Raw genomic sequence first — 72089 nt, 5'->3', positions numbered from 1 at the left:
ATCCTTCAGTGTACAGCTGCCAGGTCCTTCCTTCCGTGCCTACCCAAAGGTAACAGAGTCCCACAGGGGTCATGTCTGAATCGTTTTCCCAGGACCAGTCTTCAGGGCCAAGGACTTCACAGCCTTGTAACGTGCGGTGAGAATGTAGACCACGATCCAGGCTGAAAATTCCTTCTTTAGTTAATCATGTCCCCCCCAAAAAAGACAGCACGTACATTTATAATCTCTCGGCAAGCATCATTGCATCTAAACTAGGTATATTATACCCCATAGTTCATGATTTTTTTTTTTAATATGGGTAGATGGAGACAGAGCTGGGAATCTCACCCTGCAGTGCCCCCTACTGGTCATTTTAAGAAGTGGCCAAGAAGAGCTGACAGGAATTTTCTAAATGGTGCTGAGGAAATAATCCATACGCAAATGCTGTGTTTGGTATTGTTTACATATACATGTTCATACCTTTCAAATTGAGCATCAGTTTTTAATCGGTGCCATCCAGGTCATTAGCATACAGAGATGTCCTTAAGTCAGATAGATGACAACCCAGTGTCCACAGAAGGAAGAGGTGCTTCAAACAACAGGGGGCCATAGAAGAGGACCTCTCTACAGAGAAGCAGTGTATTTCAAGCCTTCTTAAGAGCATCTCAGTCCTGACTCCAGCCTCTTCATCTCAGCAGAAATAACCGGGCAGGGATCCTCTGCTCACACCCAAAACAAACTCCATTCTGAAATCCTTGTCTTGGGTTTTCACTTCCCTTATGAATTTCCCCCTTTCAACATGCAAATAACTATGAGAGGTGCCTTCATTGGTTTGAAGGGTTAATATGATGGCCTACAGCCAACTGACTTTTGCCTATCAACTAGTGGGAAATAGGTTTTTTAGGCCAGTAGGGACTAAGAATTAAGGTTTCTGCTAAGGAATTCGGACATACTCAAGGAGGCCGAGAGACCTCAGGGTTTCAGGTATCCTGAAGGAATTTACTCCCCATCCTATGCCTTAAGGAGTCTACCCAGCCCCCAGGTCCTATCTTCATGAATCTAACCTGGCTGCAGTGACGCAGGATGTTCAGAAAGTTTTGTCCTATCTCAATGTTCTGGCCACAGACTAAAGCTGAGATGACAATGACAAAGTCATCCCTGCACGATTTACCAAGGTACATCCAAAGACATTGTTCTTCTAACGAGTGTCTATCACCCACCTCCTGACAATGTAAACCAAAGGAGGGAGTTAGGACACAGGACTTTGTTTAAAGAAAGTCAGTGAAGTCCCAAGAGTTCTTTTTACCAAAGACAGGAAAAACTGGGGCTCCTGTGTCTAGGACAACTGGTGGTCCTTCAGTGGGACACCAGAGAAAGTCCGTTGCTTGTTCCCTGAACACTGTAGATGGCCACCCAGCTTATCCTCCAAGGATCAGAGATGAGATGCTGGCTGGAAAAGCCTCATAGCAAAGAGATGGGAAACACAGAGAACAGCCATTCTGTTCAGAGTTTGTTCAAAACACATTCACATATTTCTGACTCAGAAACTACAAATCCTAAGAAACAGAAAGCACTGGGGTTTCTGAGACAGATGCCATGGATGGACAAGCTGATCCCAGCACAGGACAGATTTCTAAGAACCACAAACTAAGGCAAAAGACAAAGACGTACAGTTTCAGGGATGGCTGCCCACAGCAGAGGTGCTACAGGCAGAACTACTCGATTGAGAGTCTCTAAGGACGGGATAAATCAAGTTTGATATCTCTGCTCCTAATTGTCCCCCCAGTGCTCAACTCTAATTACTTGGAGAACTCTCCTGACTGTTGCCTGATATTGAGTTGTTGGAGGTTGAGCCTGGAACAGCGAGATAATCAATAAAAATTTAGTGGGGAGAAGAATGAAGATCCTGCTAAGCAGTGGGAGCCTGCAGCACCCAAGCCCTTCTGCTCATGAGAAGACCTGTGGGACAGCCATAGTGATTGCAAAGCAATAGTTCAAAGCACTGCTTTTAGGCCTCGAGGCCTTCAGGCAACAGTGCGTGTGAGAGAAAAGTTAAGGCGGTCGCCCTAATTACAGCCCACTCTCACATGCTTTATATAGAAGCAAACACAAGCCAAGTGGGTAGAAAGGAAGACAAGGGAAGCTTTATTTATATACTAATTAAACCCCTGATGAAATTAAAGGAAAAACATACAACTCTGTAAAAAGAGAGAGAGAAAGAGAGAGAAAGAGACTGACTCTCAGGACTCGTTGATCCTTCATTCCCTGCTGAGAACGAGCACCAGGACCACAGATCCGACTCACCCAGTCCTCCCCACATAAACCCAAGGTCAGTCTATCTCAAAAAATGAAAAAACAGAAGAGATAAAGTCCTGGGCCCTGACATACTCTCTGATGAACTATTCTAGAAAACAGGACTTAGGAAGAGTAACAAATATTTAAGTCATGTTCTAGAAAACACATTCCTATACTCTATTACTTAATTTAATGCCCATAATTACTCTCATTTCAAAGATGGGGGAAATGGAATGTAAGGTACTGTACTAGTTCTGTGTCTGCTGCTGTGGTAAACACCACAGCCAAAAGCATTTATTGCACCTTACAACCCCCGCAGGTCACAATCCATTGCTAAGGGAATTTAGGCAGGAACTCAAGCAGGAGCAGAGGCAGGATCCTTGAAAGGAAGTGTTTACTGTCTTGCTCCTCTGTCTTTCTCCGCTACCCTCTTATACAGTTCAGGCACACCTACCCAGTGGGCCTCCAGTGGGCTAGGCGCCCCCTACATCAATTAGAAAATAAGAAAATGTCTCACAAATAGAACTATATGCAGTTTGATGGAACCAACCTCAATTGAGTTTCCCTCTCCCTAAGTGACTCCGGTTTGTGTCAAGTTGACAAAAACTGACCAGCACAACTGACCCCTTGTCAACTTGACACAGCAAAATATCACACTGTTAAATCATAACCTTTCTTTTCTAGTATTTCTAAGATATTTTAATATCAGAGTGATATCAGAGTATAAATCATAGTCCAACTTTGAAAATTTCCACAGTATTTTTAAACTTCCAACTATTTAAAAGCCCAAGTCCTTTTTAAAAATCCAACATCTCTTAACTGTGGGCTCCTGTAAAATCAAAAACAAGTTACTTTTCTTACTCCCAGTGGGAAGAACCAGTACACAGCTGTAATCAGATGAAAGAAAAGAAAAACCCAACAGTATAAATAGTTCAGTGTCATATCTGTGAATACTAATCCTCCTGATCTTCTGGGCTCCAATGAACTTGGATGGTTCCATCTCTCCAGCTCTACCATCCATAGCCTGCACACAACTTGTCTCAGACTAGGCCAGCTCCACAACACATCTGCCTCTGTCCTTGGTAACCACCCCAATATCCTTGCATTTCCAGTATGCTGGGGTCTCCATGGAAACAGAGACTGCACCTTCACCAATGGCCTCTTGGCCTCTTATTAGGAACTCCAATCCTGCCACACGGTGCCAGGCCTCAGCTTCTTTTCATGACCTCTTCAATCCTGCAGAGCCCGAGCTTCCAAAGTCAGTACTATATGGAAAACTCTTGCACACTATCAAGTTTGTGTGCCAGCTAGAGATGCAGCCTCGGGACCACAGCTTCTGTGTCTTGAGACAATATGGTTTTGTCTCAATGATGTTGACGTCTTATCATAACTGATTTTCAGCAGTAGCTAATGGTCTCAGTAAAACAAAGCTTTCACTCCACAGAGTCTTATTATAAAGTGTCAAACAAAACCAATCCAGGCCTCCATTGTCTGCATATCTCTCAATACTTGCAGCTTGCAAACTCTCACAGACCAGCCTGTTAAGATTTGCACACTCCATGGACTTTCCAGCCCAACTTTTTAAATATTTCCACAGTCCTCCAAAAAAGTTCATGGTCAGCTCTATCACACTGCTCTCTGATACCTACTGACCTAGCTTGATTTCTGCTGCTCTGATAAAGCATAATCAAAACCAACTTGAGGAAGAAATGGTTTATTTAGTTTACAAGTTACCATCCATTATCCAGGAAAACACACACACAAAATGCAGGAACTCAAGGCAAGAATCTGAAAGCAGGAACTGAAGCAGAAACCATGGAGGAATGTTGAGTATTGGTTCACTTTCCCTGGCTTGCTCAGCTAACTTCATGTACAGCCCACCCCAAGGGTTACACTACCCATAAAAAGGGTTACACTACCAATAATGGCTAAGCCTTCCTACATTAATTATCAATTAAGAAGAATTCCCCTATAGACACACTCACAGGGCAATTTCATGGAGGTAATTCCTCAAGTGAGGTTCTTTCTTCCTAGAGAGCTCTCGTTTGTATCAAGTTGACAGAAAACTAACCAGCATGGGTACCAATTCCAAAAGTCATTTGTAAGACTCACTGAGATGGTTAATTCTTGGTTGTCAGTTTGACTACATCTGTAATTAACCCAAGTGTCTGAGTATACCTGTGAGAGATTTTTCTTGAATCATTTGAGGTGGGAAGATACACCTTAAATCTGATCTGGGCCATGCCTAGAGGTACCTGGTGGCCATGGAAAAAGAAAGTAGTTGCTCTTTGCATGCTTGCCCTTGCTCTCACCGGCAGCTTCATCCCTTCATTGCTGTTAGAGCCTCTTTTGGGGGATTCCAATATATGCTGAAGACCAGCTGAGACATCCAGCCTTGTGGACTAAACAACTACAGAATTCTTGAATTCTCCACTGGTAGATTGCCATGTTTGGACTAGCTGAACAGCCTGTAAACCACTCTAATAAATCCTTTTGATGATTGGCAGATGGTAGATAGATAGATAGATAGATAGATAGATAGATAGATAGATAGATAGACAGACAGATAGATAGACAGATAGATTCATTTTATCAGTTCTGTTCCTCTAGACACTCCTAATACACTCCCCTTCTAGTTTGGGGAAGAGTTTTCTGAAAACTTCATTTCGATATCTACATGGTGCAATGGACAGAATGTGTCCCCCAAATTCATAATGTTGAAGTCCTAAGCCTGGCATTAGAGAAAGCACACTTTGGAAAGTTATTGGGTCCCTTATAGTGAGATGTATGCCCATACAAAAGCAACTTTCAGAGATGCCCTTCCCTTCAGCTGTTGTGAGGATAGCATAGGAGGAAGCCAGCTAACCTACAGAAAGTAGGTTCTCCATAAAGCCTAATCTGTCATTGTCTCAATTGTAGACGCTCCCAAAACTGTGAGAAAATAAATTTCTTTTCCTTTTACACTACCTGTTCATGAAACATGCCCAAATGACCTAAGACATGAGAATCTCATACTGTCTCCTTACTAATAAGCCACACTTGTAACCTGCTAGCTAAACACTAGAAACCTAGCCCACCAACTGATAAGTGACCCTTTGTGTTATTTTTTAATTCCATTATATGTTTTGTCTGCATGTATGTCTAGGCACATTTGTACTTTGCACCTGCAGAAACCAGAAAAGAGCATCTGATCCCCCTGGAACTGAAGTTACAGACAGTTGTGAGTCACCATATGGGTACAAGAATTTAACCCAGATCCTCTGAAAGAGGAGCCAGTGCTCTTAATAACTGAAACATTTCTCTAGCCCTGAAAGATCCTTTAATAATAACCTAAATTACAAGTTTCCTGTGTCTTGTAAAATCCTGTAACACCCTTCTTGAGATTTGTCCATCAACCATGTAACAACACAAGATTGCTCCTGCCTTGTCAAGCTCTGACTGCCAACGCTTTCACCTGCCAGAGTGGCCATTCATCCATTCCCGACTACTGAACACCACAGGTGCAGTTAGTACCCAGTGTGCACTTCTCCTTAACCCATGGGAAGCAGTGGTTGATCTTCAGTTGGAGTGTGTGCTTGCCAAGAAGCCCCAGAACCCCCATATTGTTTCCAGATCATTCCTGTTGGAAATTTAGATGTTATGTGTGATGTTAAGTTGTTACCCTAAGATTCAGTTCTCCATGTTTCTCAAACCGTTGTCAGATTTCATTAAGTCTTATTAGTCAGTCCTCCTTTTCTCTCATCAAGAGAAAAAAAATGTAAAAAGAGACAGAAGTAAGAGCAGCCCAATGCAGGTGTCTAGGGAAAGAAATTTCAGAAGTCAAAGATGAGGAAGGAAGCTTTTCTAATGTAGCTGCCCTTGACTGTGGGTGGCAACATGCGTGGCCTGGAGTTCTGGACTAAATAAAAGACAGGAAGAAAGCTGAGCACAAGAATCTATCTGTCTGTCTGTCTGCCTGCCTGGCCTACCTATCTCTCGTTCTCTCTTTCCTCTCAACACCCACCTAACTCTCTCTGTCTCTCTCTGTGTGTCTGTGTCTCTCTGTGTCTCTCTGTCTCTGTGTGTGTGTGTCTGTCTGTCTGTCTGTTTTCTGAGTGTGTATATAATGTATTTGACCAGCTGCTCCAACGTGCTGGACTGCATCCTTAAACTGAGCCAAAATAAGCCCTTCCTGCCTCAAGCTCCTTTTGCTCACAGTAATAAGAAAGTAGTTGGTAAAAAGATTCTACTGTGAGGCTATTACTGAGGACCTGTCTGGAATATTTTTGTAATTCCCTAAGAATCTATAATTTCAAAATAAGTGTGCTGAATTTTGTTTGTTCATTTTCTTGCTTGTTTGATTATTTAAGTTACTGTAACTTTTGACTCAGGGAAATAGGATTCTGGTTCTGGGACCACTGTGCCAGGAAGAAGAGTAAATTATCCTGGTCCTTTGGTGTCCCAGAAGCCAATCCTTCTCCTTAGAAGCTTCTTTCAGCAGCTCCAAGACAGCTACACCACAAGAACACATAAAAGACAATGGTAAATGCTGGACTCCAGCTCGGGAAGTTCCCCCAGAATCTTCCCAGGAGCCCGCTGAAGCATCCTCATAAATCACAGATGTTTCACCAGTCTTCACCCTTGTCTTCTTTGTTTATTTCCCAGGCTAGAGGAGGTCAGACTCTTGGTATTAAACTGAGATGTCATTTGACAAGACTTAACACATCACCCCTCAGTTCTGAACATGTCTCTCTGAAACATCAAGTTGAGAATGTGTAAATCAGAGATCAAGGGGGAAACTATGATGTCCTTTTGGTCCCCTGGTCATCTATACTAATGAATTGACAATTAGTATCAATGAATCAATATTGTTCTGATTGATCCCCATGTAGCAACAGATGATCAGTAACTAACCTTCCAAGTAGATTTGTTCACTGGAAAAGAAGAACCAGAAAAAAATAAATAGCCAACGTGACAATATGGTATAAGCACACTAATTAGATGACAGCTATTCCAACTGTCCGTGCCTTTACTGTGTCAAGCCCTGGACTCCCTTTATTGAGAAGAATCTCAATCTAGATCAGGTTGACCTATGGGTGACCTTGATTTTGTGAATTGAGGTAGGAAATACTGCCCACTGTGAGCAGCACTGCTCTCTGACCAAGCCCCTGCACTGTATACACAGAGAGGGGAACTGAGTAGAGGCAGGCATTTGTTCATCTTCTGCTTCATTGTATGTGGAATGTGACCAACCACCTCAAACTCCTGCTGCTGAGACTTCACCACTACACAGACGGGCTGTAGCCTGGAACTGTGGTCCAGACAAACCTCTTCCCTAAAGTTCTTGAGTATTTCATCACAGCAACAGGAAATGAGACAAAGACACGTGGGGATTTTTTTTTTCTTTACTGATATTTGGGTGTGTTCTTTTAGCAGCCTCGTTCTCCATTGTTGATATTCTTTCTTCTGCTTGGCTGGGTCTACTCATGATGCAGTGCACTGTCCTTTTATCTTATTTGCTGAGTTTTCATTTCCAATACTTCTGCTTGTTTTCTTTTTAAAGGCTCTCAATTTCTTTCCATCTTCTTGACTTTTTCCGAATAGTTTTGAAGTCTCTTTCCTCTATAGTATTGATTGATTAGAGCCTCTTTCAGACCATTGATCTCTCTTATCAGAGGAGGGGAAACAGCTTGAAATCTTCATGTGCCATTTTACCCATTTTGGTGTCTTTGAGCTCAGTAGTTGAGCAGTCGTCTTTCGGAAGAGGCATGTGCTCTGCGTTTTGTGGGGGGTGGGGGGGGTTGTCATTTGGTTTTGTTTTGCTTAATTTTGTTTCTCGCATTTCTGTGTTTCAACTTTTACACCTGTTGGTTTGGACCTCTCCTCTGAATTTGGAGACAAATTTTATTGAGCAGCCTACTTTTGAAGGCTCAATCCACAGTACTGCACAGCATGGAGGAAACAACGTGCTTCAGCAGCAACGATATTAAATCGTCCATGATTTAAAAGTACACTAGAAATCCATCACAGCCCCGCTAAGGGCAGTGCCCTCCCTGATTAAGACCCACTAAAAAGACCAAAGGTATTGTAGAAGGTGCTATGCAGATAGCAATTAACGAGGGCAAGAGTAGAAACGGCAGACAAGTAAGGAAAGGGAAAGGGAAGACAATCAGAAGAAACAAAGCTAAGGAGACTGAAGGAGAAAGAAGAGCAACGGAAGAAGTTGAAGAGAGCAACGGAAAAGAAATAAGCAGAAAAGGAGACACTGCGCAGAGTGAAAGGCAAACCGAAGGGATGGGGGAACATACTTGCAAAATATGTGACATGAAGTGACCTCCAAAATATACCAGCAACTCTTAAAATTTCAGGGGTGCTTTTCTGGCCCCTGGCCACTCTTAAAATTTCAAGTTTGCACTTGCTGTGCAAACACAGGCGTTAAGCCTGCCGTCACAGAACTCATGTAAAAAGTCAAAAACACAACAACTTGTTATTGTAATTCAACTCTGAGAAGACAGAGATGGGAGGATTCCTAGAGCTCCCCGACTAGCTACTGTAGCCAATCCAACTCAGTGGAAGATCCCGCCCCAAATATAAGGTGGGAGAGAAGCTGAGAAAAACATCAACGTAAAACTCTGGCCTTCACATGCACTCACACGCCCATGCACCCACACAAACATGTATACACAAAAACAAAGTACGGTAGGTGCCTGCTTGGAATGATCTAAGAGACTTTTGTAGACATTTCTCAGAGGACATACTTAAAACGCCAGGAAGAAATTTATGTTGTGGAAAGAACTTACCGCGTATCGTTCTCCTTTTCGTGATCCTTGGCGTAGCCGTTACAAGCTGACCACATTCTCAGGGTTCCAGGTCATGGAAAACACTCTGAAAGCAGCTTCCTGACAGCTATGGTATAAAGATCTACAATAGCAAAGTGTAACTCCCCGTCACCGAAGCCTTGCCAGGCACTGTACACGGATGCAGAACTCCTGGCACCTGCAAGCACGGCATCCTCAGAACAAATGGGCCAAGAGGCAGTCAGCCTCTCCTGTTTCAGAGAGATACAGAAGGAGGTCAACAGAACTATAAAAGGTAAAGCCCGCAGGTGGCCAGAAGAGAAAACATCTCAATCACAAAGACCCGCTAGCCACCTGGAAGGTAAAACTAAGTGTCAGTGAGAAGTCAAAGAATCCTGTGGCAGCAAAGAGCTGGCAATGTCGAGTGCTTCTCGTGGCGCAGTCAAACATGGTGAAGGTCCCAGAAGGAACCTGAGCAGACATAGTGGAATAGTTCAGGAAACAAGAAAGTACACTTTTTAAAATCACCGCTTTTATTTTTAAATGGCTGAAATCTGAGCATATTGTGTAGAGGAAAAGGACTTGAAAAGTCACAGACAAATCCTCTGCCCGCTAAAAGATTCTCTGGACCCCACCAAGGATGGCACTGGCACTTTCTCCGTCCCCAGATGGTGCTGGCCTGAATGTGGCTTTCTGAGGAAAGGACAGTGCTGTGCCGACAGACTAGCTGCTTCCCACTGCACTAGAAAAGCTTCACAAAACTCCACAGGACTCTTTAAATGATCAACCACACTGAACTTGCCAAAGAGAAGGGTCCCACCCAGATGGGAGTTGGAGAGCACTTTTCCATTTTACTTACAATGAGTCAAACACTGATGGATGCCATACAACAGTGAGGAATTGGAAGGAGGCAGGGATCCTGACACACCCCATGTATGCAACATATGGAACAAGTTATTGAAGAGAGTGGTCCTAGCGGGGTTTGTTAAAGTCGAGTTAGGGGAAGACTGTGGGTGTGGTAGAAAAATAGCCAAGCGGGATTAAGATAAAACAAAGCAGAAGAGAAATATTGGGCTCGGTAAACTTTCACCTTCCCTAAAGTGATTGATGTACTTATAAAAAGCCAGACTGGGCTTGATTTCTAGGGGTGACGTTGCTGGTGAACCCACATAAATCTATCATTTCTGCGGGAGTTCTGGGCATAGCTGTTGTCGTGGATAGAGGCAATGCTAACATTCGCACTGATGAGATTCGATATTTAGGTGGGGCAAACCACTGCTAACGCTTAAGGCGAGCACCTGACTCTCATAGAAGGAAAGGGGGAAACAGAAAGAGTAGAGGAGGGAAAGAGGGGGAGACACAAGGGGAACGTGGCTCACTTTATGCAATGCTGTAGTCTTGTATGTTTAGTTTAGAGAACAGTAACCACTCTGCTCCATTATGGCTTGTTGGTATCAGAAGCCAAAAGACAGTCAACTATGACTGAAAACCCCGTGAGAAATAAGCAAGATCAAATCAGTGCATCTTAGCCATTCAGATCAGAAAGCACAAAGACTGGAAACAGCCTGCCAAGCCCATTCTGGCTATCTACTGGCCCTGGGAAAGGCTGGCACTAGGATCTTTCAGGGGGTAAAATGTAAAACCTTATGTTGTGTGACAATATTTTGCCTGGGGAATTGCAGGACATGTCTATTCACTCCAGAGAGGGAGCCTATGACAGACCTAAGTATAGATATCACCAAAGTCCAATTTAGTAAACTATAATTTTTATTGGGATTAATTACAAGAATATAGGTTCTTGTTACTTACAGAGCAGAAATGACTCAAAGACAGCTGCATCACCAAAGCCCACCCCAGCACAAAGTGACAGCTCAGAGAGCTGAGAACCTGAAACACACTGCACAGCCTGCAAGCAGCTCAACATCAGCTCAACAGGCTGGAGAATGTCCTTTCCAAGTGACCAGTCAGTTAGGCTGGTCTCTGCTTCTTCCAGGCAGCTTGTCTGGTCTCAGAATCTTCTTTGCAGGTTGGCTTGTCTGAAAGTGATTCTCAGCAGTCTTTATTGTTTACTCCTAGGGAATCTGACCAGTCTGGGGACCTCCTGAAGCTGTTCTGAGGTATTCACCTTCTGTCTTCAGGGGCTTCCCTACAGGATAGAATGTTTCAGTCTCAGAGGAAATTGCTGCACAACACCTTGGCATGTTACTGGGTTGTAGGCAGTGGAATAGAAGCTCAAAGAAATATAGGCTTCCCAAGTCCAAGGTCCAAAGAGACAGCACATGGTCAACCAGGAAGCTTTATCAAGAATCTGAGTTCCATAGAGGGATCACGAAATTGAATTATTTGGGTGTTCTCCTCTTTAGAAATAAAATGCAGGATGGAGTAGAGTAGAATCAATATGTTCTCTTAGGATAAGATATAAACTAGACTATTCCAGTTTATACTTCTTTACAAAAGTTAAGTGTTGTTTGATTAAGCATCTAGTTTGGAGTGGATATACATGCGGGCTGGCTCATTATATAAAATACACATTTTCTTTGTTTCTTTGTAACATTGTCTCACCACATATCACAGAACAGCCCCAAACTTGGGATTCTGCTACCTCAGTCTCCCAAGTGCTGAAAGTATAGCCATGTGCCACAACCTCTGATTAAAATATTCATTTCAAGCATGACTTAAAGAGAAAAAAATAGACCAAGGGATGGCTAACTCAGAAAAAGTGCTTGCCACATAAGCCTGATGATGTAAGTTTAACTCTAACACTCCAGTGAAAAGAAAGACTCAGCTCCTGGATGTCATCTTCTGACCTACACACACATACGCACACTCACATGCACGCACACACACACACACATGCAGACATACATATGCATGCACTAGTAATGATTTAATATTAAAAATAGTTATTAGCAAAGTATCAAAATAAATAAATAATGTGTGAGAGATTCTGGAACTAGGTCAGACACTGACTGATAGCTTCCCTACATTGTAGGAGAAAGTGGATAGGAAAGAATAAAACGAGACCTGCAGATGATGCTGTTTCGTTTCTTGTCTTGGACTGGAACTATCTCTAAAGTGGGCGACAGACCTGTAATTAGAACTCTCACCCTGCCACCACCCAACAGTGAGGCCTTAGATAATTGTTATCCTTTGTAAATTAGCACCATCTACTCTGAGAAAACACTGTTGAATGCCCCCAGTACCTGTTTCCCTTGCTTCCTCCCTAAGTCACAACTTTGTTCATTCATTCATACACACCCCAGATGTCCTAGTGAAAACTACTTCATTCTCCATTCCAGGAGTAGATTCTGTCTGCTTATGCCAACAACCATATTTCCACTCTTCCACCCAATAACTGACTCAGAAACCAGCAAGTTGCTATAGGTTCTGCTCTAAGGGAGAGATAAAATACTTAACGAGGAGAGAACTTTTCTTCTGCACATCTGTGAGAGACTTTTCTTATTGTGAGCTAGGCATAAATAAATGAGGCAGGCTGCCCAAGTTGCTACTGACATGAGGGAGAGTGGCCTTGGATAGAGTTGATACCATTGATGCCATGGTGGAAAGAATTACCTACATGTTCCTCGACCTGCTCATTAACAGTCCTGAGACTCCTACATATTTTGACTTAAAGCTGAGACAATTGTAATTTACTTTATTAAGACTGTTTGGATCAGGCTTCCTAGTGCTTGCACCTGACTAAATGACCATGCAGTAAGGCTGAGGTGAGGATTAAACTATCTATTCTACTGGGAAGCATTCTATAAACTATAGATAAATCAAATGCATAAACTTTAACTAATTATGCAGAAGGGATTTTTAGTAATTATCCTCAAGTGTTGTAAGCCTCATCTTCTCTATGTTGAGATAACCTTGTCCTCTCTCCTGACTTCTAAGCAGAGATATGTATTCATGAAACACTTGGTGCATTATCAACATATACTAAATGCAAAATAATGTGCTAACAAATTGCCACCAGATGTTCTTAAATTTTTTGTTTAAAATATTAAGGTGCCTATTTTAAAAGTCTAGGAGAGATGAACCCTCGAAGTCCTAACATCATAATTTTGAGGTTTTGCTTATGAAATATCACATTTATCATGTCATTTTCCTCTTTCTTTTATCTTCTCTAAAGATAGTTATGTATGCCCATTTGAATAATCTTCATGTTCTACTCTTACATGTTTTGACTTACACACACAAAAAAAAAACACATTCACAAAGGCTACTGGGAAAATTTACTGGTAACCAGGTGTATTTCTTATGGAGTATTTTTTAAGTATTGGGGTATGTGTGCACACAGACACATATGCATGACCTTGGGAAATAACAGTGGTGATCAGTACTGATGTCACTGATACAAAACCAATCACGAGAAGACTGGCCACATAGGTGGTTGGCATGCACATAAAAGGCTCAGAAGAACACAGAATTGTTTTTAATTACTTTATTTTTTAGAAGAATTAAGAAGATACCCAAAGATGATGCTGGGAAGATAGCTAAGTAAGTATGCGCAAACTATCTCCCCATCTAGATGATGCATGCATTGGAAGAATTGATGTAACCATTTTAATTCTGGGATCAGCTGGAATCTGAAAACTTCCATGGGAAGGTTTAGATTTTGTGAAGCAATAATGGAATGAGCTGATGCTCAAATCCAGGAAGCACCAAATGCTTCCAGAGAAAGGGAGTAGAGAATGTTGGAACTCAGAGAAGCATGGTCCACAGAGCCTCTCTTCTGATGTTCGCTGCGTATTTACTGTGTACTTACTTACTCAAGACCCGTGCTGTGCCGTGCACCACGCATGTGCTTTCTCTGACTTCATCTGGTACAGCATCTGTACCTCTTCTCTTGGTTCTCAGCAGGGATCCCTAAAAGCCATTGTCCACTCACTTCTTCACTGTTAGGGTTAACTTCCCTCCTTACAGCTGAAGCAAGTGCCTGATATATGACTTTGTTTTATAATAATGAAACTAACCTCTCTCTGCTTCCTTCAGTGACTACAATTCTTATTTTTTTAACAGAGAAAAAAGTGAAACAAAAGATAAATTACACATTCAAGAATCCACTTTAGATTGTAGGAGCCAAAGGGGTCAAGGACACCACAAGGACATGGTTCACAGGGGTCACAGACAGAACCAACACCAGGGAGCCTGAGTGGGTCTGACCGAGGCCCTCTGCACATATGCTATGGTTGTGTAACTTGGTCTTCTTGTGGGTCTTCTAACATTGGGAGCAGGGGCTGTCTCTGACTTTTTGCCTGCTTTTAGGATCCTTGTCCTCCAATTGGGTCACCCCATCCAGCTTTGATATGAGCTGCCTAGTCTTACTATAACTTGTCATTTCATGTTTGGTTGATATCCACAGGAGGCCTGCCCTTTTTTGAATGGAAACAGTAGGAATGGATGGGGGAGGGAGATAGAGAAGGTGAGGAAGAGGGGCTGACAGAGTAGGAGGGTGGGAAAACTGAGGATGTAATATATGAGAGCATAATAAATTAAAAATGAATAATTTTTTAATAAGAAGACACCTTCACTTAGTAAATGGGAAAAATTGAAATTGAAATCCAGTACCGTGTGACTTTGGAGGTCATTTGTTCACTGCCATTAGACCACTTCCTTTTATTAAATTACGTTTCTTTTAAAGCAAGCTCTGTGTGTGTGTGTGTGTGTGTGTGTGTGTGTGTGTGTGTGTGTATGTCTTGTTCCTGCTAAACTGGGATATTTGCCCAACTCCAAGAAAGCTATCTTTTCATTTAGGGCCAACATGATGGCTCAAAGGGTAAATGTGTGTGTGGTGGTTTGAATCTGGGAAGTAGCACTATTAGGAGGTGTGGCCTTGTTGGAGGAAGTGTGTCACTGTGGGTGTCCAACAAGGTCTGGTGAGGTCAGTGAATTCAGTGCATGTCCCCTTCTTTGAAATGTGGACTTTAACACTTCCCCTGGCTGTGTGAGCTGGCGTTCTCCTTCACACTCACATCTCCCCTGCTCTGTGTGTATACGGTGGGTGTTAGTCAGTGCCAGCCAGTACAGACCTGCTCTGCACACAGAGCAGAGTGACGGCAAGTGTAGACCATGAAGGCCGTGGGCATGTTTAAAACATAGATGCACTCAAAAGCCAAACTAGAAAGATGCCCCTCAGACAAAATTGAAGGCAAGTAGTCTGGCTGGGTGTATTCACCTGCCAAGTCCTCATGGTTTATTAGACATCAGATAATGCTGATTCCTACCTCGCCTGGGTTGTGTTTGTTTGTATGAGAGCCAATATCAAGATTACTATGACAATACTGTGCAAAGTTGTAAAGTGAATGGGAAGTTTGTAGTAAGACCCATTGTAACACCCAAGATCAAGCAAATAACCTACCTCTCTGCCCACATTTCTTCATCTTTGGTGATTTAATACAGTGAATCCTAAAGACAGTTCAAAATGTGGCAGTTAATGCAATCAGCTACAGTGTAGACATGAGAATACTATCCCCAGCACAGTCACTGCCATAAGACATGCAGAGATCTCAATGCCAGACAGCAGTACCCATGGAAACTGGCCTGACCCTGGGGAAAGGAGAGCATCAGATTAAACCATTTAACAATTAAAGCATTTAATAGTAAGTTTGGGTCTAGTCCAGGTCCAGCATATATACACAAAGGGCTAGAACTGGAGTCTTAAATGAAAATATAAATGTATGGGCTATGGAGACAGTCATAGCTGAGCAGGTAACAATTTGATTTCAGACAGACTCCTTTGTATTTAAACAGACTCCACCAGGACCAAGAGAGACAAAGAACCAGTGTCCTAGAAGGAGAGCTTAGCAGAGGCCAGAAGTTGGTCTAAGCTCTCATGGGGTGGTGATTTGAATAGGTTTGACCCCCATAGATTCCTGTGTTGGAATGCTTCACCATAGGAAGTGGCACTATTAGGAAGAGGTGTGAATTTATTGGAGGAGGTATGGCCTTGCTGGAGGATGTAGGCTGGCTTTGAGGTTTCCTCTGTACAGGCTCTGCCCCCCAGTATAGACTCAAGCCTTCTTCTTCAGATCAAGATGTAGAACTCTCAGCTCCTCCAGCACCAAGTCTGTCTGCATGCTGCCATGCTTCCTGCCATGATGATTGTGTTAGTTCAAGTTTCCATTGCTGTGAAGAGATGCCATGACCAAAGCTACTCTTATAAAAGACAAACTTTTGGGGGAGTGGCTTACAGTTTCAGAGGTTCAGTCCATTATCATCATGGCAAGATGCATGGGAACATGCAGGAGACATAGTGCTGGAGGAACCGAGAGATGTACATCTTGATCCAAAAGCATCCAGGAGACTCTGTCTTCCACAAGCAGCCAGGAGAAGGTTCTCAAAGCCCACCCCTACAGTGACACACTTCCTCCAACAAGGCCACACCTATTGCAATAAGGCCAAACTTCCTAATAATACCACTTCCCATGGGCCAAGCTTATTTAAACCACAATGATAATGGATTAATCCTCTGAAACTATAAGTTAGCCAACTAAATGTTTACTTTTATAAGAGTTGCTTTGGTCATGGTATCTCTTCACAGCAATAAAACCCTTACTAAGACACATGGTATGTTGAAAATTCACCACCTCCTTAACATATCCACACCAAGTCTTTTAAGTCTTTGCAGAAATGGTTAAGGAATCATAAGGGGTGAGCTTATCCTGAACGAGCTGGATAAGCCCTAAACAAGATCACTTATTTCCTTAGAGAAGAGACAAATAAAAAAGAAGGCAACATGAAGGTAGAGCTTGGAGTGATGAGGCTACAAGCCATATAACATCAGGAATTCTAGTAGCTCCCAGAAGCTGGAAGAGGCAAGGATCAAACTCTTCCTTACAGTCTTCAGAGGAAACATAGTTCTGGCCACACCTGGATTTGGGACTTCCGGCCTCCAGAACTGAAAGAGTAAACATGCTGTTCTTTTCAGTTGTGGTTTGTTCAGGCAGCCCTAGGAAACTGCTATCGCCCTGGATAAGAGTTTATAGTGCAGACAAAGCTCCACCGATATAAACAGTAAAGGAAAGTAGCATTTTTCTCACTGGATACCAGACGTGGACCATCCAGACTGTTCCAAACTTTACCATGATGGGGAAAAGTAAGCCCTGGATTGGTTCAGGAGCTGGTGAGTTCATCTCAGCCGAGACATCCAGGCAAGGGAAACAACTGACAAAGAAGTACATAGTTTTTTTTTGCAATAAATGACAAACGTCACCTAGAACTTAACCATATACAGTTAGAGATGATATACCATTTCAGAACAAAAAACCAAAAGGTCAGAAAGTACACTGTTCCTGCTGTGGAGGAATCTTGGCCATGGTCCTGGGTTAGTTCCCTCCATTCATGTGCCAGACTAATGCCAACATGTGGGAACAGAGACCAGACCAAGCTGTGATTCGCAGCTGCTCAGGTGCTTCTTCAGAAGCCCCAGATTCCTGTTGCAGCTCAAACTCCTGAAGTGCTCAGAAGATCCTCCTTCAGTCACTGGCCGCTGGGGCTCAAGAAGACTATCTTGCACCCAAATTAACATGAAAGGAGACTCAGGAAAGAACTTTCGATGATAAGTTGTTCTTACAGGAAGGCTTCTGATTCACAAGTCAAAGAATTAGCCTGGTGAGTGGCATAGAACAGAAATTCACCATTCCTCACCCCAAAATAGTATTAAAATGGGATTTCAGTTTACATGTTCTCAAAAGCCATGTGCCCCTCTTCCCTAGGTACCACAAGAAACTCATGAAGACATCAGTTACAGACCCTGTCTTGCAGAGCTTCTGTTCATGTTTATAATAAGAGGTCTACCCAGACCCTAATCTCCAGGGCTATGGGTATAGTTGAATAGCACAAACCATCAAAATTTAAGGTAGAGAACTAATGTTTTAATTCAGCTATGAAAATATTCCAAAATATGGCAATCTGATATTAAATTAATATGCTCTATCTTGTGGCCACTGTAAACCATCTTGTCCCAAGTAATCAGCATGATCCTGCAATTAGAGGATGCAATGTATGGTGCAACGAGGGTCTCTAAGAAAACAAAGAATGTCTCAATCATTTCACCTCTCTGGCTTTGAATCGCTTCCTTTGTAAAATGAAAGATCTGTGTGCATAAATCACTAAGTTCTTTCCCAGCCCTAAAATATTCCTTCGGTGATTCATTGTAAGATATATAACATCTTCATGAAAGCATATGGTTTGATTTCCACACAGAAGAAAAGTTGATCAAGGAATAAGGTACAGTGGCCTGCTCAAAAGCTGGTGTTCCTCCATGAGAGGCTCCATGGCCTGTGGAAGGAAACTGACAGTCCTTCCTCCTAAGCTGAGGCCCAGGAGACATTTAATAGCTCCCACCAATACAGTTATCATTGTCTTTACTTATATAATACCTGGCTAGGATTCCTCTCTGGCTCCCATATTTCTTGAATTGATTGACTTTCTAAAGGTTAAAATACTATAAAATAAAACCTAATATGGGGGCTGGGGTTACAACTTAGCAGTATAGAGCTTGACTAACATTCACACAGCCCTAATTATCCTTAGCGCCCCCCACACACATGCATGAGCGAGCACACACATACATACACACACACACACACACACACACACACACACACACACACACAGCATCCCATGGAGGAGGAATTATGCTTGCAAAACTGTCGAACTGAAATGAACACTTCAGTGCAAATGTCTCACAGAGAGAGGTCTGATCACTGGCTTGCCTGCTGCCTCCTGGAGCTGCTCTGCACATTGCTTGCCTGTGTGGTCGTTTGGGTAGAGACAAAAGTGGTATTACACACCTAGCACATCTGCGAAAGCTTGCCTTTTGAACAAATGACCAAAGCCCACCTGCCCTCCATCTGTCAGGAGCTGCTGCTATCCAGGTGCCAACCCTGAACCTAGTCCTCCCAGACGGACACACGAGGACAATGAAAAATGGTATCAGAGGGGCCCCAAGCGTGAGAGGGTCTAGTGAGAGTGGCAGGTTTTATCCTAACTGCTAAAGAGAAATGTACTAAGACTGGAAAAACTACAGAGGGTGCACACCTTCAGAATGTGTCTGGGGATCAAAGTATACCTTGGTTCTTGAAAGAGCTCCTGAAGGCCTGAGAACCTGGCATTGTTATTCTTAAGCAGCAAGGCTCACTTCTAGTATCTAACACTGGACACATTGACAGCAACAGGGTGGATGGAAGAGAAAAGAATCTGTTTTGCAGTTTAAAAAAGAAGAAAAAGAAAGAAAAAGCTTTCTGATTTCTCAAGCCATTTGAAATCTTGCCAGAGAAATACTTGATTTCAGCATTCCTCAGCTCTCCACAACGATGCCGAAAGTGGTATCCCCCACATGTGAGGACGTATTTCAGAGCCAGAGTTTTCTCAAGATGTTCCAAGCCTGCAGGCTCCTGATTCTTTTTCAAATCACCAAGATGATAGTATCCCAGTGAGAATTGTGATTAGTCTAAACTCTCCACAGCTGTGAGAGATGAATGTACAAATCCCAATAAAGATTCTGCATTTCTGGACTGAATTTACCTACATGACATCGCCTAATTCCAGGACCGCTCAAAACAACCAGAGCTGCTAAAATGCTGTCTCATGTCTTCCCTAACATCCGATGCTGGGAGGCTTGAGCATCCTGCAGGAGGATGCCTCTCTCATGCAATGCCACCCAGCAGTGGCCATTTATTTAGGACTGTGCCATGTCAGGAAAACAGCAGAGCTGGGAAATTAAACCTAAGTACGTGGGAATTCAAAGGGGCCCTGCAATTCATTATGTGAATAGTCATGAGAATTATTAAACACCTTGTAACTGAAGGGGTTGGCCTGAGCTACAAGGGACAACAAAACCAGCTGCCTCACCACCTCTACCTCATTGAACACAGGCTCAGGACATTCTTTGGTTACTTGGAAAAGTCCACAGGACCTTGTTTTCTTAATTTGGACACCTCCTTGCAAAAATACGTCCCTGGACATATGGCACAGACCTAGGCACTCTAGATTCTACCTCTGCCACCGTCCTCAGCCATTCTTTCCTCCTCTCTCCATTCCTTTGGGATTCCCCACTGATCTCAGACCTGCTCTCTTCCAGGGACCCCCACAGTCACCTTACTCAGCAGGGACCCAGGTAGGGTACCCATGTCCTCCTTCATTCTGGTCTTCCTAGGGTTCCCCCTAGACTTGCAGCTGCAGCTGGCCTCAGCCTCTGCTCCCAGCCATCTCCATCCCCTTGAAACTTAGGCCACATATGGCACAGATTCAGAGTATCCCTAGTTCCATCTCCAGAGCCCTCCATGGATCCAGACCCTGAACCCTACTTGAGAACCCCCAGAATCACTTCCCTTCTCCGGAATGTGCTAGCCTATCATCCCACCACACACTGAGCTCATCTGAGACGGCTTTGAGTCTGAACCTAGAGTTCCAACCAGAACTTCAGGTCAGGGACCAGTTTGAGCCTAAACCCTGAAACCCAGAATGGCCCCTACATTGAAAAATAAGCATTATTCAGCTGATCCACAACCTGACAGATCGGGGTAACAACCAAAGAACCCAATGATGAGCCAACAAAGGTCAAACCAGATATCTACACCAAGAAACACCACAAACATTGTAACTCCAGGTGCCCAGATCATATCACAAAAACATGAATACCATGCCTCCTATAGAAAGCATTTCTATTATAATGTTTTGTTGTGTGTAGTTTTTTTGAAACATGCTTGCTCCAACTAGGCTCTGGAATTTTTGGCTTTGCCAATAGTGATGACTCCAAGAAAAAAATCTGATATCATAGTTGGATTAAAGATTATTTGAAGTAGGTTTCTGTCTTAGTTAGGGTTTTACTGCTGCAAACAGACACCATGACCATGGTAACTCTTTTTTTTTTTTTATTGAATATTTTCTTTATTTACATTTCAAATGTTATGCACTTTCCTGGTCCCCACCCCAGACCCTCTATACCATCTTCTCTTCCCTGCTTCTATGAGAATGTTCCCACTCCCCCCACTCCCTGCCCTCAAATTCCCCTATACTGGGGCATAGAGCCTTCACAGTACCAAGGGCCTCTCCTCCCATTGATGGCTGACAAGGACATCCTCTGCTACATATGCAGCTGGAGCCAGACCATGGCAACCCTTATAAGGACATTTAATTGGTGCTGGCTTACAGGTTCTGAGATTCAGTCCATTATCATCAAGTCGAGATCATGGCAGCATTCAGGAAGGCATGGTACAAGCGGAGCTGAGAGTTCTAAATCTTCATCTGAAGGCTATGAGGAGACACACTTCTAGGCAGCTAGGTTGAAGGTATTAAAGCCTACACCCACAGTAACACACCTACTCCAACAAGGCTACACCTCCTAACAGTGCCACTCCCTGAGCCAAGCATATACAAACCATCACACCACCTTTAATGGGATTCAATGTCTTCTTCTGGTGTGTCTGAACATAGTTACAGTGAAAAAAAAAAAAAAAAAAAAAAAAAAAAAAAACCTTAAGAAAAAAAAAATCAGAGGAAAACTTCCCAAACCTAAAAGAGATGTCTACCAATGTATAAGAGACATAGAGAATATCAGAAACATCTATGGGTCTATCAGAATAATGCCTGGCTTTCTGATGAAGTCTGAAATACAGAAGAGCCTTGAGTGATGTTCTGCAAGCTCTGAAAGACCACAGGTACCAGCCAAGACTACCATACCCAGCAAAACAATCAACCATTATTGAAAGAGAAAGTAAATCTTATCATTAAAAACAACTTTTCACAGTTTATGTTCACCAATCCAGCTGCACAGAAGACACTAGAAAGAAAACTCCAGTCTGAAGAGGTAACCACACAAGCTTACAGTTTCACATCACAGCCCATCACTGAGGGGAGTCAGAACAGGAATTCAAATAGGGCAGGAATCAGGAGGCAGAAAAACAACACATAAGCCATAGAGAAATGCTGCTTACTGGCTTGCTTCTTATGGTTTGCTCAGCCTGCTTTCTTAAAGAACCCAGAACCATCAGCCCAGGGTGTGGCACTTCCCACAATGAGGAAGATCCTCTCCCACATCAATTGTCACTCAAGAAAATGTACCACAGACTTTCTCACTGGCCACCTAGTGGGAAATTTTTCTCAGTTGTGGTTCTGTCTTCCCAAATAACATAAAACTAATCAACACAGTATCATTGATTATCAGGGAAATGCAAATTAAAACTACTTTGAGATTTCATCTTATCTCAGTGTGGTAGTTTGAATATGATTGGTCCATGGGAAATGCTACTTGTAGGAGGTGTGGCCTTGTTGGAACAGGTGTAGCCTTGTTGGAGGAAGTGCATCACTGTGGTTGTGGGCTTTGAGGGTTCCTGGTGCTCAATCTCCACCCCCTGTGGGACAGTCATCTCCTAGCTGCCTTGGATCAAGATGTAGAACTCATGGCTCCTCCAGTATCAAGTCTGTCTATACAATGCTCTACTTCCCACCATGATGAACTGAAGGTTACATCTGTGAAAGATTACATCTGAACTTGGGTACCCTTTATCGTGAGCAAGGCAAACCTGTCCACTTTTGATACAAAAAAGATACAGTGATCTTAATTAGTTAACAAATTGACTATTGAGCTAATAAGGTGGTGGATTACCTCAGGGTAAGGAGCTAGAGGTCTGTTTTCTATCTGTCAAGCTAGTTAGCTTAGCTGTCAGTATAATCAGAAATCTGGGAAGAATAAATTATAACCTAGGAGTCACATATTAATTAAAATGACATAGGTTGGACTATATAGTCCACTACCTAAACAGTTTCCAGGACCCTGTGGTTTCCATTTTAAGGGCAGAGTCAGTCTGGCTGTCAGGCCCAGAAGACAAGAAGCTTGTTCCTGTGGAGTAGGGATGTGGGAGAAATTACCCACCTTGACTTAAGCAATATGAGACATTTAACTGAGTATCTTCTGTTTGTCCACAATGTAGGCCAAGCCCAGGCAGCATGCAAGGCAATGGAAGAGTGTTTCTCAGTGGTTATCATACCACAATCCAGTCTTTTTGTTTGGTTGGTTTTTGGTTTTTGGTTTTTTGGGTTTTGGGGGTTTTTTAAATATTTTTAATTGGATGTTATATTTACATTTCAGATTTTATCCCCTTACCCCCATTCCCATCACCACCCAGGAACCTCTTATCCCATTCCCCCTCCTCATGCTTCTATGAGGATGTGCCCCCACCTACCCTCCTACTCCCACCTCCCCACCCTCGAATTCCCCCCCCCAACTCGGTGTTCATCCTTCATGGGACCAAGAATCTCCTCTCCCACCTATGCCATCTTCATATGCAGATGGAGTCATAAGTCCCTCCCTATGTGCTCCCAGGCTGGTGGTTTAGACCCTGGGGAGCTCTGGTTGGTTGGTATTGTTGCTCTCCTCATCGGGCCACAAACCCTTTCAGCTTCTTCAGTCTTCTCTCTAACTTCTCCATTGGGAAACCCTTGGTCAGATCAGTGGTTAGCTGTGAGCATCGGCCTCTGAATGTGTCAGCCTCTGGCAGACCTCTCAGGAGACAGCTATATCAGGCTCTTGTCAGCATGTACTTCCAGCCATCCACATCAGTGTCACAATCCAGTCTTGATGCTGTGCCTATATCTCCTCAGAGACCTTGGGAGGTAAACTCTGAGGATTTGAGAGCCTGTCTATCATAGTAAGCTCAAACATTTAACATTACATTTAGCAGATTTCTGACAAGATTGAGAACCAGTAGCTATTAAGCATACCTGAGCTGAAACAATCTGTGTTTGTTCTAGAATGTATTAGCAAACAGAGCACACTGTGACTTAATGACAGTAGCAAAAGCAAGGCTAAACATATATTTAGGGCAGTGATCTTTAACTTTTTTACTGTTTAAAAATCATTCCCCAAGGCAGGATTAAAAACTAAAACTTTATCTCAATTGGAAAGTGTCTTTGACAGGATGTACTCCCAAAGAGAGTGAACTGGAGACTGCCCATAACAAAAATGGCAGATGATCTTTGGCCTGCTCTTAGTTAAGATGGCACTGAAGTGGCAGCCAGCCACGTGACCGCCCCTAGCTAAGATGGCACTGAAGCAAGAGTATAGGAAAAACATTATCTGCCCATAACGAAGATGGCACTGAAGCTGCATCTCTGTCTAGAGAAAACTCACGTTATATGTTAGAAAGGAATGGCAGACGCGGCTAAGTATCTTAGAATGGAATGGCAGAAACATGACAGAGACAAACATAAAGACAAATCTACGCGGCGCAGTATGAGGGGCGCAGAGCGGCTTGGCAGTGGGCTGTAGCCAAGGGAGTGCAGGCAGCAGCTCAGCAAAGCAGAGTTTGGGTGGCTGGGCTGGACGGAGAGCAGCGCCTGAAGCAGCGTTCTGTCTCCTAGCAACTCTGCTCCAGGGACGGAGAGTGAGTGGGAGTGCACTCAATGCTGAAGGGCAACAGGAAGGGCGGGGCAGAAGAAAGGGGGGGGGGTTGAGAGCACCTGCAGCAGTGCCCTGTCTGCCAGCAACTCCGAGGAGGCTAGTTGTTGCTGCAGTGCTGTCAGAGTCAAGGGGGTGGAGAACCAGGAGTGAGAGCAAAGAAATTAAGCAGCAAGAGAACGAGGGGGAAGGGAAAAGCCTACATAGAAATCTTTTTTATTTTTTGGATCACAATTCTCTTTTTAAAGTGCTGCTGAGCAGTCATTTAGAGTTACTGTTTGTGGATAATGGGGCCAAATTTAGCCTGTGAATTTGACCAAGGAGGCATCCCAGTAGGAATGTGTCAGTGAAGACCTTCCCTTCAGGTGAGAGGAGTTATGTTATCACTTGCAGCATCCTGCGGATAAATTAATAACTACTACAAGAAGGAGTTATTAATCGTACCACAGTGTCTCAAGGGTAAATCAATAACTAGGACGAAACGACCAGCCAGGCTAGTTTCACTAGGTTGTGATGCAGTAATCTAATGAACCAGCGAGCTGGTGCTGTGGGGCTTAGAGGAGAGAGAGAGAGAGAGAGAGAGAGAGAGAGAGAGAGAGAGAGAGAGAGAGCTCACCACTCACCTGAGGTTAGAGGTCCTAAAACACGACCCTGAATATGGAAAGCTTGCCACAGATTGGATCCAATGATTGGGAAGTCCACGAGACATCGGAAGAAATATGAACTTGTGCAACCTGTGATTTGTAAATCTGAGTCTTGTGCCACCAATGTTGTGGGGTTTTTTTTTTTTAAAGGAAGAGAGCCAAGGATATGTCTGGTAGAAGTGCAGTATGGTGAGGTAGAAAGGGGTGCCTCCGAGGGCCCATGCTGAGGCATCACTTTCTCCTGAGGGACCAGCCATAAGAATGGAATAGAGTTTACTTAGGGCATGGGGAGGGGGGAGTTGGGAAGGGAGGAGAGAGAGAAGAGAGGAAAGCCTGGCCAGGAACACATGGAGAGATGGGGGAGGGGAAAGGGAGAATGGGCAGGGAGAGAAAGAACAGAGAGAGTAAGAGAACAAGGATGGGGACAACAGGCCCTTTTATAGTAAGCCACACATACCTGGCTGTTGCCAGGTAACTGTGAGGCAGAACCCAGAAGGAATGCTAACAGACTGAACCTCTGAAACTGTTAAGCCAGCCCCAATTAAATGCTGTCCTTTGTAAGAGTTGCCTTGGTCATAGTGTCTCTTCACAGCAATGGAAACCCTGAGACACACAGTCAGAATGGCCGAGATTAAAATCAATTACATCAGCTGCTGGGGCACATTATGAAAATCAGTGTGAAGGTTCAAAGGGCTCAAAATAGATTCACCACAGTATCCCTGTATCTTACTACAGAGGTGCCTGCCCATCCACGCTCATTGCTGCTATAGTCATAATAGCCAGAAGCTGGCAACAGCCAAGATGCCCATCAACTGATGAATGGATAATGAAAGTTTACACAACAGAATCATATGTTAATAAAAATGAAATTTGCAAGTAAATGGTTGGAGCTAAAAACAATCATCCTTGGTTAGGTAACCCAGACCCCAAAAAAACAAATACTTTATATGTTGATGTTATCCTTTAAGATTTTGATACGTGTGCTACAACCCACATAACCACGGATCTTAGAAAATGTCTTTAAACCATACTTTTTTTAAAGATTGATTATATGCCCTTCCCCAGCCTTGAGCAGGCAGGAAAGACCTTGTGACCTAGGTGGAGTCATCCACCCTGGCTGCACGAACAAATTCCTACAGGAACTTAGAAGAATAAACTGCCCACTGACCTTGACTTTCGACATAATCTGGACATAATCTGGCTGAAACAAAGAATGGGTTAGGTGGGGCTTTTCCTATATATACAAGAGCTGAATACTTAACTTTGAGCCTTGATCAGAGAACTTTGTCTTGGCTCCATGTTTCTTTCACCTCTCCTTCTCCTTTTCATTTCCAGTCCTCCTTTCAGGTGAACCCAGTTCGTCTGTGGGTTGTGCCTCTGGACCGGCTACATCATTGTATGTATGTTCTTTTTTGCACAAGAAGAGGGCATTGGATCCCATTACAGATGGTTGTGAGCCACCTTGTGGTTGCTGGGACTTGAACTTAGGACCTCTGGAAGAACAGTCAGTGCTCTTTAGCCACTGAGCCATCTCTCCAGCCCAGATCCTAATGGATTAGTCAGTGTTCTATTGCTGTGAAGAAACACTATGACCATAGATAGCAACTCTTATAAAAAGAAAGTATTTAATTGGGGCTTCCTTATAGTTTCAGAGGTTTAGTCCACTGTCCTCATGGTGGGGAGGATAGTGACACACAGACATGGTAGCTGAGAGTTCCATATCCATATCTGAAGGCAGCAGGAGGAGAGATCCATTGGGCCCAGCCTGGGCTTCTGAAACCTCAAAACACCCGCAGTGACATACTTCCTCCAACAAGGCCACACTTCCTAATCCTTCTAGGTAGTCCTACCCCTGATGACTAAGCATTGAAATACATGAGCCTATGAGAGCCATTCTTGCCCAAATCATCACACCCAGTAAAGGACCAAGGGTGGAAAGGGGAATCTTCCCAAAAAGGGAATCTAGAATGTGGTGCTATGAAGGGATATAGGGACACTAGAACAGGAGGATTACAGGGAATGTGGATGGGAGTGCAGAGTAGAGGAAGGAATGTGGAGAGACACAACTAACATTAAAGTCCTTTTGAAAAGCCATATGAAATCTACTATTATAGAAGCTTCCTAAAATATATACATATTAGAAGCAATATAAATGGAACCCTCATATAATGAAGTAGGCAATATACCAAGTAGACATCATGTACCCCCAAATAAAACCTGCAATATCAGGAGTGGGTTTCATCATTTTAGGTTATTGGCCAAAGGGGTTCTGCATGTATGTCTGTATAAGGGTGTCAGACTCCCGGGAACTGAAGCTGCAGACAGCTGTGAGCTGCCACCTGGGTGCTGGAAACTCAATTCCGGTCCTCTGAAAGATGAGCAAGCACTTTCAACCGCTGAGCCATCTCTCCAGACCTTGATTTTGTTTTTTTGTTTTTTTGTTTTTTTGTTTTTTTGGTTTTTTGTTTTTTTTTTTTAAGAGAAAGAAAAAACATGAAGTTGCAGGTGAACAGGAATTTATACGATAAAAATATACTGTATGAAAAATGTAAGAACCTGTTAAAACATCTTTGGAATACTAAGTACATATAATGACATACTCCTTTCACCATGTTAATTAGATTATTCGAGGTACTTGCCTATTCTCCTTTATGAAATATCTGAAGCGTCATTCTGGATTTCTGACAGGATTGAAAAACCTATAGTTTCATAGCCAATCCTGGCTATTCACTTTGAGAGAAAAGATCTGAGTGGATGGTTTTCAGCTGACATTCATTCTAAAGCCAAGAAAAAAAGCCAGGTTCAGAACTAAGTGTTTTAGTTAGGAGAGATGACAGAGGTTCTGGTTAGTCAACAAAATGATGGACTGGGTATTAGGACTATTTCGTACCTCACTGATACAAATAGGCATAATCATGCTCTAATTGTATTTAGAGAGAAAAGTTTTATTTTAACAGGAAGGGTGATATGTAGGAGGAGCCAAGGAGGAAGGAGTACCAAGAGGAAGAGAAGGAGTAAGGAGAGGAGAAGCTAGGTGATGAGAGAAAGAGAAAGAAAGAGGAGGGGGCATGGAGACAGATGTTCACGTGTCTCCACCAGTCAAAGATAGTTTTTATATCTAGGTTGGGTATTGGGATACAATTCTGATTATAAACTTATAAAGCCTTTGATTAACATTTTTAAAAAATTGTATAAAAGCAAAAAGGAAAAGGGGGCATGGGATAGGGGTTGTCTAGGGAAGGGAAATGGGGAAAGGAGATGGCATCTGAAATGTAAATAAAATATCCAATAGAAAAAATTTAAAAATAATAAAAAAGAAAAATCTGAAGCTCAGAAAGTTTTCAAAACTTTGGGGCAAGGATCCACAACTCCTTAATTTAGCCCTATTAACTGGAGATCAACTATTTATTACTTGCCCTACAACCAAATTGCAAGAGCAGCCTTTTTAATTTTTTTTTTTTAATTTGCACAACACACACACACAAAAGCACCTGTGAAAGTTAGAAGAACTTGGATCCTCCTGGGTCTGGAGTTACAAGCAGTTGTAAGCCACTAGAGATGGGGCCTGGGAATCAAACCTAGGTCTTGTGAAGAGTCACAAGAGTTCCTAACAGCTGAGCCATCTCTGCAGCCCCAAGGGCAACCTTTTTTTTTTTTTTTTTTAACTGTAAAGTGTATTTTTTTAATTTTATTTTATATTTTATTTACATTTCAGATGCCATCCCCTTTCCCCATTTCCCCTCCCTAGAAAACCCCTGTCCCATGCCCCCCCTTTCCTTTTTGCTTTTATACAATTTTTTAAAATGTTAATCAAAGGATTTATAAGTTTGGTAATGCTCAATCAGAAGCGTAACCCAATACCCAACCTAGATATAAAAACTATCTTTGACTGGTGGAGACATGTGAACATCTGCCTCCATGCCCCCTCTCTCTTTCTCTCTATCACCTAGCTTCTCCTCTCCTTCATCTTCTCTCCTTACTCCATCTCTTCCTCTCAGTACTCCTTCCCACTTAGCTCCTCCTACATATCACTCTTCCTGTTAAAGTAAAACTTTTCTCTCAAAATACAATTAGAGCATACTTATTCCTAATTGTACCAGTGAGGTACAAGATAGTCCTAATACCCAGTCCATCATTCTGTTGACTAACCAGAACCTCTGTCATCTCTCCTAACTAAAACACTTACTTTTGTTCCTGGCTTTTTTTTTTTTTTTTTTTTTTTTTTTTTTTTTTTTTTGGCTTTAGAATGAATGTCAGCTGAAAACCAGATCTTTTCTCTCAAAGTAAATAGCCGGGATTGGCTATGAGACTATAGGTCTTCAACCCCGTTAGAAATCCAGAATGACTGAGTTAACTGAAGTTATGGGAAGCACTAAGCATAGCTTCTAAAACTCAGCCAATTTATAGAGACTGCTGAACACCTGAAAAGAAGGGCAACCTTTCAAGTGGTTTCTTCCTGTGATGTACTAGAGTCGGTTCCAGGTACAATCTTATGACAAACATCTTGTTCTTTTTTTTTTTTTTTTAAGTATTATAAAATTGATGAAAATACATCCAAGGTAGAGGCTGTTCTTCTAGAACACCAGAGTCCTATTCCAAGTCCCACACCGTGCAGCTCACCACTGCCTATAACTTCAGCTCCAGACACCTGAACACAAGTGCGCATACTCACACACAGCCATACACACATATACATACACACGCGTTAAAACTAATAAAATTGTATCTTTAAAAAGCTTTGTCTTTCAAAAAAAAAAAAAAGATTTCCAAGGTAAAGTAGTGGAGTAGAAGTTTCCTTCATGTGATTGAGTAAGAAGAGAGAAAAAAGGGGAGAGCAAAGCATTCGAGAAAGCACAGTCAGGACAACCGACAAGCATGGAATAAAAATGCTATGACCATGGAGAGTATGAAAAACTGGCTACAGCTCCAACCAGCTCCCAGGCCCCTGGGAGCATGAAACCGGAAGCCATGACCACAGGTTGATTCAGGAAGCCCTGTGACAAAAGATTCCCAGGTCTAACCCCAAAAAACAATACTCACAGTTCTTACAAATTTTATGATGTAAACAGTCTCAACAGCAACAAGGCCACGCAGAGAGACAGCTAGAGTGTGCCATATATTACCTTTGTTTTACTGTAACTGTAAACTTAGATCATTTCAAGTAATGGTTGCACTACACAATAGGCCGCCAACAACGTCATTCTTCCGAAGGCCTCTGGTGAGCTATTTCCTACCGTTTTTTTTATATAGCGCACCGTTACATGTTGCTCCTCGGGAAAATTAAAAATATTTTGAACAAATTAAATAAACGAAACTAATAAATCACCTGGCTCAGACGTCTGCCGAGTTCAGAGTGCCGACTTCTTAGCTAATTCAACTTTAGAAATGTAATGTGAGCTGGCTATGTTCATGAAGCGGTGTTGTGATTTAGGTTTGTATTACAAACCGACACCAAGGAGAGTGAGGTAGGAGAGACCTCAAGTTCTAAGGCTAGCCTAAGCTACATAGGCTACATAGATATGACTGCCCGTTCGAAACATAGAAACTGAAAATAGTGGGGGGGGGGGGGGGGGAGGATTGTTTGTTTTGGGGTTTGCACCGTGGTTTACATTCCTTTTCAAAGTAGTGCTTCATAGCTTGGTGAGACAGTCCCACCGAATAGGAATAACAATTTAATTGCTAATGAGAGAAAACCGTGTAGGGAGCTGCTTGTCAAAGAAAAACTAAAGTGTGCGGGAAGCTGGGAGGCTGGCCCGCAATTCCAGCCTCCCTACTGCAAATGCCTCTAATCAATAAGCAAGTAAGTCGCCGGGTCCCTCTCTCGCTTCTCTCCCTCCCTTTCTCCTCTCTATCCCTCTGACTCTAGCTCACAGAATCGACAAGATGGAGAGAATGGTTCTAAGAATTCTTCAAACCACAATGTTCCAATTTGTTTAAGCGGCAGTGCCGGTGGTGCTTTTGCTCGGATCCAAGGGAGCTTTAGTGCGGCATTAGCTTCCTATGCGGAGTCTACATAGAATCTCCCTGCCAAAATTAGCATCACCAGTAGTCGTGGCCGAGTGGTTAAGGCGATGGACTAGAAATCCATTGGGGTCTCCCCGCGCAGGTTCGAATCCTGCCGACTACGGGCAGAGGACTTCTTTTTGCTACAGAATAGTTTTGGATCTTCAGCTTTCCCCGACCTTCCCGGGGTAATTTGAGAAACACACAGCCGGCTGAAGCGACCTGGGGTCGCGTTAGGGTGGAAAGTGACGCTGTTTGTGGTCAGGCGCCGGAGCGGAGCCGGAGAGGTGAAGGGCAGGACGGGCCCACAGACTGGGTGGACGCCAAGGAAAGCGCGCCGGACACGTAGGACCCACCGAAACCATCGGTAGCGGCCGGCCTCGGCGCGTCCACAGGCCTCCGGGACCCCTGGCCACCGCGAGTGCGCGCCCGTCAGCGTTGCGGCGGCGCGCGCGCCCCGACTCGACCGGCAATCTGCGCACGCGCGAAGGACTGTGGGACCCGCTTGCAGGCGCCACGGGTTCTCGCGTTGCCGTGGAAACCACCCGCCAGCCAGGCTCCAAGGGGGAAAAGACGTCTGTTCAAGATGGCGGAGGACCTGGACGAGCTTCTGGATGAAGTCGAGACCAAGTTCTGCAGACTCGACCCCCTGAGGCTGGACCTGGGTGAGCTGCCCAAAGGCGGCGGCACGCACAGCGGTGACCGGAACGGAGCCCAGGAGAAAGAGACTCTCAGGTTAACGCGGGCGGGTGGACGGTTCTGGTACAGCCCTGCTTGGGGCCCGATGCCGCCCTCCGCCGGGGTTGGGCTGCTGTCCAGCTTAGTCCTCGCCCTCGGCGGCCCTCCCGTCACGGCTCAGACCCCGACCCTGGGCGAGCCTGAGAGAGCTGAGACCCTTACCTGACAGCCCTAACCTGACGTGGATCCGGGGTGTCCCTCCCCTGAGACACGACAGGGCCCTGACTGCAAACGTCGTTGCCTCTCAAGCCGTTACCAGGCAACCCTTAGGCCAGCTGTTAGAAAACCATTCCATTTTATTGTCTGATTTGTTTAAGCTCGAGGAGTTAGATGAGAGCTAAACTAATTAGATTTAATTATTGAGAGTATCCGTTGTATATATCTGAATTAAATAGCTCAGTTGCCTGCCATTCCCCATGTCTCCAAGTTAAGGGACCCAGCAAATGTCCTGTTATATCCAGGTCGAAACTTAAGGACACTTAAATCTTTGGGGATTTGAACAACAACAACAAAAAGCAGGCATCGTTGCATTATCCTGTTAAGTGAGAACTTAGGATCAGTCATAACTCCTGCTAGAATCTTTTGGAAATCTGCCACTTGCCTAGAACATTTGGGAAAGGCTGGTGGGATCACAGCGTTAGCTTTGCATCTCTGGTTAGAGCCCATTGTGGTTTCTCAATATTATGTAACTTGACAAACTTAACCTACCATCATGACATTTGTTTATAAAAATTCAATTTGGGGACGATAGAAGCATTGAAAAGATTCTAAAAGAGTTCAAAATAGAATTTTCAAAGTGTTTATTAAAATTTGACAATTAGCTGGACATGGGGGGTGCACACCTTTAAACTCAGGAGGCAGAGGCAGGCGGATTTCTGAATTCAAAGCCAGCCTGGTCTATAGAGTGAGTTCCAGGACAGCCAGGACTACACAGAGAAACCCTGTCTCAAAAAAAAAAACAAAAATTAAAAATAAAAATAGACAACTAAAGTGACAGATTTCAATTGACCACCCCATTTGGCTGAATGTTTATGAAAATAGTCTTCCATTAATGTATGTTATTACGTTGCAGTGTTTGCTTTTTTGTTTCGGTCTGGTTTTGTTCCTTTATTGTTGGAGAGAATTTGTCAGGCCTTTTCATCTTGGAATCAGCATAAAGAAGCTGAGACTGTCTTGGAGCAGGCAGCTCTACACTGAAGGGATGGCCATTTATTCGGCTCTTCCCCAGCCATGTGTTTGGTCTTTCTTGCCTGTTTCTGTACTACTAGAATCCATCCTCCACCCACCTTAGCGCATTTATAATGCCTAAAGTGAATCAGAACTGTTATCATTTGTGTTCAAACTTTATGAGTTTTTGAACAGACTACCTGCTGACTGCATGGCTTAACTTTTGTCTTTTACGAATGAAAATGCTGAAGTTGACTCAAGTGATAGCTTTGCAAATAATACAATAAGTAGCCATACTACATCTGGATACCAGAAATAGCTGTAATATAAGTGGTAAATGTATGCAATTTGTTGAAGTATTCAAAATGATAAAAAAAAAAAAAAAGAAAAGAAAAAGAAAATACATCAATGGTTGTGTGTTCTTTTAAAGACCAGCATGGGTTGAATGAAATACTGCAATGGCAATAAGACAATCCAGGATGATAAAGATAATACCATCCCCTAGATGATAGCTGTAACAATAACAGCTAATGTTTACTAAGTCTTTTCTCTGCACTAAGTCCTCAACATGGGTTGCCCCTATCACGTAATGAGGTGAATGGTGTTATCTCTTCATTCACCAAATCTAGGTGGGCCTGATAGCATTGGTCTAAGATCGAGGGTCAGCTGAGTGATTTAGTAAGACCAGGTTTCAGAACTAAATCATCATCATCATCATCATCATCATCATCTTAAGAATTCATCTCCATCAAGGCTAGCCTGGTCTACAGGGTGATTTCCAGGAGAGCCAAGGCTACAAAGAGAAACTATGTCTTGAAAAATAAACAACAAAAAAATGCATCTGCCTCTTGAACTTCTTGAATTATATGAGAAAAGAGCTTAGACAGTCTGTCATCAAAACCAAAGGAGGAATCTCATGAGAGCATCTCTACAGTTGGGGCCCAGTGGGACACACTGTTAATCCCAGAGGCAGAGGCAGAGGCAGACTCATCTCTGAGTGCTAGGCCACCCAGGGTTGGAACTGAGAAACCTGAAAGTAATAATCTGAGGTAAGAACTCCCTGTGGTCTACAGATGTAGCGATGAAGCCAGAGACAGAACATTATGCCTGAAAGCAGTTTGAAAGATACTGTTTTAATAGGTAAAGTATTGACGTTCAGAGAAATTAAATCTCTTCAACTAAGTCAGCATTTCTAGACTAGTGATGATTTTGCAATGACGAGAAGTTCTTTTAGTTATCATAACTGGAAAAAAGTAAACTATAGGCATCTATCAGGTAGATAGGAACCCTGTAAAATAGCCTAGAAAGTCTAATAGTGCCTCCTCTCAATATAGAGGACTTATCTGACCCCAGATGTCAGTAAGATTGAGGAAACCATGGGTGTTACTGATACTAAATGATGGATGTAGGCTATTCCAGTTGTAAGAATGAGTGGCAGCTTCAGGGGACAATTTTAAACAGTGATGGAAGTGGTAGGAGTTGTTTGTTTAGAGAAAGTTTTTAGCATAGTTCTAAAGCAAAGGAAAATTCCAGTATAGACAGTGAAAGGCATGAAGGATAAAAGTGAGAGGGGCAGCAGCCAAGGAGGCAAAGCCTGGAAGTAATTGTATCAACCATTGGATATGAGGGATACATTCCTAATGTTAGAATTTCAGAGTGAGTACACTTATAAAGAATTTGAACCAAAAAAAAAAAAAAAAATCCTCTAAAACAATCCATAAAATGGTCTAGTGAACTTCTGAAGTTGAGTGACAGGGTCCACAACATAACAACTATAGGAACAGTTGTCTCATAACATGTAAGTATGTGAACTGCCCTTTATTTGTGTGGCCTTGTATAAACTTCTGGGTCTCCCAGTGCCTATTCTTCACCTAAAAAATGGAAGTAATAAAAGCCTTAGGACAGTGTCTGCCTGACACTAAATATTTGGTTTTTTGGAGCAGTGGCAGGAGACTGGGCAGTGCTGGCTGCACAGTAGAACGAAGGACTTTGTCCATACTAAACAAGTACTCTTCCAGTGTACTATGTCCCCAGCTCAGTGTTCTTTTAAATAAATGGTCTAGGTGGCAGTAGACCTGGTGACTTCCCTAAAGAACTTGGAGTAGTTGAAATACTCTGAAATGTAGCAGTGGATCTTGACTCTGGGAAGGGACTTTTCTCTCTTGAGTTATTGAGTGACATGAGCTTTGGCTCCAAAAGAAAAAAGATAGGTTGCTTGACTTCAACCTTTATAGTATTAGAATTTATTTATAACCTATATATTTTATATTCTCTATGTAAGTGCTTGACATAATTTAGAAAATTACATCTCAATTTTTTTCTTTAATACATTGGCTTAAATATCTTAACTTCATAATAGTAAGGTACATATGTGATTTTGTACCAGTATACTATATCTTTGTCTCAACAAACAGCTTATTTCTATGAGTATAGTTGAAGTCTGAAAGTATATTATTGACACAAGATATTCCATGTCAAGGATCCCAGTGCCTCGGAGCTATGGCATGGCAAAGCCTTCCCCAGGTCAGGTTTGTTTACAAACAGTTCGTCTTTAGTTAAAGCTGGCATATACAGAAACCATCAGTGAACAGCAGCCTCCTTCTCCCCCTCATACTGTTTGTAATAAGCAGTGAGTTTCCACGTTGGTGTTATGTCTCCATCAGAGCACATAATCCACCTGAACCCAACCTCTCTGTGTGTGGGTCTATCATTTCCTCATTCCCCAGCTGTTCCAGTCAAGTCAGCCCCAAAGCCCTACGGGTTGTGACATAGGTCCGTACCTGAAAAGCATCCTGTGCTGTGACACTAGCAGTGACACTTAAACTTGTGGTACATCTGTTCTTAAGGTCCAGGTGAGGTTCATTACTGTGTGTGCATGTTTTCTTTTCAGATCAACAGAAACATTTAAAAAAGAAGAGGATCTTGACAGTCTTATTAATGAAATATTCGAGGAGCCTAACTTTGACAAAAAGTCTTTTGTAAGTCACATAAATGTCCATTATTTAAGAATTAAATAGCTGTATTTAGACTAGTCTTAAAAGTCAAGGCACAGTAGCCATCTGGGTGTGATCCTTTGAATACTGAGAAGTACAGGCAAAGAGATGATTCCACTTTAAAAATTGTGGAGGGATAAAATATTAGCAACATTGTGTGTTTCTGTTAACTCCTCAGTGAGTAAGAATTTGAAAAGCTGTTATTAGAGAAGTCAGCTCACAGATCACATTGGTCACTTAGATTTCATGGTACTGTCTAAGAACACTTTAATACTTTGTTCTATTTTTCCTCTAGACATTTTTAAATTAACTATACTTTTTAATTGGCATACTAGTCCTTCCTCCCTCCCTCCTCATCTCATCACCCACAGCCAACCTGCTTGAACTCTCCACCTCTAGCCTTCCCTCTTCTGTTTTTTTAATATCACCTATGTTTTAATACCTGCTCTATTAAGACATTACCCTGCCCCGATGGCCCTTTTCCTCTTTTCTGGCTTGAACAGGTGCTCCAAGTGACTTGTGACTCTGAGTCACTATTTAGTGCAAGATGTTCCTGAATTTGAATCAGTGATCCTCTGTATCAGCCTTCTGGGTGGTAGAATTATAGGCATACGCTATCATGTTCAGCTGGACATTTTTAAATAACTAAAAATTGAAAATAAAATTCAAGACCTCTGCAAATCATACTGCACTGCTTTCCTTCACAAAGATAACCTCTATCCTTTCCATCCACGTGGAGGCTTAACTTTCTTAAGTACAGTAAGGTACATATTTAAATTTGTACCAATAAACTATATCTTTGTCTTAACAAACTTAGCATTTCTGAAGGTTTAAAGTCCTGGTTTTTCAGCTGAAAAAGGGAGAGAGTAGGTCTATGTAAAATATTTATCAGATAAAGAAAGCAATAATCTGAGTAACAGCCATGCCCACATTGTCAGAAGGGGCATCTGGTGTGTCCTGGAAGTACTGCTCCCCACCTCAACTTCCTAGACCCCAGGGATCAGCAACAAATATTTCAGGGTACCAGCTAGAAGTGACAATTGTGATCGCATATAATATAAAAGACACGCTTCCCAAGTGAAAAAGTTCTTATGTGCATTATTGAAGTTTTTACACATGCAGCAAAATACTTTCCTATTTAACATCAAATAAAAATTAAGAGAAATGATAAATGAAATATTTTTGCCTCTTAAACTTCCTCGAGCACCAGGTGAAGTGAAGGCATGTCTGTGCCTAGTTTTAAATGACCTTTCTCTGTCTAGCTTCCTTTTGCTGGCGGTGGTCCTAGTATGTGGTTGGTTTATGATATTTGATACTTTATACCAGTTAACACTTAATAAATGCTTACTAATGATGGTGATGTTGTTAGAACATATAGGAACTACTGTGTGGTTATGACTAGGTAGCTCAACATTTTCCATGGTCATATATTGCCTGATACCATTACATTTGGTCAAAATTAATAATCCTGAAGTTACACAGGAATTAATTTTTAGTTTAGATGAGTGCCATTCATGGCCTTTAAAAATGAGCCTGGTTTTTCTTTTCCCCCTCCTCAATTAAATTTCTCCAGAGTGAAGTTTTAAATAGCAGGCCCTTCACATTAAATCACCGAATCCTGGTATTAACTGAGAAGGTATAAAGTGACTCTAGATCATAGCATGAAGAACAGCAGTAGATCAATTTCTTGGGCTGAAAACACTGTAATTTGCAAATTCCTCAGGGATCTCTCCTTCCTCCTGCCCTCAAAAGGTTTTGATCACTGTTTTGGGTTTCTAGACAGGATATCACCAAATGTTTTATTTACCTCATTTTAAAATGTTGCTATTATAAGACAGAGAGTTGCAGTTCTCTAAGCCTTTGTCCTTTTGTTTTTGTTTGTCTCTTTGTTTAGCAAAAATTTAAATCTAAATCTTCAAGTAACACATCTGTCAGAGCTCCCATTCAAGGCCTTAGTAAAAGGTAAGCTGAGATTGCTTTGGGAATTGTACACAGAGTGGGCAAATGCCTTAAGTATAGGCTACTAGATTCTGTTACCAGTTCAACAGCAGTGACATTGAAGAACAAAGCCCTGGTTGGCTTTCAGACAAGAGACCACTAGCAATATCTGGAGTGTGTTTAGGATCTATGACCCTTTTAGTGTAAAGGAAATTAAATAGCAGATCATTGCTGTTGTAAATAATTTTCTGCTCTGTTAAAAAAAAAGTGTGAATGGTTTCTCAAAATTAATGATCTGTTATGTGCTTTAATGTTTACTTTATTCCTTACATTATTGGCACACATTTTTTCTGTGACTCATTTTAACTCCTTGAGTGTTCCTGATGCAGGTTATATCCTATAGAGAATGATCCTGTAATAAATATCTCCTCCTTGAAATAGTTGGCTTGCTAGGAAAGCATATATGATCACAAGAACATAGACTCATCAAGACCAAACTAACTTCTCATGTTTCTTTTTTTGTTGTTATTGTAATTTCATTTTCTCCATCTGCTGAACATGTCTAGTTGCAGTCCAGTGTATCTCAGTGGAAGCACCATTCCATGTGGGATTGGAACAAGTACTTCACAGAGGTAGGATGTGGGAAACGTAGTATACTTTCTTACTGGGATGCCTTGACATCTATCTGCTTTATAATGAGAGCTGGAAGCTGTGTGTTGGATTAGCCAGTCTAAAGATGCTTTGTTGACCCATTTAGTATTCTTGGGAGATAACTGTTAAAGGCTGAGCTGTGCTGGTGGCAGATGCCTGCAATCCTAGCACGTGGGAGGCTGGGGCTGGATGATGGCTACAGATTCAAGACCAGGCCAGTGAGCCACACAGCAAGACCTGAATTTAAAAAGGAAGAAAAGTTGTGATGTTTGATATGTATTGTTCATTCAATTGATGCCATTTTCTGAGCCCCACTTGGAGGGCCTGGATCACTTGAGCCCCACCCAGGTTTTTACAGAGCACCAGGAGAATGCTTTCTTCCAAGTTATAGAAAGAATGGCTTACGTGGGTGAATGAAGCTGTGTGTCAGATGTGATGCCTTTGCCTCACTGATATGGCCAGAAAATATAAGAAGCTGAAGGTCTTCATTAACCAGAGTTCTTTAGTATAGTCTCTTGACTTTCCATGTGTCTAAAATGGAAACCTGTCCTTTCTTCTCTCTTCCCACACCTGCTTCACGACCCTGCTGTCTTGTTCAGTTCCTTTTAGGCCATCTTAAGAGTAAGATACCACTCACTGCAAACCCATATCACGTCTTATTTTTTTAATTCATTTATTTTACATTGTTGATTCTATAACAGTCTTTTCACACCATATCACTTCTAGTACATTCTATTACCATTTTCACAGTTTGGGAGAAAAGTGTAAGCAAATGTTTGTACTGCCCTGCTGCTCTTGGTTCTGTTGTTAGCAGAGGCCCATTTACCTACATTATTCCCATCTCTTCCCCAATTCCTAAATACTTTTTTATTTGTGCTCATTTCTAAGAAGAAAAGACTATATTAAGTTATTGTTTATTGAGCACACTTCTGGGGATTGTAATATTAAATAATAGAAGTGGGCCAAAATAGACACTGCTGGAGGATTGGTCGCGCCAGCTTGGATTCTAGGAGAGCAGAAAGGCAAGCAAGGCCCAAAGTGAAATCGGAAGCCTTGGAAACTGGCTGTTGCTTTCTGAATATAAGAACTGGAGGCAGTTGAATCACCATGTGCTGAGGCCTAACTCAGCAAAGAATTGAAGATACAAACTGATCTTAGAGGAGCTATAGTCTTGCTGTCTGCCCTAAATTATCTATGTCAATCCCATTGGACTCAGTCATTTCAGAGCTGACACCTCTAAGGTGACGTCTGTCAAGTTACCAGGAACTGCAGCAGCAGTTTCTGCTATCATCCACTTGCAGCTTCTCTGATCCTCATACAAATCCAGCAGAATTGTCCCACTTTTAAACTTCTGACTGTCCTTGCTGAAGAGCTTGGTCTCCTCCTTTCCTCTAGCTCCTTCCCCTGAGGCGTGTGCTGTTTTCCTGCCTGAGTACCTCAGCATTTGCCCCTGTCTCGAGTGTGGCTCCTTCCTAGTGCATGCCCCCTTTTGTCTTATGTGCTCTACTCACACTACAGATTCATTTCCTTACTCCATTTTAATTTCTTCTTTTAAATGCTTTGAATGCACATCCAGAGCATGTACTAGTTGATCAAAACAAAGTGCCCAGTAAGGAAGCAAGTAGAAAAGTAAATAATTGCCTGCACAGCCTGAAGAGGAGCTCTGATGACAGCATTCCTGTGCCACCCTTAAGGACTATTCTAAAGCTTTGCTCATTGTCCTTGCCTATAAAAACCAAACATACTTTTTTCGGATATCATGAAACCTTTCACCGCACCACAAGAAAAAAAAGTCACATGGACTGCAGGATGACTTGGAATCTGGGGATTAATGTAGGAGGGGGTCCCAGATGAGTCATTAGACCTATAGTAGTAATAGTCTAGGGACAAGAGAAAGGCAGCCATGACGTGGGTGTGAATGGTTCTAAGGAATATAAGATTGAAAGAATTTGAAGAGTAAATGGTCTTGGTATATAAGAAAGTTAATAACAACTTCCAGAAAGCCAGAAAAGTGGCTAATGAATGAAAATGCATTGCAGCCATGCCTCATGACCTAAGTTGGATCCCCAGGACCCACATGGTGGAAGGAGGGAACCAATTCCTGGAGCTTCTCCTCTGACATGCACACAGAAATAAATAAAAAGAATGAATAAAAAGAATGACTTGCAGATAGCCTGGCCTATTAGCTCATGCCTATAACTCCAGCACTTGAGAGTGGGAGGGCAGGAGGCTTGCCACAAGTGTGTGGGGCCCCCTGGACTCCATAGGAAGACCAGGCCAGCCACAACTACCTAGCAAAATCCTGTTTCTCCACCTAGCCTCAGACCAAGAAACAACAACAAACCAAACACACACACACACACACACACACACACACACACACACCACACACACCACACACACACACACACACACACACAACTCCAAGGTGGTATATCAAGGGTCATTGAGTACATACATTGTTACAAAGCAAGGGTTCAAATTGGTAACTTGATTTCCTAACCATTAATGCTTTCCTGTGTGCCATTTTCCATCCTGTGAAGAGAAAGACTCTTAGCTTCTTTCACTGCTGAAGCTGCTGCTTTAGTTTTTGTTTTGATGGGAAATGTAGCCCAGGCTGTCCTCAACTCATTATATAGTGAAGGGTGACTTTGAACTCATGATGCTCCTACCTCTTCCTCTTAAGTACTAAGATACAGGCATGTGACACCATACCTAGCCAGCCACTATTATTTTGAAACTGTCCAAGTATCAAGACTTTATGTTCCGAGCATAAAGGAAGTCAGCTGCGTTATGCTCGTTTTTTTCTATGCATTTGGACTCCTGGATTAAGCTCCTCTGTAGGGGTGATGTGAAGCGTTTAGAGTGTAAAGATGAAAGTCTTTTGCCCAGTTGGTGGAAAGGAGATGGAATAGTAGTGGGAACATGGTGTCATTAACAAATGGGGTAAATTAAACCGAGGCATCCTTTCAAGTCAATCAAGTTTACTGTTAGCGTATTTGTAAATTACTTGCAAGGCTGAATTAGCCCATTGCCAGCATTAGTTATGAGCTAACAGAGTGGATCATAGCAGCAGAGTGATTGCTTAGCTGCACATTGGTTTTAGTTTTCTCATAGGACAGTGTTTGTAAGAAAATATAGTAGTGTGCAGAGATTGGATAAATACTAAATTTTAAATTAAATTTAAAACTACATCTAGTATAATGGTTGAGATTTTACACACAAAATGCCATAAAAATCTAAATTATGGTTCCCATAATAGCAATATTTCAGCCAAATTGCACATGTGTATTAAGGTATTAAAGTTAGCACTCTGTTGTGAGCATGTAATAAACTGCATCTGCATAAGAACACAAGCTATGGGAGCCTCGGGAACCATCATTTGTATTTCCTGACTTAAGTTCCGAACCTGATTCAAGTTATGAATGCAACTGTGTTGACATTCCCCAGGAACTGACAACTTCAGCAATCACTAACAGTTTAAAAGATAATGCTTCTGAAACATTGTAAATGTTTAGTTATTATTGTGATTGATACTTCTAGAATTATTAAACATTCATTCTCAAGGAAACTTTCAGACCAAAAGTTTCCCAGTATTCCAGTTTTGAAGTTAGGTATCTGAAGTTTGAGATGGTCCAGGCTGGCCTTGAACTCACTATTTAGCCAGTGATGATCCTTCTGCCTCCATCCTAAAAGTACTGGGATTAGAAGCATGTGCTACCTTGCCTAGCCTATATTTGAATTTTGAAAGAAAAAGTTTACTAATGGGCTTGTTTTATTTTATTTGTTGCAGAAATATTACTGGAAAAAAATATTAGTAAAATATATTGAAACAACACTATCAAAAAGAGCAAAAGCAAAATTGGAAAATATATAAAGAAAAATTGAGTCTGAAAGAAATTACTTGACTAAAGCACTTTGTATTCAGAGCCAGTGTCTGTACCGCCTCCCTAGCCCCATGGAGATTATCTTGTTTATTCACTTTGTTGTTCTTGTAAGTACTTTGTGTGTAGGGTTAAAGCAGTTGACTATTGGGTTTTCTACCCTATTATATGTGTGTGCTCATGCTTGTATGGTCTCTCTCCCTCTCCTCTCCTCTCCTCTCTTTTCCCTGTGTGTGTGTCTTAACAACTCATCAGCTTTTTGTTTTTATTAAATGTATCTGTTGAATCTCTTTATTAAATATTTCAAATAATGGAGGTTTCTGTTTCTGTTGCTGCAGCAAAGATTCATCCCTCTTTTAAACTTGCATATAGTATCACTTTCTTAGAGTCACCATGTTCACACATACACCTCTACTTCATCGTACCTTCAGGAGACCTGCTTGTCACTTCACCTCCATAGACAGGCGCTGGGTCCTCACTCTCCAGCATAACCACAGTCTTGCTCCTCATTGCATCTTTACCATCACTATACAAGCATGATCCTTTCCTCCTCAGATAACCCATAGTCGTTTTAAAGAAACTGCTCAACGAGATCAGTCCGGGCTGCCCTATTCAGAATTCCAAGCCAGCTCCTCCCAGTACTCGTAATTTCCTTACCCGAATCTTTATTTCATTCAAAGCACCTTTGATCTGCTAACATACTAATAACTCATCTACAATGAATGCTGTTTAGTTAGTCTGTCACTGGGATCTAAGCATCACAAGCTCACAGGTTCTCAGCGACTTCTTTGAAATGGGCAAATAAAAGCACTGATGCCAGGTATTTTGGAAACAGCAGGTGATGGATCCAGCACTGAAGCAGTGTTTGAAAGAGAGTTTGGTTTCAGTGAAGCATTTCACATTCTTCATCTGCCAATCTACTCTTCATTTCATGTCCATATATTATTCATTTATATATGTATATGTGCAGGCATAATGCAAGACCTTTGTAAGATAGATATGAAAACTAACCTGGAAGCTTTTTTGTTGTCTTTTGGGTTTTATTTCTTTTGAGACGGAGTCTTACTGTGTAACCCTGGCTGGCTTAGAACTCACTATAAAGGTCAGGCTGGCTTTGAAATCACAGTGCTAAGATATTTCCCAAGTGCTGGGATTAAAGGAGTGTACTACCACGTCTAACCAGAAAGCTTGAACATATAAACAGTCCTTGAGTACAAACAATTACAGTTGATTAATCTGTATCTTTCTGTTGCTTATTCAATTATCTGGACCATGTTGCTATATTTTCATATTTAAACAACCATCATCTCTAATACATACTTCTTTCTCTCTGAGTAGAGCATGTGACCGACTGCGTTGCGTGGCCTGTGACTTCCGGATAGTGAGCTACAATGACTATATGTGGGACAAGTCATGTGATTATCTGTTCTTCAGGTATGTTTCTGAAGAGTTTCACCCTGTGAAAAATGTACCAAATGTTCCTTGAGTGTTTGTGTGTTTTGTTTATTGGTCTATTTGCCCAGTCACGTGGTCTCTGACTCTCACCCTCCTCATCTCTTTGAATATGTTTGCTGTCAGCCTGCATAAGGATGTGTTTCTGAGTGAGAATACAGAGGTAGCCCAGGACCTCCTTGTTCAGACCATTCTTCACATGCTCACTATCACAGCAGAGTTCTGAGGATGGTGTTATCCTGCCCAGCTTCTGCATACAGATGTCATCGTCAAGACCCTCCATTGTGTGGGCTCCACCTTCACTTTAGCTGTGCCACAGTCTTTGGTACCTCATTTGCAGGTTCCGTCTCTTGACACATCTTACCCCACTTCTCTCCCCAAACCCTGCCTGTCCTTCCAAGTGTCCTTCCACGTGTACTCCATCATGCATCTTGCCTTCTTCATTCATCTCTGTTTGAAACTCACTTGTGCACTTGTGTGTATACAACACAAAACATGCAAACACATGGAAAAATATAATTGCAGAAGTTTCACAGTCCTAACCAAAAAGTCTACTGTAGTGTCAAAATCTCAGGTTCAACCACCTACTTTCAGCTTCAACCATTTTTACTCTCACAGTTGGAAAATTAACTTTAAATTTCAGACCCCTTTGGGTTTTATTTGATTGTTTGGTTGGTTTGGTTTTGGTTTGGTTTGGTTGTTTGGTTTTTGGGTTTGGTTTGTGTTTTACTATTCACTATCTCCTGGTTAATCTAACAAAGTGACTAAGCAATTCTCATAATTCACCAACATGGACATGAATTGTTATAAGACTAGCTGGTGAGACTAGGTAGTGAGATGTGTATAACATGGAAACAGTAGCAAGCACAGGTACAGAGTAAGTATGTAAGTGACTGACTTGGTACAGGAGAAACATACAGCGTCTCAGTCTTCCAGAATGGCAGATGTGGAGCTCCACACTGGAAACTGAGACCAGATCTTATAAGAGAAAAAAGACACCAGTTAGTTTACTGTAGATGTTTGATAGTCTCATTTTAGGATATAGTTTAGCAACATTAGTGATTACTAGAATTATTACACTGTAAAACTAAATTAGTGGTTATTACATAAATCAGTGAAAAATACAAGCTGAACCCTGGAGATACATAAGAATGTTTAAAAGACAGGAGAATAACAATAAAGAACATGGTCATCTCCACCGAGATGCACGTTACTGACGCATCTGTTTCATGTGAGTCCTTAGCATTTCCTTATCCAATTGACTTTCTTCTACACCTTGTCGGCCACTCTTAGAAACTGGGTTCAGAAGGTGAAGAGAATCCAGTTCCTGCTCCAGGAAGCACAGTTCTGAAAGGGAGACAGCGTAGAGAACATCACACTGAATGTGGTGGTAGAGCTAGAGGAAAGAGAAGATGGATACACTTCACCTCCAGCACCCAGAAAGGCCTGGTTATTCTGAGGTGGAATTTGAATGAGGACCTCATGCATGCTAGTCAAGAATTCTGAATGGAGTTATGTCTCTAGCACTTAAGGAGTAAGTTTAAAGACATTGAGAGAAGTGAAGTCAGACAGCATGAGTGGAGAGTCAGAAGTAGTTTGAACAAGAGCAAGAGATGACAAGAACTGACGTAGTATAGAAAAGTTAAAAGGGCCTGAGAAAACCTGGGCAATGGTGGCACACACTGTTAATCCTAGCACTTAGGAGGCAGAGGCAAGAGGCGAGAGGCAGAGGCTGCTGGATCTCTTGAGTTCAAGGCCAGCCTGGTCTACAGAGCAATTTCCAGGACTACACTGAGAAACCCTGTCTCAAACAACCTTTAAAAAAGGCTTAGTATGGCATTAGTAGGAGCTTATAAATTTAGTCCTTTTCGATGTTGGGCTCCCAGTTGAATGCTTTTAATTTAGAGAGAGGCCTATTCAGATTTTAATTCTAACAGTAAGTATAGCTCTGGCTGGCCTGCAGATTTTAATTCTAACAGTAAGTATGGCTCTGGCTGGCCTGCAGATTTTAATTCTAACAGTAAGTGTGGCTCTGGCTGGCCTGGGACCTACTTAGCAGACCAAGCTGTCCTTGAACTTGTAGCATCTTCCTGCCTGTTTTCTGGGTGCTAGGTTTACAAGCACTCAACACCACTCTTAGCTTTTAAAGGGTAACAGACTACCATATCAGGGAAGCAGGCCAGTGGAGAATTATAAGAATTAATGAAGGGGTGTTACAGTAATCCAGGAATAAAATGTTATGAATCACAGCAATAAGAAAGGCAGAAAGAAGTAGACGAACCAGAGAGATATTTTAGACATAATTTCGGCCGTGGAATGCGAGAGGCAGTTAGCATTTTAGGATGGATGGACTGTACTACTGCCCTTTTAAAGGAAGAAACTAGACATTGGGTTCCACATATTATTGAAGCTCTCTGAAGCTCCAGGAGGATTCACAGTTGAAGCCATGGAATTGGATGTTATTTTCCCAGAGGGCAGCTTGGAAGAAGCCAATGCAGAGTTAGCGGTTGTTTTGTTAAGATGTTTTGGGCTTATATGATAAAGGGAAGGATGGATATGTCAGGGCTATTTGAACAGAAGGGTTCTGAATACTGATGAGAAAGGGGTTTATGTGGGAAGAGCCGTTGTGTTAATGGCAGTCTTCTAAAAGTGACTGTTCTGAAGACCTGCTGATGTCACTAGTCTGAGATGACAGACATGGGAGCAGAGTGGGAGGCGAGGAGGCTCCCTCCTGCCTCAGATGCCCATTTGTGCCACAAAGGCCTGTGCAAGGGGCAGAAAGGAAAGGCAATGGGCTTCTAATGTGTTAGCTGTAGCACACATCTGTCACTGGGAAAACGGGTCTGTTAGTTCTCCATGTTGAACATTGGCACCTCCTCTGTGTCAGAAGGAGCAGTAAGACACTTGGTAGGGTCATGAGTACTCACTAGGAAAATGAAGATGCCTCATGTACTGGTCCCATTTTTAGAGTTAGAATGTGGTCTGCTGAAATTAGGAGCAGAGAGTAGATGAAACACAAGGAACCCAGGACTGATTCCCTGCAGAAAAGCAGGCTGGTTAGTGAATAGAAGGTCTCATAGTTCATCAGCTGTTCCACAAAGCATAGCAAGCATGTGTGCTGTGTGGTGTCAGGTGCATGCTGGTTCTGTGGATGCTGTACAGTTGCTTCACTGTGTTATTTTACAAGTCAGGAATAAACATATGGTAACTTTCACATATTATAGACCTTTGTAAAGGAAACATAAGCTAGATTTACTGACCACCCTATATAGCTTAGTAAAATTCTTGTATTTGTCTATTAAATCATATGTTCTCCTTAAAAAAAAAATAATGGCCGAATTTATTTTCTAAGCTTTTAAGATAAGTGCTCCTTTAAAAATTACTTAAAAGGTTCTGTTGATTCACCTGGTATTCATGATTCCTATTTCTAAAATCTCTAATCAGTCAAATAGCAAATGCTAAGTTTAGCAAAATATTGAATTTAGCAGATTGAGTAAAGGGTGTATTACCTCCTTTCATTAACTTTGTTTTTCTGGGCTCACTTTTTATTCTAATAAAACTAGATTATTGTATTCTTTCCCTCATTTTCCATAACCCTAGCTAGGTCATTACTGGCCAGGGTGCCACTTTCCTAAACTCAGATAGTTGCCCAGAAACTCTAGGGTTTTGTCGGTTCTCACCATCTAAATGTGCCTGAATTTGCACACTGCAGTAGTGAATGTGATACCCATTGACCACCAGAGGGCACTGTGGAAACTGCCTTCTGAAGATACCAATAAGTAATGTATCTCAAGCACCATACCTCTTTAACATATACACTGCATTTCACTGTTTCTCTTTGTTTTGTTTTTGTTTTGGTTTTGTTTTTTGAGACAGGATTTCTCTGTGTAGCCCTGGCTGTCCTGGAACTCACTCTGTAGACCAGGCTGGCCTCAAACTCAGAAATCCACCTGCCTCTGCCTCCCAAGTGCTGGGATTAAAGACGTGCGCCACCACTGCCCAGCTTGTTTTGTTTTTTTCCCAACATTTTACTTTTAGAATATTTAGTTTTATTTTCTAAAGATAAGTTCATGACTTATTACATAAGTTATAAAGATTGTAATTTATTTAACTAAATTAAATTTAATAAACTTAAATAAAATAAATTTAATAAACTAAATTTATTTAACTAAATTTAGTTACTATCAGTAACTAAGCTGATAGTAACTTCTGTGTCAGTATAATACAAGCAAACCCAATGGTTATCATTTTAATGATTGTCTTACTCATTACTTCATTAATTTTTTACATCATTTATACTTTAGGATAGGTATCAGCACATAGAATAAATAAGCAGATCGTTTATACAAATAAAAGAAAACCTGAGTTTATCTTGGAGAACTAACAGACCCGTTTTCCCAATGACAGTTGTGTGCTACAGCTAACGCATTAGAAGCCCACTGCCTTTCTGCCCCTTGCACAGGCCTTTGTGGCACAAATGGGCATCTGAGGCAGGAGGGAGCCTCCTCGTCTCCCACTCTGCTCCCATGTCTGTCATCTCAGACTAGTGACATCAGCAGGTCTTCAGAACAGTCACTTCTAGAAGACTGCCATTAACAAGTCAGAGAAACACTGTCAGAAACAGACACCTAAGGACGTCTCCTGCTGCTGGGGTAAACAGATCAAGCTCATGTGAGTCCTGAGATTTAGTCGAAGAGGCTGCAGGAAACTAAACAGAACATTCTTTTTCTTTTGCATTATTAAACACTAAACACGGACACTATGCTTAAGCCTGTCTGTTTCACCACAGAAACAACATGCCAGAATTCCACAAACTCAAAACAAAGCTGATCGAGAAGAAAGGAGCACGGGCGTATGCCTGCCAGTGTAGCTGGAGAACCGTTGAAGAACTCACTGACCTGCAGACAGATCATCAGCTTCGCTGGGTTTGTGGTAAACACTAAGAATGCAGACCGTTCACATTCCGATAGCCGCACCGGTGAGAACAAGTTCCACGGACCAAACTTGGGTACCAGTACATAGCAGTATTGTGCCCTTTGGGAAAAGGCAACGAGTTTTGTGTAACTACAGACATTTGTGAAGACCAAAAGGACTGGGAAAGACAAGTGTACTGTGACACCTTGGCATTCTTCCTTGTGACGTGGACATTTTACTTAGTAGGTTCAAGTATTTGAGTCACCAGCCTGTCTCCTTTTAGGGATTGAAATTGTGACATTTCATGGAAATTTACAGCTTTTCCATCGCAGCGGCCATACCGACTACTAGTGCACTCTAAACGTCCCTCGTGTATCATTGCTGTTAAAGAATACCCACTGACAGACAGCGAGAGAGGTCATTGTATGTGAGTGTTCATGGCTCTCTCTATTCTGACCCATCAGTATCAGAGACTGTAAGTTGAACATGACAAAAAAGCAGATGACCATTGGTTAGCTGAGGGGTTGTCAAGAGTACAGAAACATTGTAACCCTGCCTTATATGTTTCTCATCTTGCCTCACCAACTCAATTCAGTATTGTGCATAATAGTAATACTGATGTCACCAGTTTTAGCATATTCCCTCCTTTGCTCATTGAAATATCAAAAGTTGTTTTGTTTTCTATTAGCATATACATACATATGTATGTATATATATATATATATATATATATATGATTTTTGATGCAACTAAAGTTACTAAAATCCTCCAAATATGTCGTTGTTGAACTTTTCAAGCATACTCCATAACTCTAAATGAGCAGCAGTAAGATGATTTTCCGACAACTGAGATGGGTGGAACTGTATCACAGTAACATGTTCAAGAAATGCAGTGCCTCAGTTTACCTCCCGACCCCATAGACATTTCAGGGCTTTTCTAGTCTGCGAAAATTCTATTCTGTGTGTCCACTTTCTGTGTGTGTAGTACTTAAGTGTGTGACACAGGGCACTCTGAAGGTATATACATCCCAGCACAAATATGATCTGCTTGGTTTTCTCTTAACTCCAGTCTCACCACCAAGTAAAACCTCTGACCACTGAAAGCTTTTTCCTAGGCTAGAGTGCTTGCATCGCATGTACAAGGCCCTAAGTTTATTCCCAGTAGTACAAAAAAAAAAAAAAAAAAAAAAAAAAAAAAAAAAAAAGTCAGAGAGGCAAGCTTTTCCTGACCATCTGACCATGACACAGTTATGTACTCAAATGCTTTAATTGCAGCAGAAGAGATCTCAGAGTGGCTGATGCTCACATTTTTGTATTAAGATATATTTTACAAATTTTTTCTTTCAATAAACCTATTTACTCCTTAAATTTATGTTTCTGTGTAATTATGTAAGAAACTTAGACATTTTTGATTGACAATGTGTATGAGCAGTAGCATGTACATCCACACTCAGAAACTCAGATGCACATCCACACTCAGAAACTCATGAAGGTTGAGTGTAGCAGTGCATGCGTCATCCCAGCACCAGAGACACTGAGGGAAAAAGATTGAGTTCAAGACCAGCCTGGCCTACAAAATAAGACTATCTCAAAAAGGAGAGGGAGAGAGAGGAAGAGGGAGAGGGAGAGGGGGACGGGGACAGAGACAGAGACAGAGACTATACGCCATAAAGTGATTTCTTTGAATTCTAGTATGTACATTTACTGAACCAGCAATTTGAAAGTATTTTTTAGAGCCAGGCATGGTGAGTCAAGCATTTACCCTCAGTGCTCAGAATGCAGAGGCAAGTGAATCTCTTGAGTTTGAGGCAGGTCTACAGCATATGGGGAGAAGGGGAGAAAGTTATGTTTGGTTGATTGGTTGGTTGGTTGGTTGGTTGGTTGGTTGGTTGGTTGATTGGTTGGTTGGTTTTTGGTTTTTGGTTTTTGGTTTTTGGTTTTTGGTTTTTGGTTTTTGGTTTTTGGTTTTTGGTTTTTGGTTTTTGGTTTTTGGTTTTTTGAGACAGGGTTTCTCTGTGTAGCCTGTGTAGCCCTGGCTGTCCTGGAACTCTTTCTTAGAATTATTATTTGCATGCATGGGTGTTTTGCCTGCTTGCCATCTACTCCTTTTGGGTGTGATTTTTTTTTTCTCTAGAGATTTCAGGAGTACTCTTAAGTTGCTAGTATGTTTCTTTATATAGGTACTCAGTGCCTATATCCTATATGTTTGGATATGTTTTCACTTTCATTCAGTTCTAGAAAGTCTTTCATTTCCTTTCTAATTTCTATCTTGACCTGTTTTTCATTCAGTAGTGAGTTCAGTTTCTATGACTTTGTAAGCTTTCTGTTGATGTTGATATCCAGTTTTAATCGATGGTAGTCAGAGAGTATACAGGGTCTTAATTTTCTTGTATCTGTTGAGACTTGATCTATATCTGAGTATATGGTCGGTTTTGGAGAATGTTCCATGCGGTGCTGAGAAGACAGTATATTGTGTTTGGGTGATATGTTCTATAAGTATCTGTTAGGTCCATTTGGTTCATGATGTCAGTTAGCTTGAGCATTTTTCTGTTTAGTTTTGTCTGGATGACCTGTCTGTCAGTGTGAGTGAGGTACTGAAGTCTCCACTGTCAGTGTGAGTCATTGTGTGATCTAAGCTGTAGTGGTGTTTGTTTTATGAACTTGGGTACCTTGGCTTTGGTGCACAAATGTTAAGAATTGCAGTGTCTTCACAGTGGACTTTCCCTTTGATGAGTATATAGTGTCCTTCCTATCTTCTGATATTTTAACAGATATAAAAATGGCTACAACGGCTTGCTTCTTAGGTCCATTTGCTTGGAATACCTTTTTCCATTCTTTTACACTGAGGTGATGTCTATCTTTTATGTTAAAATGTGTTTCTTGGATGTAGTAGAAGGGATGGATTCTGTTTTCACATCCATTCTGTTTCTCTATATCTTTTTATTGGGGGATTAAGTCTACTGATGTTGAAAGATATCAATGAGCAGTATTTATTGATTTTTATTTGTTGGTGATAGTGGTGTGTGTGTGTGTGTGTGTGTGTGTGTGTGTGTGTGTGTTCATTTCTTCTCTTTTGATTTTGCTGGTCTGGGATTATTTATCTCCTGTTTTTTCCTGGGTATGTTAACCTCTTTGGGTTAAAGTTTCCCTTCTGACATGTTCTATAGGGCTGCATTTGTAGATATATATTGCTTAAATTTGATTTTATCATGGAATGTCTTATTCTCTCCATCTGTGATAATTGAAATTCATGCTGGGTATAGTAGTCTAGGCTGGCATCTGTGGTCTCTTAGTGTTAAGGTAATTATTTAAAAACAGCAGCTCCCAATCTTGCTTGTTCTTAATCAGCCTCTACCTTCCCGACTAACCTAAGCCTGAGAATATGCTGCTGCCACTAGGCTCAGGCCACCGACTCAGGCCACCGGCTCAGGCGGCCAGAGACACCGGCCCTGCCACCCACGAGATGCCAGTGTGGGGCACAGCTCTGCCAATCTTCTACACTGTCACCACAAGGCTGGGCTGAGCCCAGACCATCCTGCCATCCACTTGGTACCCAGTAGAAGTGAGACTCTAATGCTTAAAGATTAACCAAAGGCTTTCTAAGTTTCGTAATGCTCAAATTAACAAGATGCACACACAATTGGAGGTGTTTCCCAATTAATTAACCTAGATATAAGTTGTTACCCAGGACTCCATGTGTGGTTCTCCATCCTCCTACATCTCTCCTAGCTCCTCCTCTTCCTTCTCCTCTTCCTCTCCTTACTCCTCCTACCTTAGCTCCTCCCAACTTTCGGGGAAAATGTGCTGCTACATTTTATGGTCTCTAGAATATTCTTTCAGACCCTTCTGGCTTTTAGGCGTAATTCTAATAGGTCTGCCTTCATATGTTACTTGGTCTTTTTCCCTTGCATTAAATTTTCTTTCTTTCTTCTGTGTGTTTGGTGTTTTGATTGCTATATGCCAAGGGGACTTTCTTTTCTTGTGTAGTGTTATTTGGTGTTCTGTATTTTTCTTGTGCTTGGGTAGGCATCTCCTTTAGGTTAAGCAAATTTTCCTCCATCATTGCATTGAAAAGTTTTTCTGTGCCTTTCGCCTTTGTTTCTTCTCTTGCCTCTATTCCTATTATGCTTAGATTTGGTATTTTCACAGTGTCCCAGACTTCTTGGATGTTTTGTGCCATGAATTTTTTTGGATTTAGCATTTTCTTTGATCCAAGTATCCATTTCTTCCATCTTTTCTTAAATGACTGAGATTCTCCCTTACATCCTGTTGTTTACCTCTGAGGGTCCTGTTTGAGCTACATTTTTTTTCTAGATTTCCTTCAGTTTGGGTTTTCTTTACTGATTCTATTTCCACTTTCAGGTGTTAAACTGCTTTATTCATTTCCTTCCACTGTTCGTGTTTTCATAGATTTCTTTAAGGGATTCATTCATTTCTTCTTTAAGGGCCTCTATTATATTCATAAAGGCTATTTTAAGGTCTTTTTCTTGTGCTTTGGCTCTATTGAAATATTCAGGTCTTGCTGTGTGTAGTGGGACTGCTGGACTGTCCTGGCTATTATTGTGGTTTTTTCACCAGCATCTCGGCATCTGGGTTTGAGAAGATTGTAATTCTAGGTGCTGATATCTGGTCTTGTCTTTGTTGGGTAGGTATTTTGTTCCCTGGGTTTTGTTGCCCTCTCTGGCTTTAAGAAGAGTGGAGTGGTTGTGTGTTGCCTGGTAGGAATTCTTCTGGGATCCAGATAGGTATGGACACTGTTTCCCTGGTCTGAATCTTACTATTATATGTTTTAATTGACTTGTAAAAGTAATTGAAGTTCTGGAAAAATTGCTAACACTTGGAGTGATCAGGAACATTAAAGATGACTCAAATGAATTGTTTAGGTGAGATCCTGCTTCTGAAGATGTCATTAACTTAACCACCAGACTTGGAAGTCGCCACAACTGCTTAACCTGTATGATCAGTCTGCTGTGGAATTCTGTGTTCTTCACAACATCCAAAAAATCCTTGGAAACCAGTATTTGTATTGACGTAAAATAATTTTTAGAAACAGAAAACCAATAGGGAATATTTGTCATTTAGAACGTTAGTCTTTATAATACAAGGCACATTAGAATAAGATTATAATATCAGTTATATAAACCAATCTCGAATACTGTGCAGTAAAGAACAACTTGTATGGGACTGAGGCTTCAACTCAAGTTTATGGCTCAATATTTGGTTCCCTTCCATTCTCAGCACGTTTACTAAGAAGAGCCACTGTAATAAATATTTGACGGTTGTCCCACTACGCTTTCCTTCCGTTTGTTGCCTTGGATCTAAGCAAGTATTCAACTAGTCTTCTAAACCCACTAATGGATGAACAGTGAAAACAAGCCACTTCAAGGCTTTTTTTTTTAAACTGGAAACCCAGATATAGATTTAATTTTATAAATAAATATTCGCCAAGAAGAACAAGACATGAGAAGTAAAAGGGAAGGGATGAGAGAGAATACGCAGAGGATGTGACAAATAAAATAGAAGGCAACGTGATCCCAAACTCCAGTCTAAAGATAAGAGAGATACATGGGAAATGAAGAAGAGATCATATGGAGGGAAATCCTCATGTATCCTCAGTTCTGAGAAATACAAGGAGAATTTACAGGTCTCAGAATTTGGGGAATTATAATTCTGCAAGTCTGTCTCTCTGTCTTTCTGTCTCTCTGTCTCTCTGTCTCTGGAGCGCTCTCTCTCTCTCTTTCACACACACACACACCTAACCTATAATTCTTTTAATTAGTATGTGTTTGAACTACTCTGTCTTGATGGGTGACTTAGGAAATGCAGGTTCCATGAAGGTTTTATTACTTTTTGTACTTAACATTATCTCCCATCCACATTCACTCTATAATTATTTGACTGAAATGATCATTTGTGGAAACTTGCTTGGAATTCATGCCCTCAAGTTATGATGCTTTGAGGATGACAGTACCTAGCCCTAATGGGGATTGACTGTTAAAACCCCAGAATGTGTTATGTTAGCTAAATCCCACTGATATTCTCAATTTCCATTTTTCTTAGCTTTATATTCCACACAATTAAATTCACTTTAAGTAAGTTTTTAGTACCCAAGCAGTTTTGAATATCATTTAAAACAATAAATTATTTTTAGATGACTTATTAACTCATCAAGTTACTTTTGGTGCATGTGTAATGTTTTCATTTAAAATATGCGAAACATGGGCTGGAGACATGGCTCAGCAGTTAAGAGCACTGACTACTCGTCCAGAGGGCCTGAGTTCAACCACATGGTGGCTCACAACCATCTGTAGTAGGATCTGATCCTCTCTTCTAGTGTGTCTGAAGACAGCTATGGTGTACTTATATAAATAAAATAAATAAATCTTTTTTAAAAAATTGAAACAATGTTTACTCTTAGAACCTTGTCCAAGGAGGAACGTAGGTTCTCTCTGGAGATGTATGTCTGTGTACTATGGGCCAATGGGCACAGTGGGGGCCCAAAAGAAGGCACAGAGCTCTGGGACTGGAGTTACATACACTTTTGAGCCATTGTGTGGGTGCTGAGAACCAAAAGACTCTCTGGAAAAGCAACCAGAGCTCCTAACTACTGAGTTATCTCTGCAACTCAGAAAAGCTTATTTTTAATGTTTAGCTAAATGGAAAGTATACATGAAGCCCTCTGTGACTGAATTGAGAACTTTTTTTCATGGAACCAATCTTTTCTTAATCAAACAACTGGCAGGCAAACTATTATAATTCAGAGAATGAATAAAGCAACTTTTGAGGAAATACATGCCAGTATTCTAAACCACAATTAGAATTTTTGGGAAACCTTTATCTACCACAGTGATCAGGACAGCTTCCTTGGCATTTAAATTCTTTACTGGGGAATCTGGTGAAATTGACAAGTGTTTGTTTAGTTTTGTGTGGAAAACATGGCAGTATTCAGACACTCTGTATAACTGAGCCATCATACTGTCAGATGACCTAAACACTGCTATAACCAGAGAAGCCATTTTTCAAAAGTTACCTTGAATAGACCAGAAGCCACTGCCTTAGTTCTCCTTCCCAGCTTGCAAGATGGCGGGTGACAAGGCAGAGAAGCCTGATAAAAGAAGAAACCTGCGGCCAGGAAGGCTGGCAGTGATGCTGCTGCCTCTGGTCTCCAGGCCGCTGGAAAAAAGCCGAGGAAGGAGAATCCCCATTGCAGCCGAACCCTGTCCTGGTTAGAGGAATTGGCAGGTACTCCTGATCTGCTCTGTATTCCAGAAAGGCCTTGTACAAACGGAAATACTCAGCTGCCAAGACCAAGGTTGAAAAGAAGAAGAAAAAGAAAGTCCTTGATACGGTCACAAAAACAGTTGGTGGGAACAAGAACGGTGACACCCAGGTGGTGAGGCTTCGAAAAATGCCTAGGTATTATTCTACCAAAAGTGTCCCCGGAGCTGCTGAGCCATGCAAACCCTTCAGCCAGCACGTGAGAAGGCTGCGCTGCAGACACACTGGGACTGTCCTGATCATCCTCACCAGACGCCACAGGGGCAAGAGAGTGGTTTTCCTGAAGCAGCTGGGCAGTGGCTTGCTACTTGTGACTGGACCTCTGGCCATCAGCAGAGGTCCTCTGCGCAGAACACACCAGGAGTTTGTCACTGCCACCTGTACAAAAGTTATTATCAGCGAGGTTAAAATCCCCAAACACCTGACTGACACTTCAAGAAGCAGCTTTGGACACAGAGAAGGGGAAATTCGAGGTTACAGAGCAGCAAAAGGCTTATCAGAAAACTGTGGACTCACAGATTTTGCCAAAGATTTTGTTCCACAGTTCCAGGGCTACCTGCGACCTCAGTTCTCCTTGACAAACGGGATGTATCCTCACAAACTGGTGTTTTAAACTGCTTGCAACCTAATTAAACAGCTTCATATGTTTAAAAAAATAAAAAGTTACTTTGGTGGAGTCTATTGTACCAGAATACCCAGAGTTCATTTGATAGGAAGAAACTAGTTGTTTTGATATAACATTGAAGAATAGCCAGAATTATTTATTTTTTAAAACAGAAAGCAGAAACAGGTCTGGAGAGCTGAGTTAAGAGCACTGGTTGCTGAGTCCAGTTCCCAGCAATGACATGGTGGCTCACAACCATGTGTAATGGGATCTGATGCCCTCTTCTGGTGTGTCTGAAGACAGCAACACTGTACTGACATAAATAAATTAATCTTTAAACACACACACACAAATATTCCTCTTTTCCGACTGCATGTCTGCATGAAGCCAATTTTCTTCTAAGGCCCCAACCAAAACAACTGAATGCAAGAGATGAATGCAGTGGGGATGAGGTCCAGCTGCCTTCCATTAAACCAAATATTAAAGAAATGGGCAGAAATGCAAAATAAACAGCATCCTTTTTTACATGTATTTTAGAAAATACATTTATTGCCATAAAATAATTATAAGAATTTATGTTCATGGGACTGATTGTTAAGTTTATGTATTTTCACTCTTCTAATTTCTAGTGTCATGTTTCTGTAGCCACAGAGATGCTCTTGGGGATCCCGTTCTTAAGAGGTGAGAAAGGATCGTGAGACCAAAAGTGTTGAGAACCACTGTAGAGTCCTGACTGCCTTGCTGCTCACGCCCACCACAGCACAGTGACACAGACTCTACTTCCCTCTGCTTTGCATCTTGGGAGACTACATGTCAACCCTTTATCATTTCGTAGTGCTGTAAAATGTCTGTCTCAGACATTATTGCACTAGCTCCCTGGGACACCGGAAGCCACTGTGTTCTGCATTTATTTGTAAAGAGAGGGTTTGACTTAATGCTACACATTTTCTTCTCGATTCGATTATATGAATGTTGTTCTTTTAAACACTCAAGCATACTAGCTGAAGCCTGGTGTGGTGGTACATACCTGTCATTTCAGCACTCAAGAAATGGTTCAGTGGGTAAAGGTTCGTGTTACACAAGCCTTAGGACATGGGTTCAGATGTCTGAATTGGACACAAAAGTCAGATGCAGCAACACAAATGTGTGATCCCAGCATTTCTACAGCAGGATGGGTTTAGACTGGATCGACAGGAAAACATTCAGAAGTGCCAATACCCACCCCCCAAGTCCAGCGTCAGTCCTATATAAAACTTCTCCCCTTTATTCTAGTGTATAGCTGAGTGTTTAGTTAGGGTTACTAGTGCTGCAATGAAACGCTATGACCAAAAGCAACTTGGGGAGGAAAGGGTTTGTTTCACTCACAGTTCCATAGAAAGATCATCAAAAGCAGTGAGGGAAGAAACCCGGAGACAGAAGCTCACGCAGAAGCCATGGAGGGTGGAGGGTGCTGCATGCACACCGTGTTTGCTCTCTGATCAATGTGAAAATGCACACATTTAAGATGACATTCTGCCATTATTCTAAAGAGAACCTTTGTTGCTTATGATTTTACTATGATGAACAGACACCATGACCAAGACAACTCTTAAGAGCACATTTAACTGGGGCTGGCTTACAAGCTCAAAGGTTCAGACCATTATCATCAAGCCGGGAACACGGCAGCATCCAGCCAGTCACGGTGCAGGAGGAGCTGGGTGTTCTACATCTTCATCTGAAGGCCACTGCTCCCACATGCTTAGGAGGAGGGTCTCCTTGCCCAGCCCTACAGTGACACACTTCCTCCAGCAAGGCCACACCTACTCCAAGAAGGCCGCACTTCCTAATAGTGCCACTCCCTGGGCCAAGCATATTCAAACCACCACACAAAGTTTTTTGGCCCCACCAAGCTTCATCTGATAGAAGGAGACCCAGCATAACCCATTTGAGTACTCAAAGCACACATGAGTGTTTAAATGCTTATCATTCTGTACCAGGTGTGCACTAGTGATAGAAGGGTAGGACTGAGTGAAACAGGTCATTTCCAAAAGATTGATTGTAACTCATCTTTTAGGTCCAGTGTCTTTGACTCTGTCATAACCAGACATTAGAATCCATAGGCAGACTTGAAGCATCACAGTATTTCAAACCTGGGGAGACAAATCTGGACAGATCTACTTGTGGTTCATCTCTGACTCTAATGTGACCAAAGTGGAAACTGCCTTGCTGCAGGTCGATGTATGAGCTACAAATACACACTACTCGAAGACAGGAGAGGGAAAACATGTCTCTCTCTTACAGCTTCCTCTTCTATAGTCTAAAATTCTTGCTGCAGCCAGTGTGTGGTTGCGTCACCAGGTTATGTTCCTAGTTGAGGAAGCTGGCAAAAGAGGAAGGCCCTGAAGGTACTTTACCTGGGGAAAACGTGTCACAGTGAAAAAGAACAGACATGAGGGAACTAGACCTACCATTCTGAGCCCTACAGACTTAACCCAGTAAATTGAGAATCTGGCCTGTAGGGGGCAGACCTGCACCAAGGACCACGTCTTTCTCAGGCTTTGGTCTCTTGGGGAAAGTGCCTAGAGTTTTAAAACACCCGTTCTGTTTTTCTCATCAGATCCCACCTGCTGTTGTTACCAGTGGCTGTTATTTTTTCCTCTGGGTGAAATGCCCTACTCTAATCCACACAACTGTTTACAGGCAGAGAGAACAAGCATCTCTTTAGCAAGCCTTGTCAAGGACTTTGATGAGGCTTTCTGCCCAGATGTGCCTGTAGCCACCATGGTCTTAAAAATGGGACAAGTTAGCTGACTCATTTGCAGCACGTAGAAGGAGCAATAAGGTGATTCCTCAGTTACAAGAAGTGATTGGAGACCAAAATGCTGACCTTGGCAGAGTTGTGCTGACACGCCTTTGAGGCCAGGAAACCATATCTTCGTGACCTTTGAACATGAGTGTTCAGCACACGAATTCCAAGGGTGCCGTGATGTGGTTTTGTTTTTAAGGTTTTATAATTAACTGTAGAAAATCAAAACGGATCGTTTAATACTCTCATGTTTTTGTGCATAAGAATGCAATGCATAAAAAAAAAGCAGAAATTCTGCCACTGCCCCAAATGACAAGCACTGTTTACCTGGTGTCTATCCTGGATTTTACAGAAATAAGCACAAATACTGGTCTTGCAGGGCTTGAAAAGGCCTCTTCGGGGCTGGAGAGATGGCTCAGTGGTTAAGAGCATTGACTGCTCTTCCAGAGGTCCTGAGTTCAATTCCCAGCAACCACATGGTGGCTCACAACCATCTGTAATGGGATTCAGTGCCCTCTTCTGGTGTGTCAGAAGACAGCAACAGTGTACTTATACATAAAATAAATAAATCTTTAAAAAAAGAAAGAAAGAAAGAAAGAAAGAAAAGAAAAGAAAAGAAAAGAAAAGGCCTCTTCCTCCTGCCCGTGTTGTTCTTGCTCTACAGAAGAGCCGGCTGCCAGGAGCTAAGTCCCTTTCAGTGCCTGTGCTTACAGCCAGCTGCCATGGTATCCGACCCTAAACTCAAGGCTGTTGCTTTCTAAACTCTGACAATATCATGACAATATCCCACATTGCATCCTCCTGCCGTCCTGTGACTGACTAACAACTGTGCTCCTCAGGTGGGGGACCCACCCTTGGCAGTGAGAATCTCTAGGGTGAAGGCCTGCAGCCTCTCTCCAGACAGGCTCTCTGCAGCACAGGTTCTCAGATCTGTCAAAGCCTCCAGCCAGTGAGAGGGCACCAAGAGGGAGGCACTGTGTGAGGGGAGGGGAGGAAGGGGGGCTGCACACTAGGCTAACTCACTGCTTTCTCCATTGATCAGGGAGGAACTGTGAATGCCTCTGAGAGACGCTTTGACTGGTGCTTGAGCTCCACGTGTCCTAAGGTACTCACTATATGGCTGGTGACATTTCTCACCTTTGCTGAACAGGGCTGGGGCTCCACAGAGGAACCATGGAGAGATCAGTACTTGGAAAGAACACGAGAACTGGAAGTCCTATGACCCAGGCCATTATCCTAGCCTCTTCATTTTACCAATGAACCCGTAGGCTCAGAACGGTTAATGGGGCATGCTTCTAGACACTGTTGGTATATAACGTTGTAAAATAAACAGTCTTGGAAATTAAGTCCAGCCAGGACCAGAGTTCCTTTGCTGCCATACCCTTCTCTTAAGCTTGTCTAATTCTAGCTGGGGGGTGGTGGTGCACGCCTTTAATCCCAGCACTTGGGAGGCAGAGGCAGAGGCAGGCAGATTTCTGAGTTCCAGGCCAGCCTGGTCTACAGAGTGAGTTCCAGGACAGCCAGGGCTTTCCAGGACAGCCAGGGCTACACAGAGAAACCCTGTCTGGAAAAACCAAAAAAAAAAAAAAAAAAGCCTGTCTAATTCTATTCCTTTTTGCTTGTCAGTTGTGACCTTCCTTGCCCAAGATAGATCCCTCAAGATAATCCTCTAGCCTCTGTACCTCTCTTTCTACCCTTTTTTCCTCAATCAATACAAGAAGTCCTGCCAGCCTTTTGGAGACACACACCCTATCTTAGTTAGGGTTTCCATTGCTGCGGTGAAACACCAGGACCAAAAAGAAAGCTGGGGAGGAGAGGATTTGCTTGACTGACACTTCCACATCACTGTTCATCGCTGAAGGAAGTCAGGACAGCAACTCAAGCAGGGCAGGACCCTGGAGGCAAAGGCTCATGCAGAGGCCATGGCGGGAGCTGCTTACTGGCTTGCTCACCTGCTTTCTTACAGAACCCAGGACCACCAGCCCCAGGGACTGCATCACTCACAGTGGGCTGGTCCTCCCCATCAATCTCTAGTTAAGAAAATGCCTTAAGGCAGATCTTATTGAGACATTTTCTCAACTGGGGTTCCCTCGTTTCAGGTAACTCCAGTTTGAGTGCCAAGTTGATAGGAGACTAGACAGCGCACCCCCCACCCACCCACCCCAAAGGGAACCGGCTGCCACACGCCCTCCACAGCTGTGGAGAGCTGATAATGACTGGTGATAGGTTTATACTCTTACAGCTATTTCCTTACTTTTTTCTAAAATATTTATTTTAGTGTGTGTGTGTGTATCTGCGTGTGTCTCTGCACACGCATGCATGAAAACATGCCACAACGTGCATGTGGAGATCAGATGACAACTTTGCCCGAGTCTGTTCTTTTCTTCACAATCTGAGTTCTAGGGGTCAAACTCAGGCCGTCAGGCTGAGTGACAAGTACCCTTACCTTCTGAGCCATTTTCATTTTGCCAGTTCCTTATTTAATTTTTGAAAAGGTAATAAATATATCAGCAGGAATCAGAAGTTCCCAATTCCATGTTTGCCCCGCCCTTGGGCCCCTTCCTATCCCAACTTTTTAAAGGTAATTTTGATAGCTTTGTGTGTATTCTTTCTAGTTATTCTCTAAGCAAATGTGACAAAGACAAACAGAGAGGGGGGAGGGGAGGGGGAGAAGGAGGAGAGGGAGGAGAGGAGAGTGAGGAGAGGAAGGAGAGGGAGGAGAGGAAGGAGAGGGAGAGTGAGAAGAGGAAGGAGAGGGAGAGGGAGGAGAAGGAGGAGAGGGAGGAGAGGAGAGGGAGGAGAGGAAGGAGAGGGAGAGGGAGGAGAGGGAGGAGAGGGAGAGGGAGGAGAGGGAGAGGGAGGAGAGGGAGAGGGAGGAGAGGGAGGAGAAGAAGGAGAGGAGGGGAGGGGGAGAGGGAAAGAGGGAGAGAAGGAGAGAGGGAGAGAGAGAAGGAGAGAGAAAGAAAGAGAGAAAGAGGGAAAGAGAGAAAGAAGAGAGAGGAGAGAGATATTAAGGGAGCCATAAGGCAATGGATTTTGCTAAGAATAATTTTCGGTACTCTGATAGTTTCATGAGCCACAAAGAGCTTGTTTTGTGATAGCTAAAGCTCCTGACTCTGAAGAAAACTGGTTCTCATGGACCCTATCACATGATTGTCACCCACAAACAGCCACTACCGGCTGTCTCATTTCTAGATCTGAGACTTCTCTTCGTCTCTTCACTCATCTGTTGAACATTCCTATACTAGGCACCGAGCCATGTCCTAGGCACAAATACAGCCCCTGCACTTGTAGTAAAAGGGAAGAGAACATAGGCCAAGGTTAGGCTGAGATGACTCAATTCCAGTCCCAAACAGCTCCCGACTTAACAATCGGCTGGGTCCTACAGCCAAAATGTGCAAAGATGGTATGGTAGTTGAATAGCAGTGGCCCCATAGGCTCCTCTGTTTGAATGCTTAGTCACCAGGGAGTGGAACTCTGTCTTAGTTAGGGTTTCATTGCTATGAAGAGACACCATGACCAAGACAACTCTTTTAAAGGAAAACATCTAATTGGGGCTGGCTCACAGATTCAGAGATTCAGTCCATTATCATCATGGTGGGAAGTAGTATGGCAGTGTCCAGGCAGACATGAAGCTGGAGGACCCAAGAGTTCTACATCTTGATCCAAAGGCAGCCAGAAGACTGGACGGACTCCACACAGGCCAGAGCCTGAGCATAGGAGACCTCAAAGCCCAGCCCCACAGTGACACACTTCCTCCAACAAGGCTGTACCGCCTAATATTACCACTCCCTATGGTCCAAGCATTCAAACCCATGAGTCTATGAGAGCCAAACCACCACAAACTCTTTGATACGATTGGAAGGATTAGAAGGGATGGTCTTGCTGGAAGAAGTGTGTCACTGAGGGTGGGGTTTGAGTACCATGCCAGGCCCAGGGTCTTTCTGGGCCTTCAGATCAGGATGTAGCTGTCATCTACAGCTCCAATGTCATGTGTGTGGCATGCTCCTGCCATGATGATAATGAACTAAGCCTTTGAAACTGTAAGCAAGCCCCCAATTAAATGGCTTGTTGTTGTTGTTGTTGTTGTTGTTTGTTGTTGTTGTTGTTTTTATGTTTTGCCTTGATCTTGATGTGTCTTCACAGGAGTAGAGCGGTGACTAAGACAGATGAGACGGATTTGGCTTCAGGTACAGTTTGGTTCAGAGCTTAAATGATGTCCCTGGGAGTCATCCTTTGGTTCTGCATCTCTTGGGCTACTTGTCACCAGCTTAGACTGGTGGAAGTGTGAGAGTCACTGATCCAAAGCCCAGCAGTCAGGTGCCTTTAACATTGAATGACTGTGTACATCACCTGCTCATTCCAGAACCAATCACTGAAGCCAACAGGGATGCATTCTACTGACTGGCCTAGGATACACAATCCACTTCAGAGACCAGGGTTTGGCCAACGCTACCCAAAGCACATAGATTGAGAGTTGAGGAGTGGCACCTCAAAACAAAATTACTGTAGCCTCACCCATGGAATTAAAAGTGAGATAAATAACTCAAGTGAATTGCAAAGTGCCAAGGAGCCTGGCACAAAAGGAGGTGCCCAAGGTATTCCAAGGAAGGAGCAGGCAGGATCAGGGAGGCAGATGAATGCCATTTGTAGTCATGGACAGAGAGGCAGGAGGGGGGAACCTTAAGGACTCTGAAGAGTTACATTAGAGAGATGACCTGGCAACTAAGAATACATGCTACTCTTATAGAATACCAGAGTCCTGTTCCCAGCACCCACCATGGAGAACAAATAAACCTCCTGTAACTCCAGTTCCAGGGGTTCCAACACTCTCTCCTGGCCTCCGCAGGGACCTGCATGCACATAGTACACATGCAGACCACCAGACATGTGTATGTACATACACATACTTTTTTTTTAAATTACAGTTAAGCTAGGCATAGTGCCTCATGCCTGGACTACCAGCATTCGAGAACCAGACGCAAGAAGCTTGCTAGTTTCAGGCCAGCCTGGACTACTCTGTGGGACCCAGGCCAGCCTGGACTACTCTGTGGGACCCTGTCTTTTCAAATAATAATATAACAGAGCTCAGACAGAGACTAGAAGGATGGCATGGGTGAGGTCTAAAGGCAGCCTAACTGAGCCAGGAGCCCATAAGATTGAGCTGCCTTGATTAATGTCCACTTTTTTTTTTTTTTTTGCCAAGACCCACCGGTAGTAGATTTCTCTATGGACTGGGTGTTTCCCAGCTGGGACCTAGCACTGCGAGTGGAGGATAAAGTCTAGCCAGGCCCCCCCTTTACCTGGTCCTCATCCTCTCCTTGTCCCTTCTTGCTCCACTGGCCCCAGCCCCTGAAGCCTGCAAGTGCTCACTGCTCAAGCACTGAGGAGGCCCAGAGAAAGAAGCTGCAAGAAGCTGGCTGCAGCCACCAGTGCCTGTTTCCTCACCTTAGCAGACAAGCCAGAGGCTGGCCAGGGAACTGAGGCTTAGTGTGTCATCATCTACAGGACCTAAATTTAGAAACACTGTCCCTCCTTTTGAATCCATCCCACTGTACGCATAGAAACCACCTCACATCTGGAAAGCTACCATGTGAGCTACTGCCAGGACAGGACCTCTCACAGGACTTGGGGTCAGGAACAAGCATGGGAGAAAACAAGGACCTCCCTGGACCAGGAGAGAGTAGCAGAGGAGACAGGAGGCTTGGACGGTGCTGGAAACCGCCGGTCTCTCACTCAGACTCCGGCTGTGACCTCCCAGGGAATGGTTTCATAACTTCTTTGTGGCATGTAACTGCATCAGCACACATACATGTGAAGGTCAGAAAACAAGCTAGGAATGAGAGCGAGAACCACACTTATTGCACTCCACAGCCAGGTCTGGGGAGACTCTGTCCCTATACCCTCCCTGTAAACACCATGTCCTTTCTGACATACTGAAACGGCCTGGCTCATGTGGGTATGCTTTAATTAAAAGTTGCTTTCATTATCTTCTGGAAGAGAGTCCATGTGTAAAAGGAGCAAAGAGGTTCCCAGAGTTTCTGGTTCCGAGAGGCCTCCATCGAACCAGTCTGCTGCAGATCAGCCTGAGGCCTCAGATGTGAAGCACTTCCTGTCTCTTGGGTCAAAGGTTAGTCCCAGGCCCTGCTGAGGAAGTCAGCTTCCTCTGTGTAGTCAGTTGCTTGTTAGACACAGGGTCTGGTTTTCTCCTTACCACCCCAGGATAGGACAGCTGCAAACACACATCTGTGCTCTGCTGGAAGGCCAGCCAGATTCACACCAATCATCTTTTGTACAAAAGGAAGGAGATAAAGCCTCCCGGAAGCCCCAGTGTTCTCCACAGAGTAGCGTGTGTATAGTCATTGCCATCTGCTGGTTTTCATTTGTCAGCTAGACACATGAAATTAGATAGCTCTGAAGAATCTACTCAGGCTCTCACCTGACAGCAGCCATGCCCACCCCTGGTCACCAACCCCCCCCCCCCCACTCCATCTCAGGACTCTGCGCTAATTCAGTGAGCCTCGACTTTCTAGTTCTTGCAAGAGCCATGAAAAGTCAGCCAGTGCTTCTTGCCCATCGTGGCTCACAGAACACAGCATGGGGGCCATTACAGCCACCACCAAATCTCATCTGGGACCTGACACGGGCACTGCTGGGAGTCACTCCACACAGACATCAGTCCCATTCCTCAGCATCCGTCCATCCGTTTCTTTTCTTCAGACGTCTGATCACATGGTGGAAATGGCGGGGAGCTCTTTAAAACCAGATCTACCACATATCCATGTGACAATTATTTCTGAAAGTCAAGGGACTGTCTCCCCTACTTCATTGGAATTGAGAAGGGACAGGGACAGGCAGAAGAGCCAGAAGAGGGTAGCCTCCTCCTCAGCGTGCTTCTCACTGACAAGCCAAAGGGATGACTAGGAAGGTCTGGCACCATGTCGGTAGCAAAACCGAGGCACAGCAAAGAGCCACCAGTTGCCAGTCAACCCTGCAGAGGCTGCGCTTACCACTGTCACCTTGCTTACTAAACGTCAGACCACGGCCTTCTTAAAGACAAGCCCTGGTTGACTCACCTCCCAGGCCCCAAGCAGTCTGTCTCTAGGGTGTTTCTCTAGATAAAAGGCCACCACTCCTGAGAGTGTGATGACCACCTCCCCTTCTGCAGAAGCAGCTTCTCCTGTGTGTCGCTTCACCCCGGCAAGCTCCTCTGCACTTCAGAAAGTGACCTGGCAGCCAAGTGGCAAGCTTGGTGTGGTAGGAAAAACACTGCAGGGAGATGGATTGAGATGTCTATGGAATTGAGGAAGCAGAGGAAAGGGAGATGCTTGGAGCCTTGTCACTCACAGTAAACTACCTGGGGCATCCTCTGGGATGTAGACTCTGGGCCCCACTCATGTCATTCTGCAGGTCACTGAGTGACTCAGACAGGAGACAAAGAAGTCTGAGAAACATTGAGTCAACAGAACTCTGTGGGTGCTTAGATCAGACACAAAGCCTTCTGGTCATTTCCCTCAGTCTCCCACACAGCAACCATGAGGACTCGATGCCAGTAAGCAGTTCTTTCCTGAGCAGAGCTAATTCTGACAGCAGCCCTGAGACAAGTGCCCCTTTTGTCCCCACTTTACAAATGAGGAAACTAGACTTAAGGAAGCTAAGTGTCTTATCAAATGTCAAAAACTAAAAACCTCTGTGTTGGTTTAACTTGTCATCTTGACATACTCCAGAATTACCCAGGAAGAAAGTCTCAGCGAGGGATTGTCTAGATCAGGTTGTCCTATTATGGTGGTTTGAAAGAAAATGGCACCCACAGACCCATAAGAAGAGGCACTAATAGGTGTGGAGTAGTTGTGGCCTTGTTGGAGGAAGTGGCCACTGGGGATGGGCTTTGAGGTTTCAGATTCTCAGTCACTTTTTTCTGCCTGCAGATCTAGATGTAGAACTCTCTGCTACCTCTCCAGCACCATGTCTGCCTGCATGCCACTCTGCTTCCCACCATGATGATAATGGACTGAATCTCTGAACTGTAAGCCAGCCCCAGTGAAATGTTTTCCTTTATAAGAATTGAGCGAAGAAGGAAAAAAAAAAAAGATAGTTGCTGTGGTCGTGGTGTTTCTTCAAGGCTTGTGGGCAAGTGTACTAGGGATTATTTTGATTATGTAAATTGCTGTGAGGAAGCTTGCCCACTGTGGGTGACACCATTCCCTGGACAGGGGATTCTGAACTGGATAGTGGAGAACGTGAACCTGGCACTAGTATGCATACATTTTTTTTTTTTTTTTGTATTCTCTATGGACATAATGTGACTAGCTGTTTTAAGTTTTTGCCAACTTGCTTTCCCCACCATGATGGACAATCCGGAACTGTGAGCTTAAAGAAGCTCACTCCTCACCCCCAACTTTGTCAGGATAGTTAGTTTGTCGAGGAAAACTAAGAAAACTCACCTGCTTGGGGCAAGAACGATAGCTTCTAAGTCGAGTGTGTTAGTGCACACCCATGTGCCAGCACTCAGAGGCAGGAGTACCATGAGTTTCAAGCTAGTTTGAACTACACAGTAAGACTGTGGAAAGAAAGGAGAGAGAGGGGTTGGGGGAGAGACAGAAAAGCAGGGAGGGCCAGAGGGAGTGAGCAAGGAAATGAAGAGGGAACAGCTACAGCCTTTTTTGCCTTGGGGATTGCAAGGCTTGAACCAAGCCTCAATCAGGCCGAGCTGGAACAAACTTGCTCTGAGGCCCCTGGGACCTCCCTGCAAGGAAAGAGTGGGCAGGTCTCTGAGCCATTCCCATGAAACAGAGCTGGACATGGTAGCACTCAAGACCTATCCAGGCTTGTTCTCCAAGCTGATCCAGAGCCCTGTGGGTGAATCCCTCAGATTCACAGCACTGACCCCTCCAGGAAGCTTCTCTACATTACAACTCCCAGCTCTAGCCCAGGAAACTTATCTCCAAAACCCCTTTCCAGAAATGCACTTTCCCAAGGCTTCCACTGAATCCAGTGCCAACGGAACTCTTCTGTGACGTTTGCCCAACAGCTCCCAGGAAACTCAAAGGCTGCAGGCTCTGTGCTACCCCCCAAACAGGGCACATTTATTTCTACAGCTATCTATAGCACATGCCCATTGACTGGATAGGGTGCTTTATAAACTGCATGGCCTCTGCTTTAACCCATAAGAAAGCTCTCATTGACTGACAGCTGTGAATACAGGCAGTCGCTAAGATTGAAGTTGGAGCTTGAGCTCCAAGCAGCACATTTGTTGTTTTATATCTTCCCTATGTAGCCCAGGTTGATTGCAAATTCTGATCCTCCTGCCTCTGTTTCCTGAACACCAGGACAACGGTGTGTGATGCTACACCCAGGTCTGCATACTACTTTTAAACTACACATGGGCAGCAAGCTTCGGCCATTGGATATAGCACTGCATGTGTCTGAGATGATGCTGACTGCCAGTGTGACTTTTCCACCATCCTTTCCCCTCCAGCAATTCTACTTGTCAGGAGGAATTGTCAGAAGACGCTCAGGACAGATGGCTAACTGCGGTGCCTATTATAAGAAGGTGCACACTGGGCCCGGGGCTCACTCAGTACCTGAGGTCCCTCTCAGCTCTTCTCACAATGCCATTACCCTAAACTTCTCCAGCTCATGGGCTTCCCATCCCCCAGCTTCTCATTCATATATAACCCTGCCATTTTGGCCATGTGCTCTCATGGCTCTCTCTTGCCTCTCTCTCTCTCTCTCTCTCGGTCTTTCTCATGCTCTCCTGCCACCTTTCTCTCTCCCTCCTCTCTCTTCTCTCTGTCTCTCTCTCCCTCTCTGTCTCTCTGTCTCTCTTTCTCTGTCTCTCTCACTGTCTGTGTCTCTGTCTCTCTGTCTCTGTTTCTCTCTCTGTCTCTCTGCCTCTCTCTCTCTCTCTCTCTCTTTCTTGGTCTTTCTCATGCTCTCCTGCCACCTCTCTCTCTCTCCCTCCTCTCTCTTCTCTCTGTCTCTCTCTCCCTCTCTGTGTCTCTGTGTCTCTGTCTCTGTCTCTCTGTCTCTCTCTCTCTCTCTGTCTCTCTGTCTCTCTTTCTTGGTCTTTCTCATGCTCTCCTGCCACCTCTCTCTCTCCCTCCTCTCTCTTCTCTCTGTCTCTCTCTCCTTCTCTGTCTCTCTGTCTCTCTTTCTCTGTCTCTCTCACTCTCTGTGTCTCTGTCTCTGTGTGTGTGTCTCTGTCTCTCTGTCTCTGTTTCTCTCTCTCTCTCTCTCTCTCTCTCTCTCTCTCTCTCTCTCTCTCTGTCTTTCTCATGCTCTCCTGCCACCTCTCTCTCTCCCTCCTCTCTCTTCTCTCTGTCTCTCTCTCCCTCTCTGTCTCTGTGTCTCTGTCTCTGTTCCTCTCTCTCTCTCTCTCTCTCTCTCTCTCTCTCTCTCTCTCTCTGTCTCCCCCCATGGCTTCTTTAGTCTACTCCTGACCATATTTGGTCTGTTACTTTCTCTCCCTGCCCTGGACTCTTCCAGATGCCTCTGGCTGTACTCTCTCATATCTACAATAAAAAACGTTCTCAGTCATACCTTGGAGCAGTCACGTCCTTGCTGTATAACCTGACACTACTCATACCCCATTCTTTCATAAGACACAGTTCCCTAGAACACAATATAAGCCAAGTAGAACAGAGTGAATTGAATTACCCAACAAACATTTACCAAAATACTGTGTGCCAGGTCTGGTATGCGGCGCAAAGAGCACCAAGATGAAAAGGTACTATTTACAAAACAAATGAAACCTACATCACGCACACGCAGGGGAGGTGCATTAATTCAGTGCTTGTAGCAATGGAACACATAAAGTGATAAAATATGAAAAAGGAGCACTAGAGGCTCCTGGGGGACGGGTGGCAAAGTCAGTGACGACAGCAGATGCAGAATGAGTAAGTCTGGACACCAGGGCACTCTGCCAACTAGACTGGCAGCTACAGGGAAAGGAAACTGAAACACAGGAGAATAGGGGCCTGCTTTCTCTAGGGCTGCAGGGAGAGTCTGGGTTTCCTACTAGGTTCTCTAATCTACAGGGTTACCACTGCCCAGGGCAGAGCCAAACCCAATTTGTGACTGCTGGAAAATTGACCTGATTGTCCCTTTACTTTCTCTCTCTCTCTCTCTCTCTCTCTCTCTCTCTCTCTCTCTCTCTCTCTCTCCTCTCTGTCTGTTTCACTCTCTCTGTGTCTCTGTCTCGGTCTCTCTGTGTGTGTGTGTCTTTCTGTCTCTCTGGCTTCTCTCTGAGAAGCCCAGCTGTGCATGCTCAGTATCCTCCCAAGTCACCAATCAATGTGTGGGTCCCCAATCCTAGGAGGACATGGGGGTACGGGAAGCCCTGGCTTTTCTTCTATGCCAGCCTTTGGGATAGTATGAAACTTTCTAGTCAAGATACACAGAAGACACTGGGAAACCATGCTTCTGTGACCTGATCCCAGCAGGGTGCTAAAAGCATTAGTAGTTTGGAACTGTCCACACATAAAGAGCTGTAGGAAATGACCAAAGTCTGGACAAATAGCCTGGGTCATACTAACATGGGCCTTGTTTACTGTGACTCTCCCAAAGGTGGTAGGAGCCTTTTAGGACTGAAGGGCAAAAGACAATGTCACCAGGAAGGCCACTGAGCTGTGTAAGGTAGAGAGAGGGTGACAGACTTGACATGAATGGCCCAAAAAGAGATTCACTATAGTCACCCCAGAACTCCAGACGAGGTGGCACGAATGGAAAGAAGGAAGAGGGAATTCAGAAATACCTAAGAGGTAGCATCAGGACCACATGATTGGTGGTGAAGACCCCCATACTCGGGAGACCCTTCCTCAAGTCTCAGGAAATCACGACCACCCAAAGATCACAAGATCTTTGGATGCAATCAGCAGAGGCTTTATTAGGGACGTTGGCCGGAGGTCAAGCCACAAGCTCTCTCTCTCTCTCAAGAGCAAGGTTTGGCCCCCAGTGATGGGTTAAGGGGTCTTTTAAAGAGGAAAACCACAAACCAGGGGAGTGGGGAGGGGGTGAGGGGTTGCCAAGGATACATAACATAAGAATAGTGAAACATTTCAGAGAAACCCACCCTGAATGGTTTACCATGTCACTGTGTCCCACCCTATCATTTACCAATGATTTCAGATTAACTATCTTCACTTCTTCCGGCTATAGCCCCACCTAGGTGGCAACATCTTTATCTGTGGTCAGGAATGTGTCTTCCTGCCTTGGGCCTCTCCCACCCATAGGTGGGCCTACTACCTGAGGCTTGAGGAATGTAATTCATCTAGCAAGTGTCCTGAGGGGGCCTGAAATCTTATTTTCAGTTCCGAGTTCTGGGACCTGCATTTTTCTGCCCAGGTCTAAGGGCAAAGAAATCTACACATATTTCATAAAATGGCCTTTATAATTTTTCACTCTACAGTGGCATGGGACAAACAAAAGGAAGAGGGAGTTCAGTGTGACCCGGGGCTCCAAGCAGCCGACTAGCTGGCCACTGTTGTACTGGAGAATGAGGATGGAAGGGGAGATTTGCAAAGGAGAAGTCATTTCAGGGTATGTGGGCCTAAGGTCTGAGATATCTAAGTAAGCTGACAGG

At 43.1% G+C, this 72089-nt stretch overlaps 1 protein-coding gene, 1 long non-coding RNA gene, 1 other non-coding gene and 1 pseudogene across 4 annotated transcripts; all 4 read left to right on the top strand.

The window, feature by feature from the left end:
* Positions 1 to 29637: 29637 nt before the first annotated feature.
* On the top strand, positions 29638 to 50207 carry Cfap418 (cilia and flagella associated protein 418). Of its 2 annotated transcripts, none has more exons than XM_076924206.1 (6): positions 29638 to 31838; positions 35899 to 35986; positions 37896 to 37963; positions 38506 to 38571; positions 43813 to 43908; positions 48716 to 50207. In XM_076924206.1, exons 1-6 carry the CDS (start codon positions 31690 to 31692, stop codon positions 48867 to 48869), a joined length of 621 nt encoding a protein of 206 aa, XP_076780321.1. In that variant the 5' UTR covers positions 29638 to 31689; the 3' UTR covers positions 48870 to 50207. The 2 variants fall into 2 exon arrangements, with proteins under 2 accessions (XP_076780321.1, XP_076780322.1); XM_076924207.1 differs by lacking the exon at positions 48716 to 50207 and adding an exon at positions 44053 to 46603.
* Trnas-aga (transfer RNA serine (anticodon AGA)) lies at positions 31146 to 31227 on the top strand. Its single transcript has one exon. It is a non-coding gene; the product is annotated as a tRNA-Ser (tRNA).
* A 140-nt stretch (positions 50208 to 50347) lies between the features above and the next one.
* On the top strand, positions 50348 to 56963 carry LOC143438546 (large ribosomal subunit protein eL6 pseudogene; annotated as a pseudogene).
* Positions 56964 to 57348: 385 nt separating this feature from the next.
* LOC143438392 (uncharacterized) lies at positions 57349 to 60852 on the top strand. The gene is made up of 2 exons (XR_013107257.1): positions 57349 to 57402; positions 60549 to 60852. It is a non-coding gene; the product is annotated as an uncharacterized LOC143438392 (long non-coding RNA).
* Positions 60853 to 72089: the final 11237 nt, after the last annotated feature.

The sequence above is a fragment of the Arvicanthis niloticus genome, chromosome 25 (assembly GCF_011762505.2).
Source record: "Arvicanthis niloticus isolate mArvNil1 chromosome 25, mArvNil1.pat.X, whole genome shotgun sequence".
Classification (NCBI taxonomy): domain Eukaryota; kingdom Metazoa; phylum Chordata; class Mammalia; order Rodentia; family Muridae; genus Arvicanthis; species Arvicanthis niloticus.
This window is presented reverse-complemented; position numbering and strand designations above follow the sequence as displayed.

Bases quoted from the DNA above. Each gene is read 5' to 3' on its own strand.
- Cfap418 (XM_076924206.1), top strand. From the start codon at position 31,690: ATGGCGGAGGACCTGGACGAGCTTCTGGATGAAGTCGAGACCAAGTTC. The intron at 31,839-35,898 runs GTTAACGCGGGC...TTTTCTTTTCAG, and splicing joins CAGGAGAAAGAGACTCTCAG to ATCAACAGAAACATTTAAAA. The intron at 38,572-43,812 runs GTAGGATGTGGG...CTCTCTGAGTAG, and splicing joins GGAACAAGTACTTCACAGAG to AGCATGTGACCGACTGCGTT.